The sequence below is a fragment of the Podarcis pityusensis genome (assembly GCF_964106645.2).
Source record: "Podarcis pityusensis genome assembly, chromosome: 1".
Taxonomy (NCBI): Eukaryota; Metazoa; Chordata; class Lepidosauria; order Squamata; family Lacertidae; genus Podarcis; species Podarcis pityusensis.
Genome location: NC_138028.1, coordinates 6,013,517 through 6,083,138, shown reverse-complemented (window position 1 = coordinate 6,083,138; position 69,622 = coordinate 6,013,517). Strand labels below are relative to the sequence as shown.

The 69,622-nt window shown below is 45.2% G+C and overlaps 4 protein-coding genes and 2 long non-coding RNA genes across 8 annotated transcripts in view; 3 read left to right on the top strand and 3 right to left on the bottom strand.

Annotated features, from left to right (window-relative positions):
- The first annotated feature begins 9,195 nt into the window (after positions 1–9,195).
- On the top strand, positions 9,196–23,622 carry ACTR10 (actin related protein 10). 2 transcript variants are annotated; one of them, XM_080988548.1, is made up of 13 exons: positions 9,199–9,388; positions 10,323–10,395; positions 11,211–11,293; positions 12,769–12,877; positions 14,532–14,639; positions 15,775–15,842; positions 17,046–17,125; positions 18,365–18,400; positions 20,070–20,149; positions 20,249–20,322; positions 20,703–20,784; positions 21,615–21,816; positions 23,024–23,622. In XM_080988548.1, the coding sequence occupies exons 1-13, from the start codon at positions 9,312–9,314 to the stop codon at positions 23,203–23,205; spliced, it is 1,254 nt and encodes a 417-aa protein (XP_080844674.1). In that variant the 5' UTR covers positions 9,199–9,311; the 3' UTR covers positions 23,206–23,622. The 2 variants fall into 2 exon arrangements, with proteins under 2 accessions (XP_080844673.1, XP_080844674.1); XM_080988547.1 differs by having other exon boundaries at positions 9,196–9,388; positions 20,070–20,322.
- On the bottom strand, positions 15,742–17,039 carry LOC308470600. The gene is made up of 2 exons (XR_013982490.1): positions 16,463–17,039; positions 15,742–16,058 (listed from the first exon to the last, which is right to left on the bottom strand). It is a non-coding gene; the product is annotated as an uncharacterized lncRNA (long non-coding RNA).
- Positions 23,623–28,221: 4,599 nt separating the features above from the next.
- TBPL2 (TATA-box binding protein like 2) lies at positions 28,222–42,239 on the top strand. 2 transcript variants are annotated; one of them, XM_080992159.1, is made up of 7 exons: positions 28,222–28,842; positions 32,518–32,924; positions 34,890–34,977; positions 35,605–35,696; positions 38,839–39,006; positions 40,042–40,136; positions 41,877–42,239. In XM_080992159.1, exons 1-7 carry the CDS (start codon positions 28,792–28,794, stop codon positions 41,954–41,956), a joined length of 981 nt encoding a protein of 326 aa, XP_080848285.1. In that variant the 5' UTR covers positions 28,222–28,791; the 3' UTR covers positions 41,957–42,239. The 2 variants fall into 2 exon arrangements, with proteins under 2 accessions (XP_080848285.1, XP_080848286.1); XM_080992160.1 differs by lacking the exon at positions 28,222–28,842 and adding an exon at positions 29,910–30,133.
- Positions 42,240–42,654: 415 nt separating this feature from the next.
- Positions 42,655–44,012, bottom strand: LOC308462803. Its single transcript, XR_013979365.1, has 2 exons — positions 43,879–44,012; positions 42,655–43,540 (listed from the first exon to the last, which is right to left on the bottom strand). It is a non-coding gene; the product is annotated as an uncharacterized lncRNA (long non-coding RNA).
- A 332-nt stretch (positions 44,013–44,344) lies between these two features.
- ATG14 (autophagy related 14) lies at positions 44,345–60,022 on the top strand. The gene is made up of 10 exons (XM_080982441.1): positions 44,345–44,626; positions 49,577–49,639; positions 49,783–49,825; positions 51,469–51,550; positions 52,695–52,932; positions 55,011–55,240; positions 56,668–56,785; positions 57,382–57,472; positions 57,588–57,673; positions 59,043–60,022. Exons 1-10 carry the CDS (start codon positions 44,358–44,360, stop codon positions 59,350–59,352), a joined length of 1,530 nt encoding a protein of 509 aa, XP_080838567.1. The 5' UTR covers positions 44,345–44,357; the 3' UTR covers positions 59,353–60,022.
- Positions 60,023–68,535: 8,513 nt separating this feature from the next.
- Positions 68,536–69,622, bottom strand: part of FBXO34 (F-box protein 34) — a 60,535-nt gene continuing 59,448 nt past the window's right edge. The window contains exon 4 of the mRNA XM_080973484.1: positions 68,536–69,622. This exon is cut by the window's right edge and continues 1,704 nt beyond it. Within this exon, the coding sequence (XP_080829610.1) occupies positions 69,256–69,622 (367 nt within the window). The 3' untranslated portion in view covers positions 68,536–69,255.

Sequence of the window (69,622 nt, the reverse complement as noted above, 5' to 3'; positions counted from 1 at the left end):
TTACCTTCCCGCCGGAGTGGTACCTATTTATCTACTTACCCTTTGACGTGCTTTCGAACTGCTAGGTTGGCAGGAGCAGGGACCGAGCAATGGGAGCTCACCCCGTCACGGGGATTCGAACCGCCGACCTTCTGATCAGCAAGTCCTAGGCTCTGTGGTTTAACCCACAGCGCCACTCGCGTCCCTTAAAATGGCAAGTAGTAACCACCAACAGCCTTTTCTTCCCTGCATTTGTCAAATCCCCTGGAGGGAGCAAATTGCCTAGTTTAACTATGTGCTGTGTGAAAATGCACAGGGAGTCCGTAACTTACGTATGCAGGGATTACGTTCAAGGGATCGTGCCAAAAGCCATATAGTCAAAACACCTGGCGGTGAGATTAGAAGCTGTTTCCAGAGGTATTTCAAACAACTGTACACACAAGGGCCACAGAAAGAAATGGATATAGACAAATTTTTGAAGACAAATGGACTACAAAAAATCTTCCAAGAAAGCAAATTAATGTTGAACTATAAAATATCTGAACAGGAAGTAGAAGGTGCCATTCAAAACATGCAATTGGGCAAATCTCCAGGACCGGATGGGCTGACTTCTAGATATTATAGATCTTTGAAAGAGTGGCTATTACAACCTTTGAAGGAAGTCTGTAATGAAATATTGGAAGGGAAAAGGGCACCAGAGTCGTGGAAAGAGGCGTACATTACACTTATACCGAAAACAGAGACTGAAAAGACTCAGCTTAAGAACTACCGCCCTATATCGTTACTTAATGTGGATTACAAAATTTTTGCAGACATTTTGGCCAAGAGATTGAAAAAAGTATTGATGGAAGAGATCCATAAAGACCAAGCGGGCTTTCTCCCAGGAAGACACTTGTCTGATAATTTGAGAAATATAATTGATATTTTGGAAAAACGAGAAGTGAATATAAATACTAAAGCAGTTCTGATATTTGTGGACGTGGAGAAAGCCTTTGACAACATCTCTTGGAGCTTCATGAAGAAGAACCTACAGGGGATGGGGGTAGGCCAAGGTTTTGAAAATGGTATAGGTGCAATATACTCTGAACAAAAGGCTAAATTAATTGTAAATAATGTGGTGACGGAAGAATTTAAGATAGAAAAAGGGACACGACAGGGGTGCCCAATCTCCCCACTGCTTTTTATATCGGTCCTGGAGGTTCTGCTGAATATGATTAGAAGGGACCGGTTGGTTAAAGGTATACAGGTCGGAGCCAAACAGTACAAACTGAGAGCATTTGCAGATGACTTAGTATTGATGTTACAGGAGCCAGAATCTAGTACTAAAAGGGTTTTAGAACTAATTCAAGAATTTGGTCAACTGGCAGGATTTAAACTGAACAAGTTAAAAACTAAGGTTTTAGAGAAAAATTTAACACTGATTGAAAGAGAGAGGTTTCAGAATGAGACAGGCCTGACTGTGGTTAAGAAAGTGAAATACCTGGGGATTAATATGACAGCCAAAAATGGGAACTTATTTAAAGATAATTATGAAAAATATTGGACGGAAGTGAAAAAAGATTTAGAAATCTGGTCAAATTTGAAGCTTTCACTGTTGGATCGTATTGCTGTGATAAAAATGAATGTATTGCCTAGAATGCTGTTTTTGTTTCAAACATTGCAAATTGTGGACAAGATGGACTGTTTCAAGAAGTGGCAGAGAGATATTTCTAGATTTGTCTGGCAGGGCAAGAAACCCAGAATAAAATTTAAGATATTAACTGACGCAAAGGAAAGGGGTGGATTTGCCCTGCCAGACTTTAAACTTTACTATGAATCAGCAGCTTTTTGCTGGTTGAAAGAATGGCTACTTCTGGAAAACACAGACATTTTGGACTTAGAAGGTTTTAACAATGTATTTGGATGGCATGCATATCTGTGGTATGACAAGGTCAAAGCGCATAAAGCATTTAAAAACCATATTGTCAGGAAAGCACTGTTTAATGTTTGGATAAGATACAAGGATTTATTGGAGAACAAAACCCCAAGGTGGCTGTCACCGATGGAAGCGAAAGCTCTGAAAAGGCTCAATATGGAGGCCAATTGGCCGAAATATTGGGAAATTTTGGAACAAGATGGAGATAGACTGAAACTGCAGAGTTTTGAGAAACTAAAAAATAAAGTGCGAGACTGGCTTCATTATTATCAGATAATGGAGGCATATAATTTGGACAAGAAAATTGGCTTCCAGGTGGAAAAATCAAAATTAGAAACAGAACTGTTAGAACCCAAACTAAGAATTTGTCAAGAATGTATAACTTGCTGTTGAAATGGAATACTCAGGATGAAACGGTGAAATCTGCTATGATTAAATGGGCACAAGATGTTGGACATAATATTATGTTTGCTGACTGGGAACAGTTATGGACCACAGGTATGAAGTTTACAGCATGTAATGCCCTAAGAGAGAATATTATGAAAATGATATACAGGTGGTACATGACCCCAGTCAAGCTTGCAAAAATCTATCATTTGCCCGACAATAAATGCTGGAAATGTAAAGAAACCGAAGGTACATTCTTTCACCTTTGGTGGACGTGCCCAAGGATTAAGGCCTTCTGGGAAACGATATATAATGAACTGAAAAAGGTATTTAAACATACCTTCTTGAAGAAACCAGAGGCCTTTCTCCTAGGCATAGTCGGCCAATTGGTGCCAAAGAAGGACAGAACTTTTTTTATGTATGCCACAACAGCAGCAAGAATACTCATTGCAAAGTATTGGAAGACACAAGATTTACCCACTGTGGAAGAATGGCAGATGAAGCTGATGGACTATATGGAACTGGCAGAAATGACTGGCAGAATCTGAGACCAGGGAGAAGAGTCGGTGGAAGAAGATTGGAAGAAATTCAAAGATTATCTACAGAAATATTATAAAATTAATGAATGTTAGAATGATGTTGGATAGTAATTAAGTGGTTTCCAGCTGTAATGCTTTAAGGGAATATGAAAAAAGGGTTATAGATAGGTAAAAATCTAATATTATTACTTTTAAAGGATTTGCTGAACCAACAGATTGAAGTGGAATACAAAAAAGGGAGGTATGAGGAGGTCCAGGAAATAAGTCAAAGGAAAATAAGTAATGGAAAATCTGTGTGTTTTTAACTATTTTTATTTTGTATTTTTGTTATTTTTTTATTTTTATTGTAATATTTTAAAAAATCTTAATAAATATCTTATTAAAAAAAACAAAAAACACCTGGCGGTCAGTGGCAGGTGGTTGCCGAAGTCATTTCCCCCCGGATGCCCACCCATATTCTGCCCCCTTTTAATTTTTTTTAAGTGTTTTTCCTAAGCACGTAAAACTGAATGCACAAAGTTAAATGCGTGTTAAGTCTCAAGTTTACTGTGTTTCCTTTTGACCACCTTGAATCTTCCACTATTCAGCTTTATTGGATAAGTCCCATGAAGTGCCATTGTGCAAATTTTGCCATTATTTTTATTGATTAGTGTTTAGTAATTATTTCTTGTAACTGTTAAGTATAAACTGTTTAATTATAATTTCTGATATTTAATCATACTGTTTACTATTATATTCTAATGGATGACTGAATATTGCTTTGTTTTATGTAAGTTGTTTATTTTAAAGTTATGTTTCTATTCTTACTTTTCTGTGTTGGATCAGATTGTTATTAGGTGTGTGATCTTTGCTGTCTATTTTGCTGTTTCTTCAGCTTGTAAACCGCCTTGCATATAGCAATACAGAAGTGCGGTGTACAAATTAAAAGTGAAATGGGGAAAAAATGAAATATGAAATTTTGTATCTGCCCATTCTTCCATTGGAAAGAGATTCTAATAATCCTGAGAGTTTCTTCAATAACCTCCAGCCGTATTCTTAACTCTCTTCTTCCTTATCCCACCCTATTCTTCAAATACTCGATCTGCCAAATGAAGCTGATGGACTATATGGAATTGGCGGAAATGACTGGCAGAATCCGAGACCAGGGAGAAGAGTCGGTGGAAGAAGATTGGAAGAAATTTAAAGATTATCTACAGAAATATTGTAAAATTAATGAATGTTAGAATGACGTTCAATAAAAACTAAGTGGTTCTTAGCTGAAATGTTATAAGGGAAGATGAAAAAAGGGTTTACTATGTAATATGTAAAAATCTAAAAGTACAATATCTTTATGATTATTGATTGGGATATTTAAAAGAGGGGAGGGAACTGCTGAACAAAATATGTGAACTGGAATACAAAAAAGGGAGGTGCGAGGAGGTCGAGGAAACAAGTAAATGAAGGATAAGACATAGAAAGACTAATCTGCTTGTTTAACTGCTTTTATTTTGTATTTTGTATTTTTCTTTTTTTTTCTTTTTTATCTGTTTTACTTTTTCTTTTTTCGCTTATTTTTGTAATATGTTGAAATTTTAATAAATATCTTTAAACTGTAAAAAACAAAAAAAACAAATACTCGATCTGCCAAGCACAAATTTCTCAAACCTTTCAGTTTTGCTCATGGTACCTAACCATTCAGTTTGACCTCAACCCGCAAGAGCACACTCTTCCATTGTGTGCATGGAGTTCCAAAATGATATCTCCAAACTGCGTGAATAGACAGTAAAATAGCAAAGGCAATTCAATATAAGCAAGTGCAAAGGGGTGCACATCAGGGCAAAAAATAATAATCCTAATTTCACATATACACTCCTGAGGTCTGAGCTGGCAGTGACTGACCAGGAACAAGACGTTGGGGTTGTAGTGCATAGCCCAATGGCGATGCAGACCCAGAAGTTAGCAGCTGTGAAAAAGGCAAATTCAATCATTAGGGATCATTAGGGAAATGATTGAAAATAAAATTTCCAATATCGTAATGCCATTGTACAAATATGTTGGTGAGACCACACTTGAAATAGTGTGCACAGTTCTGGTCACCTCAAATAAGGAAAAATCTTTAGAGCTAGAAAATAGTAAGAAAAGGGCTACCAAGATGATGATGATTGTTATGTACTATCCCGGGGAAGATAGAAAGGTCTGCATTTAATTGTCAGAAATTCCACATCCGGAGAACAGTAGGTATCCAACTTGACAGAGTCTGTACACCAGTTTTGATTTACAAAAATACACACACACACACCTTGTTTCTTGCCAGAATCCTGTGTCCTGTTCCACCGGTACGTTGTAAAACCTTGTAATTCAACAGCTGTGTCTGGAATAGCTGAATTTAACCATGTCTCTGTATCAGCACACAACAATCCCAGATGTCTTCCTCCACTCCTACATGAAGCCTCCATTCGTCAAGTTTATTTGCCAATGATCTCACATTAGCGTAAAAGATATTTGGAAGAGGTAGTTTGCATCGTTGTTTCCTTATCTTCCGTATCTTTATTCTCTCTTTCATTTGACCTTGTCCTCTACAGCCTCTCTTCTGCTTCCGCTCTCTTCTTCTTTTCGCCCTGTGGCGCTGACACCCATTATAATGAAATGTTTCGCAAAACTGGTGAGGAAGTGCATCTTATCTTGTCTGCCAGTGGGACTTGACCCTTACCAGTTTGCGTACAAGGCAAAGAGATCCGCAGAGGATGCTGTGGCAATGGCTTTACATGCTGTCCTGACTCATTTGGGAACTACGCGAGACTGTTATTTGTAGACTTTAGTTCTGCATTTAATACTATTCTTCCGCATAGATTGGTGCCCAAATTATTATACCTGGGACTTCCACCATGTTTGTGCAGGTGGATATTAGACTTTCTATCAAACCGTTCCCAAAGGGTCAGGTTGGGTTCCCACGTCTCTGCGGATCTCATCACGAATACGGGGACGCCGCAGGGGTGCGTGCTGAGCCCGCTTTTATACACGCTCTGTACAGCTGACTGTGCCCCCAAATACCCCAGTAATAAGATCATTAAGTTCGCAGATGATACAACGGTGGTTGGTTTAATTACGGCTGGAGAGGGGGAGACGGCCTATAGGAAGGAAGTTGAGCGGTTGGGGGAGTGGTGCAGGAAAAACAACTTACTGCTTAACTTAAAGAAAACAAAAGAGATCATTGTGGACTTTAGGAAATGTAAATTGAATATTCAGCCACTTATTATTGAGGGGAAGTGCGTGGAACAGGTCTCAGTGTTTCGATTTCTGGGAATGGAGTTGAGAGACGACCTAACCTGGGGAGAGAACAGCAAAGACCTGGTGAAGAGAGCACAGCAGAGGTTATATTTTCTGAGAATCCTCCGGAAAAACAATCTCTCAAAGGACCTGTTGATGGCATTCTACCATTGCACTGTGGAGAGCGTACTAACTTATGGTCTGTGCGTGTGGTTTGGGAGCTGCACGGCCAGGGAAAAAACAATGCTATCCAGGGTTGTAAAGACTGCAGAGAGAATTATTGGGTGCACTCTTCCCACCTTAGATCAAATCTATGCTGTCAGGTGCCATAAGAAAGCGGCAGAGATAGCACATGATAGTGCGCACCCCGGAAATGATCTCTTTCAGCTTCTGCCTTCTGGAAGAAGGTATAGGGTTTTAAAGGCCAGGACTAGCCGCCTGAAAAACAGTTTCTACGCTAATGCAATTCTGGTTCTAAACGCAGCATAAGGGGTCTCTGTAGTATAGTGTATTTTAAAATGAGGTTTTTGAATGTTTTATGTAGTTTTTGTGTAGTTTTATGTAGTTTTTATGTAGTTTTATGTAGTTTTGTGGTAGTTTTATGTAGTTTTTCTGTAGTTTTATGTAGTTTTCAATTTCATTGTTCCGCAAGGGACAATGACAATAAAGATATCGTATCGTATCGTATCGTTGAATAGGATCCAAAAGGCAGCAGTCTGATTGGTCCTAGAACAATAGGATTCACAATGCAGCAGCCTGATTGGTCCTAGAACAATAGGCTCCAGAATGCAGCAGTCTGATTGGTCCACAGGAGCTACCCAATCCAGCTCCAAGTGGAAGTGAATCCGCGACCTGATTGGCCTACAGGAGAATCCCATAATTAGCCAATCACGTGGGACTCATTGTGTAAATAATGTATATAAAGCAGACATTCTGGGGGAACCTCCATTCCCCCTCACCACTATGAGCTGAATAAGGAGCATGAAATTCACTCTCAACTCCAAGTATATTTCAATGATGATGATTATGATAATTGAATTTATATACCACCCTATACCTGGAGGTCTCAGGACGGTTCACAGAACAAAAGATGACTAAAGGGATGGAACAACTGCCCGATGAGGAAAACTTACATCATTTGGGTTTAGAGCATGGGTAGGCAAACTAAGGCCTGGGGGCCAGATCCGGCTCAATCGCCTTCTCAATCCAGCATGTGGCTGGTCCGGGAATCCGTGTGTTTTTACATGAGTAGAATGTGTCCTTTTATTTAAAATGTATCTCTCGGTTATTTGTGGGGCATAGGAATTCGTTCATTTCCCCCCCAAAAAAATATAGTCGGGCCCCCCACAAGGTCTGGGGGACAGTGGACCGGCCCCCTGCTGAAAAAGTTTGCTGACCCCTGATTTAGAGAAAAGGCAAGAAAGAAGAGACATGACAGAGGTATATAAAATAATGCGTTTTTCTGGAGGGAGTGGATGAGACGTTTTTCTCCCTCTCTCCAATACTAGAATTTAAGAGATAATTTGATGACGCTGAATTAAGGGAGATCGTGCCTAGTTGTCCTGTAAGCAACTTTTTCCTTTTTAAAAGAGTGTGTGTGTGTGTGTGTGTGTAAAGAAGGGGCGGGAAGTCTGGGGTCCAATGCAAAAGATGCAGGACTTGACAAAGGATTTATGAAGTTTGTTTAGTCGTTTAGTCATGTCCGACTCTTCGTGACCCCCTGGACCAGAGCACGCCAGGCACTCCTGTCTTCCACTGCCTCCCGCAGTTTGGTCAAACTCATGTTCGTAGCTTCGCAAACACTGTCCAACCATCTGGTCCTCTGTCGTCCCCTTCTCCTTGTGCCCTCCATCTTTCCCAACATCAGGGTCTTTTCCAGGGAGTCTTCTCTTCTCATGAGGTGGCCAAAGTCTTGGAGCCTCAGCTTCAGGATCTGTCCTTCCAGTGAGCACTCAGGGCTGATTTCCTTAAGAACGGAGAGGTTTGATCTTCTTGCAGTTCATGGGACTCTCCAGAGTCTCCTCCAGCACCATAATTCAAAAGCATCAATTCTTCGGCAATCAGCCTTCTTGATGATCCAGCTCTCACTTCCATACATCACTACCGGGAAAACCATGGGTTTAACTATACGGACCTTTGTTGGCAAGGTGATGTCTCTGCTTTTTAAGATGCTGTCTAGGTTTGCCATCGCCTTTCTCCCAAGAAGCAGGCATCTTTTAATTTCGTGGCTGCTGTCACCATCTGCAGTGATCATGGAGCCCAAGAAAGTAAAATCTCTCACTGCCTCCATTTCTTCCCCTTCTTATTTGCCAGGAGGTGATGGGCCCAGTGGCCATGATCTTCGTTTTTTTGATGTTGAGCTTCAGACCATATTTTGCGCTCTCCTCTTTCACCCTCATTAAAAGGTTCTTTAATTCCTCCTCACTTTCTGCCATCAAGGTTGTGTCATCTGCATATCTGAGGTTGTTGATATTTCTTCCGGCAATCTTAATTCCGGCTTGGGATTCATCCAGCCCAGCCTTTCGCATGATGAATTCTGCATATATGTTAAATAAGCAGGGAGACAATATGCAGCCTTGTCTTACTCCTTTCTCAATTTTGAACCAATCAGTTGTAGTTAGCATCCCTAAAACACGCCAGGGAATGTTTTTTTATTCTTTTGCAGTTTCAATCATTTATTATCAAAAGTATATTTCATGACCACTCTTCATCCTTGTGGAAGGGATTTCAAAACGGCAGCCCCCCCTAGCTCGTGTGAATGCACCACCAGCCTTGACACCCAAGTGGGAGATTTCCTATCGAGCATCCCAACGACACCCGGAAATGTGGCTTCCACTTCGTTAGACTGCGCCCCCTTTACTCTCCCTTTTCCTCCGCCAGCCTCAATTCTTCGACCAGCGACGGCTGTGGGGTGTCTACCGCATTGCCTGCCGAACCTAGGGGCGGCGAGGAGAAACGAGGGGCGCTTGTGGCTCTTCAGACAAACAATAGCAACTCTGTGGAGTTAAGGAGAAGACGTGCGGAAAGAAACGAGGGCGTCATAAATAACCCCCGGGATCAGGCGGCATGTTGGGCAGCCTGAAACGCGCCTGCTGCGCCGGAAGGCCCCCGCCCCGCCAGCCATTCAGCTCAGCGCGCCACAAGGTCAAGAAAGCCCCCTCCCCTTTTCCCAAACTGGCTTTTCTTGCGGTTTTGCCTCCTCCTCTTCCTCGTCGTCGTCGTCCCGAGGGAGGGCAGCCGCCGCGATGCCGCTTTACGAGGGCCTCGGGAGCGGCGGCGAGAAGACCGCGGTGGTGATCGACCTGGGCGCGGCCTTCACCAAGTGAGAGGCGTCCCTCGATTTATCCCCCCCCCGCCTCCTGCTTCCTCTGGGCGTCGCCCACCCTCCCCGCTCCCTCTCGCTTATTATTATTATTATTATTATTATTACTATTATTGTGGCTGTTGTTGTTGTTATTGCCCTCCCCGCCCCCTCTCAATACTAATAATAATATTTTCTACCGCCCTTGTTTCATAGATCTCAGCATAAAAATACAAGATATAAACACAAAACTACTTGATGTCTTTTTAACTATCTCTCCTTTTGCAAGACGACGTCATATTTTTGCCTTTCGCTCCTATTTATTCCCAGGAGGGATGTTGCAGACCTGGAAATTTGTTTTTGTTTTTGTTTTGATTTATTTCTAAGCCGCTTTTCATTCAAATGTATCAAAAAGAGCACTAAATAAAGGAGGGGGGTTATTGGGCTGTTGCTTTTATTAGGGTTATGTATTTGTGGTTTTATATTTGGATTTTATTCTGCGAACCGCCCTGAGACCTCCAGGTATAAGGTGGTATATAAACTCTGTTATTATTAGTAGTAGTAGTAGTGGTATCACCCTGAGATATGTATTTTGTCGTTTTATATTTTGATTCTATTCTGTGAACCGCTCTGAGACCTCCAGGTATAGGGCAGTATATAAATTCAATTATTATTATTAAAACAACAGCAACAAATAAATTGATGCATGCATGTATGTTCGCACGCTCTCTCTCCAAAACACCATAATGTGATTTTACGAACTTATATCACGCTGCCTCTTACTCGCCTTTTCTCCAAAATTAAAAAGTCCCCAATGCTGCTGCCTTTACCAAAGACACTCTGGGTTGCTGGCTAAAAGCATTTTCTTCTGTTGCCAGTCCAGACAAAGTTCTTTGGAAGAGGTTGGCATATTTATAGAAATACACACATTTACTATTCAATCTTAAAATTCCAGGTGTGGCTTTGCAGGCGAAACAGGGCCAAGATGTGTTATCCCTAGCGAAATAAAGAAACCTGGAATTTCAAAGGTAGGCCTCTTTTTTTGTTTAAACGGCTAACTTTTGCTGTATATTAAAAGCTTGTTGAAAGCAAATCCATTTAAGGTATTTTATCTGTGGTAACTTCTATAATGCTAACGTTCATTTTCCTTTAGTATTATTGTTATTGTGTCCTGAGAAGATTATAATCTGAAGTTCAACGCTGGGAAGGGAAGGAGGCAAGGGAAGACAGGGAGGTTGTTTTTGTTGCTTGAGTTCAGTAACGAAAACATCCCGACAGCATCCATCTACAATAAATAAAACATTAAAAATGGCTGGGCCTTATTTATCAACTTCTGTTGGTTTACAATAAGTCCTGTGTTCGACAATTTTACCTGATGTAATACCTTCTCTATCAATATCTGTATAAGTGGAATAACTGGGATAAGTGATGCTGCAGTTCTGTGTAAGTTGCTGAGACCTCATAGGATATGATGACAAGTCATGTGCCCTTAAACTGGTGTAGCCATAAATACAAGGGGTTGAAGGATGTGCTTAAGCTCTCTGGGGTCTTGCGAATAATCCTCCTAGCTAAACACCAGTTGTCGGGTGGCAGTAGTGACATTGGATGGCATCTTACCCTAAGCAAGGTGGACTGGATTAGGAGGTGAGAGAGAGACTGAGGAGAAGGAGGAGCTTTGTTAACTAGACCAGTATTGGGCTGCTTGCATAGGGGTCTTGCACAGGAAAAAGTTCACTAGGTTCCCGCTAGGTTAAAACTATCGAGAAAGAAACCTGTTGTTATTTTTGAAGCCAATTCAGTGTGTGTGGTGATGATGTTAAAACTGTTTCAAATTCTTTCACAGCCTGTCAAAGTTGTTCAATACAACATCAATACAGAGGAGTTATATTCGTACCTGAAGGAGTTCATCCACATGTTATACTTCAGGTAGGAGATGCCACTGTAATGACTTTTCCTCTAATAAGTGATTGACTAGGAAATGGATTGCTTAGGTATCCTGTTGCAATACAGTACCATAATGGTTGTATCAGGCATTATAAAGTCTACATCCGCATTTGAATTGTACATAATTTGGTGTTGCGTCTGTGAAGAGGCTCCCAGAATTGGGAGGTGGCTGCTCTTAGCGTTGAGCTCAGATTGTCTGTGTAAAACAGGTAAGGGGCACCCTCGCTGCCTCAAAGACCATTCTGACCTGCAGCACTCTTTGAATCATACGTAGCCTAAGACACAGGAATTCTGTGCCTGGGCTTGTACGTTAGGCTAAGCCAGGATGGGCTGGAACCTTGTATTGGGAATTGGGAACTGGATAATAATTGGATCCACCCTTCCCCTGCAAGCCAGTCACCTGACATCAGAATGACAGTGTTTTTAGAAGAAAAATGTCCATCTGCAATTGCAGCTTGAAACCAAAATGCACCTGCAGGCAGCAAACCACCTCGACAGCACTAGGGAGTTTCTAGTGGGAAACTCCTTAGTGCAGCTAATCTAAATGGGGCTCACTGTCAGAGTCAACCACTCAACAAGCCCTGCTAGTAAACTTTCATTCAGGAGCTCATTTGGAAGTCCTGATTGTTCCTTCAAGGCCACATCCTTGAATTACTGCTTGTTATATCAGGTGTGGGGCAGGTGGGCATGATTTGGGTAGGGGCGACTGCCTCGCAAGCCATATTGGGACCAGTGCTGGGTCTTATTCGGCCCACTAGCCAAAGTTTCTCCGCCCATGCCGTACGAAGAGTTTAATTCCAAAAGGGGCTCGAGTCAGTTTTGACCAACATTCCATTTGGAAGAAAATTATTTCTGGCTAGCGCCTTTTTTGAATGCAGACACGATTTTCAAGGCTTGCTAACAATGACTTAGGCCCAAAATTTATACAAGATTTTTTATTTTGTATTGGTAGGACTCATGGCAACATCTCCAGGTCAAAATTGGGTTTTTTGTCAAAATTGGGGTTTTTCTCAAAATTGACTTAAGCCCCTTTTGGAATTAAGCTTTCCATAAACAATGAAGAAAATGTCCTGTCTCAGAAAGGTCATAGCAACTTTAAAGAGCAACATAATCTGTTTTCCGGCCTGTAAGTGTAAGGGAAGGCAGGGTCTCCTTCCTCATATTTTTCTGTGCCAAGAGGCAGCGTTCCAACATGTGGCTCTGCCCATTCTCCCATCCCAGTCCCATCCATACAACATTATTTCTGGCTCCTGTTGTTTTCTTAATTAGCTATGCAGTCCTGTCTCCAATGAAGTAAGTCCCACTGTGTTCGAAGGGATTGAATCCCATACAATGGATTGCAGCCTATGTTGAGTGACTGTGGAAATCACCAAAGTCTTGACCGGGGGTGATTAATTTTACAAGAAGAGGGGCCAGCTGTTGATTCTGCTTTCTGGTCTCATCCATTCACTTTTCAGGCACTTGCTGGTAAACCCCCGAGACCGCCGTGTTGTGATTGTGGAGTCTGTACTGTGCCCTTCCCATTTCAGAGAGACGCTTACAAGGGTTTTGTTCAAATATTTTGAGGTAATACATTCCAGACGTCTGCTGCAGCTACCTGTCTACTTGTCTAGGTTTCTTGGCTTGCTTGTGGGGAAAGCAGCTGCTGAGCTCACCTGGGCTTTTCAGTAGCTGCTGTATTAACGGTTGAATAATGGCCAAAGCCTGGATCTTGGCTCAGTTCCACAACAGCACCTGCAAAGCAATCCCCTTAAAAATGGAGCTTAATAAGATGTCCAGGTGCTGGAGACCTGCCTTTGCAGTTCCAACATGAACCTGCTGGGTGGTGCAGCCTAGAACCCCGTACCTGCCCGAATGGTGCTTATGGAGCATCCTCACTCGCAAAGTTTTCCATACCAACCTGAATAGGCAGGGTAGACAGGTATTCACAGAGCTAGTCAAAGGCAAGAGGAAGCTCTATTGAGCAAGGGGGAGATTTGTGTGTATATCAGAGCCCTTGCACCTGCAGAAGAGTGCTGAATTATTATGATTGTTTATAAATATTAATATAATAATATATTTTATTTATACCCCGCCCTCCCCAGCCAAGGCCAGGCTCAGGGCGGCTAACAAGCAATAAGCAATAATAAAAACAAGTTGAATGAATACAACTTAAAAACAAGATTAAAATACAACATTAAAACATTGAACCATTAAAATGCAGCCTCATCACAGGAGGAGAAAGGAAAAAAGAAAGGCTTGACTCCAAGCCAAAGGCCAGGCGGAACAACTCTGTCAAACAGGCCCTGCGGAAAGAAATCAGATCCTGCAGGGCCCTGGTCTCATGAGACAGAGTGTTCCACCAGGCCGGGGCCAGTGTTGAAAAAGCCCTTCTACGTAATTAAAAGACACAATTTCACCGAAACATTAAAATGAATATCCATAGTTAAAATATGCAGCAAGCTCATTAAAACAGCGCAGTGGTTAAAACAGGATCTTCAGATCAAGAGAGCAGGAGAATGCTTGTCTAAACGGCTGTGTCTTCCAAGAGCCGGCGGAATGCCAGTACTGATGGGGGCCACTCATATTTCAGCAGGGAAGGAATTCCAGAACACTGGCGCCACCAGTCCAAAAGCCCAGCTCTGTTATCACAAGGGCAGCTTTCTCCAACCTAGTGTCCTAGGCGTCCCAGGCTACAAACACTCTTAAGGTCCCATCTGCACTATTATGTCCAACCCAGTATCCTACCACTTTAAACATGATGGCGGCTTCCCCCAAAGAACCCTGGAAGATGTAGTTTTATGTGGGTGCAATCCCCATAGTGATTTAACAATCACTCTTCCCAGGGAATTCTGGGAATTGTAGCTCTGTGTGGGAAATGGGGGTCTCCTAACAACTCCCAGCTCCCGTAGAAAACTACAGCTCCCAGGATTCTTTGAGGGAAACCATGGCTGTCTAAAGTGGTGCTGCTTTAAATGTATCATGCAGATGGGACTTAGCTCCCTCTTTCAAATACATCTAAAGGGAAGAGCAGTAGCCTGTCTCACTGCATGATAATTATTTGAATATGAGAGCTCAAGATGGTAAAATATGGTACTATAGAAATTTCTAGAGTTTTATAGGCCCATATCCTTTTGAACCTTAGCTACCAGTTGCCTCAGAAAAGCAGGTGCTTGATGCTTCCAGACCTTCTAAATTTTCTTGCAATGTGTTCAGCTTGTCACCTCTGTGTTCCTTCCAGGTTCCTTCTGTGCTCTTTGCCCCAGGCCACCTGATGTCTCTCCTGACCCTTGGGATAAATTCTGCTATGGTTTTGGATTGTGGCTACACAGAAAGTATGGTGCTCCCTGTATCTTTTTTTTTTACCCTCCGGTGTGACTACTTCAAGAGGAAAACATTAATCAAGACAGCTTTTAACTCCCACAGTCAACCACCACAACGGCATCATTGGCAGGGTGGGTGGGGAGGCCTGTTTGTCTCATGTCTGTCTATGCCAAACCTTCGGAAGACACTTGATTCTTACCCATGCTGGCCTTATGAGGTCACACTTGCTTCTGCAACATGCTTTCATCACAATTCCATTCCTTTCTGTCTCACATTCTCCCTGTTTCCATATCATGAATACAAAAAGATAGTCGAAACAAAATAAAAAAAATTCTTCCAGTAGCTCCTTAGAGACCAACTAAGTTTGTTATTGGAATGAGCTTTCGTGTGCATGCACACTTCTTCAGATAACACTGAAACAGAAATCACCGGACCCTTATATATAGTGAGAGGGTGGGGAGAGGTATTACTCAGAAGGGTGGTGGGAATGGGTGATTGGCTGATAGGTGTGGTAAACCTGTTGACGACTGTTAACGACTGCAGTTGGGCTTACATTAAAAAGCAATGTGTGAGATGGCTAAAAATAGGAGAACATTCTATACAAGATCTCAAAGTAACTGTCTTATTACAAAATAATTTCAGAAATAGACTGGAAAGAGAAGTTGCTGAATTGCAACTTATTACCATACTTAAAACCATGGAGAGACCTGGTCTGAATAGAGACATTGGATTCTTATCTCATTATACATGATAAAGCCATCTCGGCCATCTTACCCCTTGCTTTTTCCTGTAAGACCATGAAAGCTCATACCAATAACAAACTTAGTTGGTCTCTAAGGTGCTACTGGAAGGATTTTTTTTATTTTGTTTCGACTACGGCAGACCAACACGGCTACCTACCTGTAATTAAAACAAAAAGATAGTGTGTCACTGGACTGCTTCCTGCCCTCCAAAAGACATTTCTCAAGCTTTTGGAGAGCTCAGGGCTGCGGTATTTGGAGCCAAACAATATAAGTTTATCTTCTTTCCTCTTTGGCCCATTTGACTTGTCAGTTGATTGTATGGAGAAGGAAGCAGCTGTTAGAAAGATGGCGCTCATGTGGTTCTTGTACCTGGTATAGCATAAATACTATTCATGAAACATCCTTAGCTGCTTGCAGATCTATGAAGGAATTCCAGTTCTGAACTGCTGGGGGGCGCTACCATTGGGAGGAAAAGCCATTCACAAGTAAGTTGACAGAAAATATTTTTGCAAAGTTGAATGGGACCCTGTGGGACATCTAGTCCAACCCCCTTCAATGCAGGAATCTGAACTAAAGCATCCATGACAGATGGCCATCCAACCCCTGCTTAAAAACCTCCAAAGAAAGTCCACAACCTTCCATTCCACTGCCAAGCAGCTCTTACTGTCAGAAAGTTTTGCTTGATGTTTAGTTGGAATCTCCTTTCTTGTACAGTGGTGCCCCGCAAGACGAATGCCTCGCAAGACGGAAAACCCGCTAGACGAAAGTGTTTTCCGTTTTGGAGGTGCTTCGCAAAACGAATTTCCTATGTGCTTGCTTCGCAAGACGAAAATGTCTTGCGAGTTCCTGCGGGTTTTTTTTCCCTCCCCCCCCCCTTTTTCCCAAGCCGCTAAACCGCTTATCAGCTGATGGCTAAGCCGCTTATCAGCTGATCGTTAAGCCGCTTAACAGCTGATCGCTAAGCCGCTTATCAGCTGATCCGCTAAGCCGCAAATACTGTAGCGCTAATCCGCTAAACCGCTAATGGGCTTGCTTCGCAAGACGAAAAAACCCGCAAGACGAAGAGACTCGCGGAACGGATTTTTTTCGTCTTGCGTGGCACCACTGTAATTTGAATCCACTGGAACAGGAGAAAACAAGCTTTCTCCATCTTCCATGTGACGTCCCTTTAGATATTTGTAGATGGCTCTCATATCTCCTCTCAGCCTCCTCTTACCCAACTCCTCCTTCCATTCCTCATCAGGCTTGGTTTCCAGACCCTTGGTCATCTTGGTCAGCCTCCTCTGCACACCTTCCAGCTTGTCAACATCCTTCTTAAATTGTGGCACCCAGAACTGGACACAGTATTCCAGGTGTGGTCTGACCAAGGCAGAACAGAGTAGTACTATTCCTTCCCTTGATCTGGACACTATACTTCTTTTGATGCAGCCTAGAATAGCATTAGCTTTTTTTTGCTGCTCATAAGGAGAAAGATTTTCCACCAGTCCTCCAAGCATGACATCTGAAACGTGAGAGCATCCTCCAGTTGCCTTGCAGGCCTATGTGGAGTAGTTAACACTGGCTGGCGGTGAGCCACTGTCCGTCTCATAAATACTAGGAGCAGAAAGTTGGAAATGGCTTGTTGTGCGTATGCATCGTGTTGCCTGAATGCTATTTTTTGCTAAATCACCTTTTTTGCAATCCTTCAGAGAACTGGAGTACCAGCTGCTGGAGCAAAGCACTGTGGATACAGGAACCACCAAAGGACAGAGCCTTCCCTCGGTGATGGGTAACTATTATTACAATTAATGAAAGGCGGGTGTTGCTTATTGGAACTGTTCAGAGGAGAATGGGCTAAATCCCCTCTCCTCCCATTAATTTTTTTTAAAATATGGTTTTTATTAAATTTTCTGTTTTACAATTTCAGATAAACATTTTACATACTTGAAATATCAATGACTTCCCTTCTCTTTCTGTGGTTCAGATTGCATATCTTAAATCCCTGCATATTTTACAAAAACTATACCAATTTTCCATTATTATGTCCATCAAAAATTATTTACACTATTGAATTAATCTTAATGCTGCCAGCATTTTCATCTGTACACAATTATTTTCCATATATACAGTAAATGTTTTCCAATCTTCTTTAAACATGTGTTCTTCTTGTTCTCTTATTCTACAGCTAAAGCTCAAAAAATTAGAATATCGTGGGAAAGTTCATTTATTTCAGTAATTCAACTTAAAAGGTGAGACTAATATATGAGATAGACTCCTGACATGCAAAGTGAGATATGTCAAGCCTTTATTTGTTATAGTTGTGATGATCATGGTGTACAGCTGATGAAAACTCCAAATTAACTATCTCAGAAAATTAGAATATTAAATGAAATCAGCAAAACAAGGATTGCAAATAGAGCAATATTGGACCTCTGAGAAGTAGAAGCATATCTCGCTTTGCATGTCATGAGTCTATCTCATATATTAGTTTCACCTTTTAAGTTGAATTACTGAAATAAATGAACTTTTCCACAATATTCTAATTTTTCGAGTTTCACCTGTATATGTTAAGTCTGCAGTCTGTGCATATTCCATCAGCTTAAGTTGCCATTCTTCTTTAGCTGGGACCTCACTCATTTTCCACCTCCCATCCGATTATTGTTACTAAAAGAAAAGTAGAAAGTAAACCCTTTCAAGGGAGTGTCAGTTCATGAATTCTTATTGCCCCTAAGAAGCAGTGATCCACATGCATTACTGAATCTGTTGGTTTCCAACCATGAGCATGTTGGTTGAAAACATAAGAGCCCATCTGCTGGATCAGACCAAAGGCTTATCTTTTTAATAATTGGATTATTCTGAGGGACTCTTCTGCTCATTTGTACTAAATTCTAAGTGCATTCTGTCTTTGGGTGCCTACAGTTCTGTTGATGCTGTTCGAGCTACACCTATTTTATCTGTAAGCCGCCTTGAGTCCCTGTAAGGGAAAAGGGTGGGGTATAATAATCATCATCATCATCCTGTATTTTAGGTTCTGTTCCAGAAGAAATTGTAGAAGACATCAAAGGTAAGATGACTGCCTTCATACAAATCTTCGCTTTCCTTTCATCCAGAAATCCCCATCTTTAGAGCTATGAAATAGATTGAAGAAAGGTTGAGTTCAGTGGGACTTATTCCCAGGAAAGGGAGCACAGATTTGTAAACTTCGCAAGGCAATTTCCACCTCCCATTTCAGTGGAGGGAGCAAACCATTCCTAAAATGGATTGCCTTGATTTTAATAGATTGCCTCATTCTTGCTGGTATAATCTTAATATTTACAACGAGATAAAGGTTTCATTTTTGGAATAATAATTTTTCAGAGTAGTATTTACAGTTATATCAAAAATTACTGATTTGGTTATACTATTAGAAATGCATTGACAGATAATTATGAAATTATTGTGAGGTTTAATAAGTTAACTGTATTTAGACAACTTTTCTGCTGTACTTTATTGGAAGGAGAAAAATAAACATTTCCTTAATAACTGTTTAAATAATTTATTTAACTAAAACAATAACATTATAGCATATGTATCCATGTTTGTTAACTGATGTGGTTAAACAATTTTTAAAAAAACCAAAAAACACCTTAACTGAGTTTTAGCACACATGAAAAACTTAAAACAAATCCTTATTTCCTAATGAATAGCCTTTGGTCTATAATGTAACTTAAATAGAAAACTAACTTTAGAAAGATTATTCCTCCAAAAGCATTTTATTTTAAAAATCCAATTTAAATTTTAAAAAATCCAATTTAAATCAAAAAATCCCATTTTTAAAAATATGTATTTTTTAATCATTGGTTTTTTCCACCCTGATCAGTGTAATGTGCTCAAACCGGCCTGCTCCGGTGAGTAACCTGACTGCTGAATTCTGCGCTAGCTGAAGTTTCTGAACAGTCTTCAGAGGCAGCCCCACATATAAATGCATTGCAGTAATCCAGCCTAGAGGATACAGAGCATAGACAACAGAAGTTAAGCTATCCCTCTCCAGATAGGAGCGCACCTGGGCCACATGTTGAAGCTGATGGAAGGCACATTGCAACAGTGAGGCCACCTGGGCCTCAGGCGACATATAATATTATTATTATTATTATTATTATTATTATTATTAATTATTTATTATTTGTACCCCGCCCATCTGGCTGGGTTTCCCCAGCCACTCTGGGCGGCTTCCATAGAAACCAAAAATACACTAAAATCACACATTAAAAACTTCCCTGAACAGGGCTGCCTTAAGATGTCTTCTGAATGTCAGGTAATTGTTGATCGCTTTGACATCTGAAGGGAGGGCGTTCCACAGGACGGGCGCCACCACCGAGAAGGCCCTCTACCTGGTTCCCTGTAGCTTTGCTTCTCGCAGTGAGGGAACCGCCAGAAGGCCCTCGGCGCTGGACCTCAGTGTCCGGGCAGAACGATGGGGGTGGAGACGCTCCTTCAGGTATACTGAGTATGTCAAGAGCAGGCAACCTCCCATCCGTACACCCATTAAAAGGACTGTATAGACCAGCTGTTCTCAACCTGTGGGTCCCCAGATGTTGTTGGACTACAACTCCCATCATCCCTAGCTAGCAAGGCCAGAGCTCAGGGATGATGGGAGTTGTAGTCCAACAACTGAGGAACCACAGGTTGAGAGCCACTGGTATAGACTGTTAGGCTGAGAACAGTTCTGAAACCATTTCTGCTCGTCTCCAAAGTTCGCACCTGTTTCGTGAGCGACCTCCAGCGGGGGCTGAAAATCCAGGCGGCGAAATTCAACCTCGACGGCAGCGCTGAGGTATGTGAGGAAGGAGCTGGATTTCCCCATTCAATAAGAATGAACTTGATTGCCTTCTCTTTCGCTTTTTGCCTTCTGACAGCCTCTCTTGTATTGCAGCGCCCCACTCCACCTCCAGACGTGGACTATCCGTTGGATGGAGAGAAGATTTTGCACGTGAATGGAGCAATTAGGTTAGATAAAAATTAATTTTTTTCTTGATTTCCCCCTCTAAAAACTATGGTCCGGTGCGCCTTATGGAGTGAAAAATACGGTAGTTTTATCCTGTGTTCTAGTAGTACGAGAGAGAGATAGAAAAACGCCGCTCTCTTTTGACTTGCTGTGCAAACGTGGCGGCCGCTATCCAAAACATTGTCATCCCTGACGGCTCAGCCGGCAGCCTTGTAAACCCACATAACCAAACAGAAGGAGCAACAAACTTTGCCCCGTGGGGGTGTCCTAATGTCAATTTTGTCCCTTTGGTTTTTCAGCTGGGAGGAGTTGGGTGGCGTCTTCTGATCCCTTGTTCTAAGTCTGGATTACTCAAAAGCCTCCGTTTGCTTCTTTCCAACAGGGATTCTGTCGTCGAAATACTCTTTGAGCAGGACAATGAAGAAAAATCGGTGGCTACCTTGATCCTGGATTCACTGGTTGAGGTACTATGGTTGGCATTTTGCTTCTCTGGGTTCCTCCCTCTCCGCCAGTGATGAATCTCCCATCCCCACCATACAGAGCGCACTCATTCTGCAAACTAACTGGCCCTTCTGTCCAAGAGCAGAAGATAAGCTTCCTCCAACCTTCCGTCGTGCGCCATTTTCTCCCAGTTGCCAGGACGGACTCCCTTTTTGCGCCCCGTAACTCGCCGAATTTTAAAGAGTTCAGAGTTTTAAAGCAATGCTCGGATTAGCTCCGCAAGTTATAAGTCTGAATTCGTTATTAATTTTGGAAGCTGGCCACTTTCATAAGAAGCCTGAGACTTCACGGTGTGGGTTTGAAGCTGCTCCCCCTCGTGCCCGCAGCTCAATCCCGTCCCCGAATCTATTATTAAGACCCGGGGAGCAAGAGAGCACTTCTGGGCACCGCTGGGTACCACGTCCCTCAGGATCTCTTCCTGAAGTTCCAAGGTCCGTGTAGCCTTCGCAAAACCTCTCAAATAACCCCCACACCACTCGAGACCCCCCAGAAGGTTATCTCGCACTTCTTTTCATGGCCACGGCTCCGCCGGAAGTTCAGGAGATAAGCTTCCTTAGCAAAGCTACAATTAACCTCCTGGCAGCCACGCAGTTTCAGTCATGTTGTCTGCCAATCCTCTGGTTGATCTGCCCCTCTCCCTGCCATCTGCTGCCCACTTTACTCCCCCCCCCCCCGCAGATCAGTATATCGCTACACAAACAGGGACATGGTGGCAAACCTGCAAGCTACACACCAGCCCTTGTTGAGCCCGTGGCCCAAGTGAATCATTCTCTCTCCTCCCTTTCTCTGCCAGTGCCCGATAGACACCAGGAAGCAGCTGGCTGAGAACTTGCTGGTGATTGGCGGCACCGCCATGTTGCCAGGATTCCTGCACAGATTGATGGCAGAGATAAGGCACCTGGTGGAGAAGCCCAAGTATAAGGAGATGCTGGCATCCAAGACCTTCCGAGTGCACACGCCACCAGCCAAGCCCAACTGCGTGGCCTGGTTAGGAGGTAAGTCTGAGACACCTGTGAGTTAACTTTGGGATTCTTTGAGGGGCTCACAACTCAAGAACGGGGCCTCCTCTGCAGTGGCTCCCCGTCTGTGGGATGCTCTCCCCAGGGAAGTCTGCCTGGTGCCTTCATTATACACCATGGGTAGGCAAACTAAGGCCTGGCGGCCGGATCTGGCCCAATCACCATCTAATTCCGGCCCATGGACGGTCTAGGAATCAGCGTGTTTTTACACAAGTAGAATGTGTTCTTTTATTTAAAATACATCCCTGGGTTATTTGTGGGGCATAGGAATTCATTCATTTTTTTTTTTCTTTTTTCAAAATTTAGTCCAGCCCCCCACAAGGTCTGAGGGACAGTGGACCGGCCCCCTGCTGAAAAAGTTTGCTGACCCCGTTATACACCTTTAGGTGCCAGGCAAAAACGTTCCTTTTTAACCAGGCCTTTGACTGACCTGATCGACTTTCTGTACCCTTTTAAAATGCAGCTCTGTTTTGGGGGAGGGGGTATTATTGGGTTATTGTTTTTACTTTGATTTTATGTATTGTTATCTTTTATGTGAGACCCCTGAGACCTCCGGTTATAGGGTGAGATATAAATTTAACAAATAATAATAATAATAATAATAATAATAATAATAATAATAATTAATAATGATAACAACTCCAGCCCTGAGTCCATACCAATATCGATCCAGAGGTGCTGTATTGCCCAGGTTCGAATGAAGCCCAATGAAACAAACACTTCCAAGGCCTGGAAACGATGCCTTATGAGGAACGGCTAAGGGAGCTGGGCATGTTTAGCCTGGAGAAGAGGAGGTTAAGGGGTGATACGATAGCCATGTTCAAATATATAAAAGGATGTCACACAGAGGAGGGAGAAAGGTTGTTTTCTGCTGCTCTAGAGAAGCGGACACGGAGCAATGGATCCAAACTACAAGAAAGAAGATTCCACCTAAACATTAGGAAGAGCTTCCTGACAGTAAGAGCTGTTCGACAGTGGAATTTGCTGCCAAGGAGTGTGGTGGAGTCTCCTTCTTTGGAGGTCTTTAAGCAGAGGCTTGACAACCATATGTCAGGAGTGCTCTGATGGTGTTTCCTGCTTGGCAGGGGGTTGGACTCGATGGCCCTTGTGGTCTCTTCCAACTCTATGATTCTATGATTTGTCCCATTTGTCTCTAATTCCTGCTTTCTGTTCCGTGTTACAGGAGCAATCTTTGGAGCCCTCCAAGACATCCTGGGCAGTCGTTCTGTGTCGAAAGAATACTACAACCAGACAGGCCGCATCCCCGACTGGTGCTGCCTCAATAATCCTCCATTGGAAATGATGTTTGATGTTGGGAAAACGCCCCCTCCCCTGATGAAAAGGGCCTTTTCCACAGAGAAGTAGGAGTCTGGCTGAGACACGGGTCTTGTTTGCATTGCGGCACTTCCTTCCTTCCTTCCTTCCTTCCTTCCTTCCTTCCTTCCTTCCTTCCCTCCTTCCTTCCCTCCCTCCCTCCCTTCTTCCAACGTTGGACTGTGATGGAGCTGGAAGCACACATTCAAGCAAGCCAGCAAGGGTCCAATTCTGGAGCAGTAGACAAGCTCTCAGCCACTTCCGCTTCCCCAACTTAAGATGATACCCCAATGATAATGTTTATTTATATGTACAGCCATTACAAGCGCCTGAGCTTTCAACCTTTGCTGTTATTTAAAGCATTCTAAAACTTGTCAGAACCTGAAACCGCACTTCCAGTGGTCTCTGCCAAACTCAATGTAACCTTTTATTTCACAGTAGTTCATTAAAATGTGCAATTTATCAGTATTTGTGCATGTGTGTTTTCTCCACCCATCCTCCTAGAGTGAGCTTTCGTGCAGCTGACTCTTGTTTCCCAAAGCTTTGTTGTTGTTTAGTCGTTTAGTCGTGTCCTACTCTTCGTGACCCCCTGGACCAGAGCACGCCAGGCACTCCTGTCTTCCACTGCCTCCCACAGTTTGGTCAGACTCATGTTTGTGGCTTCGAGAACACTGTCCAACCATCTCGTCCTCTGTCGTCCCCTTCTCCTTGTGCCCTCAATCTTTCCCAACATCAGGGTCTTTTCCAGGGAGTCTTCTGTTCTCATGAGGTGGCCAAAGTATTGGAGCCTCAGCTTCAGGATCTGTCCTTCCAGTGAGCACTCAGGGCTGAATGGATACGTTTGATCTTCTTGCAGTTCATGGGACTCTCCAGAGTCTCCTCCAGCACCACAATTCAAAAGCATCAATTCTTCGGCAATCAGCCTTCTTGATGATCCAGCTCTCACTTCCATACATCACTACTGGGAAAACCATGGCTTTAACTATACGGACCTTTGTTGGCAAGGTGATGTCTCTACTTTTTAAGATGCTGTCTAGGTTCATCATTGCTTTTCTCCCAAGAAGCAGGCGTCCCAAAGCTTACACCATAATAAATTGGTTAAAGATGCTACAAGACTTTGCTTTTCCTGCACAGATTAACACTTCTACCCCTCTGGAAGTTTCCCCCCTTTTTGAGTCTTTTTTGTGTTCTCAGACCTGCTTTGCCAAAGGCTTGAAGTGAAATCTTACACCTCTATCAGATGAAATGGCCTTGAGTCCTCAAAAGCTTACACCATAGTATATTTGTTAGTCTTTAAGGTACCAGAAAACACTCTCTTTATATCAAACTACTGTCTTTTTTCACTCGCTCACTACCAAAGTCCCTCATAGTGATCTCTGCCTGCTGACAGTCGCCTCAGAGTTACCTGAGGTGGGTTCTTTTGGATTGAGGCAACCATTGTTATAATAATAATAATAATAATAATAATAAATTTTTATTTATACCCCGCCCTTCCTGGTTAAAAAACCGGGCTCAGGGCGGCTAACAACAAATTTAAAACACTTTAAAACAATTATAAAAGCAGCATAAAATACAGTATAAAAACATGAATAACAATAAAATTCAAGTTACAGATAGGTAGCCGTGTTGGTCTGCCATAGTCAAAATAAAAAAAATCCTTCCAGTAGCACCTTTAAGACCAACTAAGTTAGTTCTTGGTATGAGCTTTCGTGTGCAAGCACACTTCTTCAGATACACTGAAACAGAAGTTGCCAGATCCTTCTATATAGTGAGAAGGTGGGGAGGGGTATTACTCAGAAGGGTGGTGGGAATGGGAGATTGGCAGATAGCTGGGATGAGCCTGCTGACGACTCTTAACGACTGTAATGGGTCTTACAGGAAAAGGCAAGGGGTGAGAAGGTGAGAAATGGCTTAGTCATGTATAATGGGATAAGAATCCAATGTCTTTGTTCAAACCAGGTTTCTCCATGGTTTTAAGTTTGGTAATGAGTTGCAATTCAGCAGCTTCTCTTTCCAGTCTATTTCTGAAATTCCTTTGTAGTAAAACAGCTACTTTGAGATCTTGTATAGAATGTCCTGGGAGATTAAGGACATTCTATACAAGATCTCAAAGTAGCTGTTTTACTACAAAGGAATTTCAGAAATAGACTGGAAAGAGAAGCTGCTGAATTGCAACTCATTACCAAACTTAAAACCATGGAGAAACCTGGTTTGAACAAAGACATTGGATTCTTATCCCATTATACATGACTAAGCCATTTCTCACCTTCTCACCCCTTGCCTTTTCCTGTAAGACCCATTACAGTCGTTAAGAGTCGTCAGCAGGCTCATCCCAGCTATCTGCCAATCTCCCATTCCCACCACCCTTCTGAGTAATACCCCTCCCCACCTTCTCACTATATAGAAGGATCTGGCAACTTCTGTTTCAGTGTATCTGAAGAAGTGTGCTTGCACACGAAAGCTCATACCAAGAACTAACTTAGTTGGTCTTAAAGGTGCTACTGGAAGGATTTTTTTTATTTTGAATAAAATTCAAAAATCAATTTAGGGGAAATAAGCATTAGATAATCCCCAGGGCTAGCTGGCTGAATTGGTCCTGCTTGGGCCAGCGAGGGGGTCAGGGGAGAATTAGCTGTGGGGTCTCAGGGCAGGTGATCTTCATAAAAGGGGACAGGGAGGGAAGAGAAGGGAAATAAAAGATCAGGCTGGATTCAAATTAAAGGCCAGGTGGAATAGCTCTGTCTTACAGGCCCAAGAGAAGGAGGTTAAATCCTGAAGGGCCGTAGTCTCCTGGGACAGAGCATTCCACCAGGTCGGAGCCATCACTGAAAAGGCCCTGGCCCTGGTGGAGGATAGTTTGACCTCCTTAGGGCCCTTGTAACCATCCTTTTCTTGCTAAGTTGGGCAGCCATGTGCCCTACTTTACAGATGGAAATCCTTGATTTGAAGGCATCCTCTGCTCAAAGGACGCTCTGGTCAAAGTCCAGTTGAAAGATAAAGAATAGTTTAAATATAAAGAATCAGGGAATAGGGCAGGAACCTTGGAAATTGCCCATCAACAGTGAGCACCTAGACAACAGATTGAGCAGACACACACATTACCTGATCACCGTCTTCCTGTCTAGGGTGAGATGTCTTGTGTTTCTGCGTATATCATAACTCATTTACATATATCCACCTATGTATAAATTAGCATGTGCAAATCAGTGTTCCCTTTCTTTAAAAATTATTTTTATTTGATTTTACAAGTATAAAATTATAACAATACAACCATATACAGTACATCCATATTTAAAGGTTTCTCCGAATCTCTGGACATCTCACCTTCCCCTCCATGGGTCCTATTTTTAACCTTTTCTACTGCATATTTTTTCAATAGTCCATATTTTATATAACTCCATTATCTCCATAGTACTTGCTACATTACAAGTGTTCCTGCAATTCTGCTAATGTTTTCATCTGCTTACAGTGGTCTCCAAGATAAATTATAAATTTTCCCCATTCTTTATTGAAGTTTCTGTCTTCTTGGTTCCTGAGCTTTCTGGTCAGTTTTGCCGTCTCGGTGTAGCCCAAGAGTTTGAATAAATAAAAATAATGAGAAAATTGTCCAGTAGCACCTTAGAGACCAACTAAGTTTGTTCTGAAGAAGTGTGCATGCACACAAAAGAGACAGAATAACAACAGAAAAAACCCCAGAAGACAAAAGTCGGAGATTGATGTGCATTATAATGAGTGAAATAAGTATTTGATCCCCTATCGACCAGCCAGATGTCAGGCTACTTGGTATCTTCACTGTATGTAACGAGCTGAGATTAGAAGCACCTGCTGCAAGGGAGAGGTCTTACCTGTAATCCCAGCTGGTTAACAGTACCTGTACAAAAGACACCTGTCAACAGAAGCAATCAATCCAGCAGATTCCAAAGTAGCCACCATGACCAAGACCAAAGAGCTGTTCAAGGATGTCAGGGAAAAGATTGTAGACCTGCACAAGGCTGGACTGGGCTACAAGACTATTGCCAAACAGCTTGATGAGAAGGTGTGCCTGTGGTGTAACTTGGTGGAAGGCACCTTCCTACGTTCTCCGCCACAGATTAAAATGGAAGCCCAGCTTGATGGTCGGTTACTTTTGAACACGTTTAACCTCAACAAATCCCAAGACGTCTCTATTCAGCCTGCACCGTGCTGAAAAGGAGACTCAACCTCTGCGCTTGGGTTCTGCTAACCTGACATGCCACATGTTTAATGCTTTGTGGGTGCCTTCTACGCTCTTTTCGTTCTGTTGAAGTGCTCTGGGAGACGATCAGTCTTCCAACTGGTACCGCAGCTTTAGCTGGCTATCTGCTCTTCATCGCCTTCAAAGATCTCCAGAGGAAAACCAGGCAAAGCAAGGTCACATCCATACCATACACCCAAAGCACAGGGCTGGGAACTAGTTTGTGAAGGGTGCTGGGAATTGTAGCTCAGTGAGGGGTGTGGACTACAGCTCCCAGCACTTGGGGGAGGAGCCATGTTATTGAAATTATTATTATTATTATTATTATTATTATTATTATTATTATCATTTATACCCCGCCCATCTGGCTGGGTTTTCCCAGCCACTCTGGGCAGTTTCCATCAAAAGATTGAAATACAATAATTCATCAAATATTAAAAACTTTCCCTAAACATGGCTGCCTGTTTCTGGTGTGGATGTGACCCAAGACAAAGACTCTCCTTGTTCTCCAGGAAGCCATGTCCAAGATTATCCTGCTGCTGAGATGCATGCACTTTTTTTGATATTTTTTTATTTATACTTTTCGACTTCATACATTTCACTGATTTTATACATTTCACTAATTTTACAATCATTTTATCTGGAAATATTCAACCAACCATTTCCATTCTTTTATTTAAAAAATGGTTATCTTGATTTCTTAACTCTTCTGGCAAATTTCGCCATTTCTGCAGATTCCATAAGTTTTTGTATCCATTCTTCCTTTGCTGGGACTTCTGCTTCTTTCCATTCCTTAACATTTTTGTTGCTGTAGTAGCGTACATGAACATACATGTGGAGAGATGCATGCTTTTATACACAACCGCATTAGCAAATGCCCATGAACCAAACTCTGAGCAGACACTTTTTTTCACAGACAAGCTATTTTCATGCCTGTTTTAACTATTTGGCTCCCCATGGAAAAACATGGAGGTTGTTGCCGTGATGTAAAGGGGCTCATTGAACTACAATTCCCAGGCTACGCTGGGGAAAGTTGCGCCTTTTGAAGCCAGTTTAATTTCGAAGCCTTTATATGACTCAAGTTCTGTTGCACACCGTCAAATGGAAGTCAGGTGTTATAGTATGACCAGCACAGCTTTGCTTAGGTAAGCCTGTGAGATTCTCCTACATATACCAACGGATCTAGAGAGCAGTCAGGAGAAATCTCCCAGTGAATAGCTGCTCAGGCTTCCTAAGACCACCTGATTCCCTTTTCTCCAATTAAGGGGGTTTCTTAATTTAACTCACCTGTAGTCATTTACTCCCAACATCACCAGCTGGAGAGATGATCTCCAGGTTGCTACAGCAGTTTCCACCTTCTTTCTCCATCGATACTGTAACTGGAAACCGTTGACCTCCTCTTCTTTGGAATAGGGAAACCAAGCATGGATGAGGATTTATCCCTGGAAAACTACCTGGACCAGTGTACAGGCCAGGTAAAATGAAGGATGCTTGGGCTTAATCCATTTTGAAAGGGCAACTGTTTTTCCTGCTAGTATTGTCAGACCTTAGTAAAAGGCGGCTATCTGCTTTTTACTGTGGAACTAGCAAAACTCCCAGTCACGCTATTGGAACAAGTTGAGCAAGTGTGTTGTTTCCACATTGATTTTGATGGATTCTGGTCATATTATTTCTGTTCTGCTCCTATTGCTTAGCATTTAGGAACATAGGAATATACCTTATATTGATTCAGCCTATTGGTTCATGTGGCCCAGTAGGGAGAAAGGTTTAAGGCAGGAGTTTGTCCCAGTCCCAGGTGGGATGTGTGAGGATACAAGAATTTTGGGACATAATATACAACGAACTTAAAAAGATCTTTAAATTCTCCTTTCAAAAAAACCCCAGAAGGCTTTCTGGTAGGCATTATGTCCACTGAAATACAAAAAAACTTTAGAACCATCTTTATGTTTGCAACCACGGCGGCCAGAATTGTGGTAGCAAAAAATTGGAAAGGTGACTTAATTCCTACAAAGCTTGACCGACAGGTGAAGATGATAGAATACCTGGAACTGGCGAAAATGACTGGGAGAATAAGAAAGTCAGAAAGTGAGCAAAGAATGGACAATATTGAAAGAATATTTAAAACAATACTGTGGAAATGCAAATCTCCTGGCAGGTATAGATTGAACCTTGAATATTAAAGAGAATTATAAATGTAAAAAATTGTTCCTGAGATGTAATAGATATAATAGAAAGTGCATATAGGTTAAGAATATTTAGAAAGCACAATGAGGTGATTCGGAAGTCAAAAATATGTGTGATGTTAGGTGATGTGTAGCCAATTAATGTTGTCATTGTGGTATTGTTTTTTCTGTTTGTGTTGCATGTTTTGCAATTAATAATAATAATAATAATAATAATAATAAAGAGTTTGCCCCAGTCATCCATCAGGGATTGGACCTGGGATCTTTGGCATTAAAAGTATGTGCTGCACCACTGAGCTATGAACATGACTAAGTAAGCTGGGCAAATCTAATTACCGTATTCCCAAATTGCAGATAGCGAGCTGAGGCTGAGTGTTAGACGTTCTAAGAAGGGAAAGTGTGTCGGAATGTGTGGGATAGCGCTTAATTTGACACAACACCATCTAACCTCCCCACAATCAAATCGGAATAAATGCCCAGAATCTGAATAAATGCCCAGTAGCTGTGGGTGTTGAGGTTTGAGAGAAACGGCAGCTTTGAAGTGGACAGTTAGTGAGTTGGCAAGAAGCCAAGTGATGCAAGAGTAAGTGAGGAAGTCTGCTTGGAGACAGGGAAGCCTAGCAACCGTAGCTGTCAACTTTTCCCTTTTTTTAAGGGAAATCCTATTCGGAATAAGGGGATTTCCCTTTAAAAAAGGGAAACGTTGACAGCTATGCTAGCAACAGGTGGTGATTGGCTAAAAGTTTTCCCTTATAAGCAGCATGACACAGTAGTTTGGTGATGGAGTTGTTGTAAACAAAAATTGCCCTTTTCCCTTATGGGATATCCAAGAGCCCATATAGAGTCCTTACAAAGGTTCTCTATTGGTAGGAGAGAATAACAGAGGCCAACCAGAGAATATTGAGAAGCAAAGCAGCTAGTAAGCTTGATCTTTATTGATCTGTTGCAACAGGGTGCTCCCCTCAAACGCAGGAAAGGAGGAGGACCCAGAACCAAGGTGTGGCTGCCCTTATATAGACATTTTAAATTCCTTGCCCTGGAGCTCAAGACCACCCCCAGAAACATCATACATACATCACAGAAGGGGTGTAACCTAAGACCACCACCCAGATACATCATACCTACATCACAGAAAAGGCAGTCTAAAACAGAAATTTGAATGTTGTTTTTCTCCTGTCTGGCAGGTCACTTGATTGGATTTCCTGGGGAGCCTGGCTAGTCTTTTGTAATGATAAATACTTAGTTCCTGGGCCAGGTCACAGGCTCACACCCTATTCATATCTTAAATGTGCCCTTAAGACAGGATTTGTGAGGAAAGAGACAATGGGGAGATTTCCCACTTTGACCTTGCAGAGAAAACATTTGGTCAGTTTAGGAATCAAAATGGTTCCAGGTCAGTCTTCCTGTGCTGATCTATAAAAAAATCCTTCCAGTAGCACCTTTAAGACCAACTAAGTTAGTTCTTGGTATGAGCTTTCGTGTGCAAGCACACTTCTTCAGATACGAGTAGCACCTTTAAGACCAACTAAGTTAGTTCTTGGTATGAGCTTTCGTGTGCAAGCACACTTCTTCAGATACGAGTAGCACCTTTAAGACCAACTAAGTTAGTTCTTGGTATGAGCTTTCGTGTGCAAGCACACTTCTTCAGATACCTGTGCTTGCACACGAAAGCTCATACCAAGAACTAACTTAGTTGGTCTTAAAGGTGCTACTGGAAGGATTTTTTTATTTTGATTATGGCAGACCAACACGGCTACCTATCTGTAACTGTGCTGATCTATGTAAGTGTTTGGTTGGTACACTTATGAACATTACCATATATCTAAGACCTCAAAATTCCTATCACAGAGTTCAGAGGTTGGTGTGTAGAGTAAGAATCAAGTCTGTGTGTATAGTAACTTGTACAAAACTGTGCTATACTCTGTATATAATAAAAGTAAATACAAATCAAGTTATTGTTCGGCAAGTTATGTTCCTGAGTTGTCATCCTGGACTACACGGACTCAGCAGCCGGTAGCAGAGAGTTTTGGCTGAGATCCACCAACAGTGGGTTCTATGCAGTAAACATGGCCCTGTGAGGAAAAAGCCATGGCTTTGCTCGAATTGTGGTCCTCTGCTGCTGCAGTGTATTTTGAACGTATTATTTTGGGGGATCTGGCGTAGAGGAAAGGTTTCCCCTGCTCCTAACACTAGAACCCATGGACCTCAAGTGAATGGTGGGGAAATTCAGGACAGATCAAAGAAAACACGCAGTGCACAGTTAAACTATGGAACTCATTGCCACAGGAGGAGGTGATGGACGCCAATCTAGATGGCCCTGAAAGAGAATTGGACCCATTTATAGCGAAGGGCGGGACACGGGTGGCGCTGTGGGTTAAACCACAGAACCTAGGGCTTGCCGATCAGAAGGTTGGCGGTTTGAATCCCCGCGATGGGGTGAGCTCCCGTTGCTCAGTCCCTGCTCCTGCCCACCTAGCAGTTCAAAAGCACGTCAAAGTGCAAGTAGATAAATAGGTACCACTCCAGCGGGAAGGGAAACGGCGTTTCCGTGCGCTGCTCTGGTTCGCCAGAATCGGCTTAGTCATGCTGGCCACATGACCCGGAAGCTGTACGCCGGCTCCCTCGGCCAATAAAGCGAGATGAGCGCAGCAACCCCAGAGTCGGTCACAACTGGACCTAATGGTCAGGGGTCCCTTTACCCTTTACCTATAGCGAAGGGCTTTTGGCAACTGCTAGTCACAATGGCTCGGCTCTGCCTCCACAGTTGCAGCAAAGCTTCTGAATCCCAGTTGCTGGAACCCACAGGAGGGAGAGCTGCTCTTGTGTTCGAATCTTGCCTGCTGGTTTCCCACAGGCAAGCCACTGTGAGAACAGGATGCTGGACTAGATGGGTCCAGCAGCCTCTTCTTATGTCCTATTAACGCAGAAGTGTGATGACTGTTTTTTCTCTCTCCCATGTTGTGATAGGATAACTTTCCACCGTCCAGCCCGCGCATTTCTGCTCCCATGAGCCCCTTTGCGGCAGACTTGCCTCCTTCCTCCTACCAGGGGGCAGCGTTTCATTCTCCGCCCGACCAGACCCACAACTTCTCGATTGACCTCAGCTTCCTGCCTGACTATTTAAGCCCGGATAACAAACATGAGGGCCGTGCAATGTCATTGGGAGAGCAGCACGGCTCTCAGTCAGGATCGCAAGACAGTGGCATCTTCCTGAATGGTAGTGGCCTGTCCCGACAGAGGGATGAAAACGCAACTCAACCATCGCCCGATGCTTCTAGGATGCCCGATGCCTCTGGGTCCCGTCTTCCCATGAACCCGATGACCCCTATGGCCTCTGCTTCAGAAAGTTCTTCTGGCATCGTCCCACAGTTGCAGTAGGTTCATTCCTGTTAGAGCGCCTTGAAGCTTGGGTGACTTAGATTGAAAGTCACTCTTGTAGTTTGTAGAGTTCAAAGGCTTTATTTATGCAGGAACTGTTTACGGGATGAGTGGAGATAGGAGAGAAATAGCAGACATCTCGTCTGGAGAGAACAGCAAACAACAAATGGCTCAGCTTTTAAGGGGTGGAGTTAACTTAAACACAGAGGCTTACCAAACAAGCACAGGAAAGCTCATACCAATAACAAACTTAGTTGGTCTCTAAGGTGCTACTGGAAGGAATTTTTTTATTTTGTTTCAACAAGTTCTAGTTAGCTTTCTACACAAATAGTGCCCCCTGGTGGGTTAAAGTTATATGTGTATTAAGTACAAAATCAATAGATTGAAATATGGTTGCTTTTGGGATGCGGGTGGTACTGTGGGTTAAACCACAGAGCCTAGGACTTGCAGATCAGAAGGTCGACGGTTCGAATCCCCGCGACGGGTTGAGCTCCCGTTGCTCGGTCCCTGCTCCTGCCAACCTAGCAGTTCAAAAGCACGTCAAAGTGCAAGTAGATAAATAGGTACCGCTCCGGCGGGAAGGTAAACGGCGTTTCTGTGCGTTGCTCTGGTTCGCCAGAAGTGGCTTAGTCATCCTGGCCACATGACCAGCTATATGCCAGCTCCCTCGGCCAATAAAGCGAGATGAGCGCAGCAACCCCAGAGTCGGTCACGACTGGACCTTATGGTCAGGGGTCCTTTTACCTTTACCTTTACCATGGTTGCTTTTATCCAGCAAATCATTAATTGTTTTTTTTTAATTGTTATTTTTCTATGTTTTTGGTTGTTCTTATTTTTATCTGAAGCCACCTTTTGTCCCCATCAGGGAAAAAGGCAGGGTATTACTACTACTACTACTACTACTACTACTACTACTGCTAGCCACTTGAGGGCCTTCTCCCTAAGCAAGTGGGAGCCTGCCTCCAGGTTGCTAAGCAATGGCAACACATTCTCTTCACTCTTGTTTGCTTATCTTTAACTCTCAGGTTCTATTTTAAAATGTGCATTGGGGGTGCTTTGAATGTACGGTGGTACCTCAGTTTACGAACTTAATCCGTTCCGGAAGTCCGTTCTTAAACCAAAACCATTCTTAAACCAAGGCGCGCTTTCCCTAATGAGGCCTCCTGCCGCCAGTTCCCCACCCACCATTCGGCTTCTGTTCTTAGACCAAGGTAAAGTTTTCAAACCAAGACACTATTTCCGGTTTTGCAGAGTTTGTAAACCGAATCGTTCTTAAACCAGACTGTTCTTAAACCGAGGTACCACTGTGTTGTGTGAATGTTCCCAAACTAGCAAGGTCAAATTTATGCAATCCCAACAGATGTTGGTTGATTTCCCTGAACCAATTGCATCTAGAAATAAGAAGAGGAGGAGGAGTATGATGGACATTCAATTTATGGCTCAGTACTGAAAGGAATGGCAGATTTGCTGTGATGCATCCCATGAACTTTTCCCCCCAAAATTTTTTTTATTGCTTTTCCAAATTTATAAGAAAAAAAAGACATTACAAAAAACAGCAAAAGAAAACACATTACAGAACAAAAGAAAAACATAAAAAGAATTATTTCTTCCGAAACCCAAATTGCCTTACATTGTTAATTGACTTCCTCAGGTCCCCCCTAACTGAATTTCATTATATCACCTTGTAACAGTTCTCTAAAACCATATTTCTATTGAAATTGACTTCTTCCATTTACTATCCTCCTCTCTTTTATTAGTATTCTAGTCCTTAATGTTTTACAACACATTCTTATACTAATCCTTAGCCTATTTATTACTTTCAAGTGACTTCTAATTATCTTTTATGCATCCCATGAACTTATCCATGCCACTTCTAAGCACTAAAGGCACCTTTGTCAATCTGTTGCAGCCCCTCGTAAATGAAGTCTTCAATGTGCAATGTTTCTCCCTTGTTCTCCTAGGAATATAGTGGCCACTGTAAACTTGGCTTGTAAACTGGACCTCAAGAACATCGCCCTTCAAGCTAGGAATGCAGAATTCAACCCAAAGGTAAGCCCCAGGGAAGCTGTTTGGTGCCATGCCTCTGAGAAATTGTTCCCCTTTGAGATTCTGATTGGGCTCAGACTTGGTGGACTCTAGAGATGGAGGTGCTGGGGTACCCCAGTCGGTAGAACATGAGACTCTTAATCTCGGGATTATGAGTTTGAACCCCACGTTGGGCAAAAGATTGCTGCATTGCAGAAGGTTGGAGTACATGATCCTCGTGGTCTCTTCCAACTCTACAATTCTAGAATGTTGAACTATGACTTTGAGAGACCACGGTTCGAATCCCCACCCAGCCGTGAAGCTCATTGGGTGACCTTGAGCCAGTCACTATCTCTCAGCCTAGCCTACCTCACAGGTTTGTTGTGAGGATGAACTGGGGTGGAGGAGAACCTTGTACACAGCCTTGAACTCCTTGCTAGAAAAGGTGCCATATAAATGTAATAATAGAAAGAGCTTGTGGAAAACAGGTCTTGTAGATTCCTCCATTGCAAGAGCCTCAGAAATGAGAAGGATGAGCATGCGCAGAGCGCACCTGTCGGGTCAAACCTCTGTATTTCATAAGATACTGCCAGAGGCACTTGTCTAAAACAGATCCACAAGGTGGTAATCTGGTTTTTTCCTGAACTTTAGAGGTTTGCCGCTGTGATCATGCGAATTCGAGAACCAAGGACAACAGCCCTCATATTTAGTTCCGGCAAAATGGTCTGCACAGGAGCGAAAAGGTAAGACTTTACTATGAACCCAGAATAAACGGGGCACTGACATGGCGGGCAGGATTGAGGTTTCTGCAAATCTTAGCTTTCTTTCTCTCCTTCCTTTTAAAATACGTTTTGCCTAGCCATGTGACTCTGAAAATAATAATAATAATAATAATAATAATAATAATAATAATAATGTTTATTTATACCCCGCCCTCCCCAGCCAAGGCCGGGCTCAGGGCGGCTAACAAGCAATAATAAAAACAAGTTGAATGAATACAACTTTAAAAAACAAGATTAAAATACAACATTGAAATATTGAAACATTAAAATATTAAAATGCAGCCTCATCACAGGAGGAGAAAGAAAAAAGGAAAAAGAAAGAGGGGGAGGGAATCTAATTGGCTCCAAGCCAAAGGCCAGGTGGAACAACTCTGTCTTACAGGCTCTGCAGAAAGAAATCAGATCCCGCAGGGCCCTGGTCTCATGAGGCAGAGCATTCCACCAGGCCGGGGCCAGTGTTGAAAAGGCCCTGGCTCTGGTTGAGGCTAATCAGACTTCCTTAGGGCCCGGGACCACTAGGGTGTTGCTATTTATGGACCTTGAGGCTCTCCGTGGGGCATACCGGGAGAGGCGGTCCCGTAGGTACGAGGGTCCTAGGCCGTGAAGGGCTTTAAAGGTCAAAACCAGAACCTTAAACCTGACCCTGTAATATAAGGGTTGGAAGTGTTGTGGGTGATGCAAGTGAAATACTGGAGGCCGGGTTGCGATTAGTAGGATATACAATAGTTAGAGAGTGTACCTTTTCACTGCCCACATAGTTCTCTGCCCCTCCCAAAGGATAGCAGAAAGCCTGTAATAAACGGTTGAAAGTCAGCACGTATATATTTGTTTGATTTGAATAATGTTTACATTGCACATTTCACAGAAGAAAACGGAGACATGATTGAAACACCCCAATTCTCAGGTCCCAGTTATAACTTTCCAAGCGCTCTGAACAAATACCAAGAAATAGGGTCTGTCCTGACAGATAAATAAATAGGAACAACTGGAATAATGTGGGAAACATTTTGTTTGCTTGTAAGCAATTTTACCCCACAGTGTGGTTGAAAAAGGCTCCCAGAGAACCTTACAAATGTCACTAACAAGCCTGTCTCTGCCCTCAGGCCCACAATGTAAAGGAAATGAGCCAAAAGGAAAAGATATTTATTGGGGGGGGGGGGCATTGATATTGTGCATTTGGAAGCAGTAGGGTGAATAAAAATGGACCCTTCTTGAAATAAGAATTGTCCAGTCCAAAAAGAAGGTTCAAAAGCTTTACTAATAGAACTTGTTGCAAAACAGACTTGCAACAGTAATGTTACATCCAAATTATTGCATAGTATCATATGCTTGTCCATGCATAGGTTAAACATCTTAGAAACATGAAATTACTTCACCCAGAGCTGAAAACAAAGCTCTGCCTCTTCCACAGCCTGTATTATACTCTGAAGCTGCGTTTCTGGAGAGAATCAATTGCACACCTTTCTCTCCAGCTGCTTCCAGGGAGAGAGCAAAAACCAACTCAGACAAAATGGAGATTTGCAACCGAATACCTTTCTCATTTGATCTAAGCTAAAACTCCATGTGTGAGCTTGCAGAAAGACATTCTAAGTTAATTATAATCTCTTAGGCTCTCTGTTCCTCTTGCTTAGCTTCAATGGAATTTTCCAAAGTTGCAGCTGCAGCAATACATATACAGAATTATTTTTCATTTTGATGTACAATTAAATAATTCCACATTTATTTATTTATTTATTTATTTATTTATTTATTTATTTATTTATTTGTTATACCCTGCCCATCTGGCTGAATTTCCCCAGCCACTCTGGGAAGCTCCCAATAGAGTGTTAAAAACAATACAGCATTAAGTATTAAAAACTTCCCTAAACAGGGCTGCCTTTGGATGTCTTTTAAAGATAAGATAGCTGTTTTTTCCTTCACATCTGGTGGGAGGGCATTCTACAGGGCGGGTGCCACTACCGAGAAGGCCCTCTGTCTGGTTTCCTGAAACTTGGCTTCTTGCAATGAGGGAACCGCCAGAAGGCTCTCGGCGCTGGATCTCAGTGTCTGGGCTGAACGATGGGGGTGGAGACACTCCTTCAGGTATACAGGACCAAGGCCGTTTAGGGCTTTAAAGGTCAGCACCAACACTTTAAATTGTGCTCGGAAACGTGCTGGGAGCCAATGCAGATCTCTCAGGACTGGTGTTATGTGGTCCCGGCGGCTGCTCCCAGTCACCAGTCTAGCTGCCGCATTCTGGATTAGTTGCAGTTTCCGGGTCACCTTCAAAGGTAGCCCCACTTAATGGGGAGCGGGGAGCAAACTCAGGCCACTAGACCAGCTGGGATGGGAACTGGCTCAAGGAGAGAAGTCAAAAGTTGCAGCCTCTCAGCAGAGTCAATGGGGTGGCCCTGCTCCCTTGGTTCCCTCTACAGCAGCCTGATGGAAGGTTTGCTGTCCAATGACAGCTGTTGGAGGGGAAGCCTGATAGAGCTGGCTTCTCAGCCAAGCAGATGATGTTCCTGCTAGCCTTCTCTCCCTTCTGCTGTAACCTGATGGAACCATTGCCAAGCACAGACCAACCTATAGCCCTCCTCAAACCATAGCTGTCAAGCGTCCCTTATTTGGCGGGACAGTCCCTTATCCCAGCGCCGTGTCCTGCTGCTTTCCCTTATTGATGATGTCCCTTAAATTTCCCGGGTTTCAAAGGAAGCAGCTCCTCTCCCTCCCTCCCTGCCAGCCAGGAAGGAGGGAGGCTCCAGCTGTGTTGCTGGAGTCTAAGGAGTCTAAGAACGACTGGGGGGTGGAGCTTGCATGCCTTGTGCTGATCAAATTGGCCGTGTTGCCTGGGGACTCGCCTTTGCTCAGCTCTTCCCAGCGGAGAGGTGACGGTGGTTTCCCTTGCTGCATCCCCTTTGCCGGGTTGCTGCGCTATGGGAACCACCACTTGAGGCTTCGTTTGGCTGCTGGTTGACTAAAATCCCTTATTTTGCCTGCTGATCCCTTATTTTCGAGGCTGCTGGTCCCTTATTTTCAAATCTGTAAGTTGACAGCTATGCCTCAAACCTTTTGTGGCTGGATTTCTGCCGCACCCCCCTTTTTGTGTGTGTGTGTGAACCTGCAGCGAAGAACAGTCACGGCTGGCAGCGAGGAAGTACGCCCGTGTGGTGCAGAAGCTTGGATTCCCTGCTAAGTTCCTGGATTTCAAAATACAGAACATGGTGGGCAGCTGCGATGTAAGATTTCCCATCCGGCTCGAAGGCCTGGTTCTCACACATCAGCAATTCAGTAGGTACGTCCATCCATGCTGCTGTTGGAAAGGAAAACAGAACATTTGCTCTTCCTGTTTTGGGGAAAATGCTGGAAATAGCTTGTGGGTGTTGGAAACCAGGGAGCACTTTGCCCTCAGGGCAAGATAACGTTCTAGTCCTCTGCTGCTTTATAATAATAATAATTTATTATTTGTACCCCGCCCATCTAGCTGGGTTTCCCCAGCCACTCTGGGCAGCTTCCACAAAGGCCAAAAAATACACTAAGATGTCACACATTAAAAACTTCCCTGAACAGGGCTGCCTTAAGATGTCTTCTGAATGTCAGGTAGTTGTTTATCTCTTTGACATCTGGTGGGAGGGCGTTCCACAGGGCGGGTGCCACTACCGAGAAGGCCCTCTGCCTGGTTCCCTGTAGCTTTGCTTCTCGCAATGAGGGAACTGCCAGAAGGCCCTCGGAGCTGGACCTCAGTGTCCGGGTAGAACGATGGGGGTGGAGACGCTCCTTCAGATATACTGGGCCGAGGCCGTTTAGGGCTTTCAAGGTCAGCACCAACACTTTGAATTGTGCTCGGAAACGTACTGGGAGCCAATGTAGGTCTTTCAAGACCAGTGTTATGTGGTCTCAGCGGCCGCCCCCAGTCACCAGTCTAGCTGCCGCCTTCTGGATTAGTTTTAGTTTCTGGGTCACCTTCAAAGGTAGCCCCACGTAGCCCCATTTACACTGCTTGTGAATGGAGGGCTTGTATCATTGTGGTGTGCAATGGATTTGGAGTAAGCAGTCATATGAACATAGCCTGGTGTTGATATTGTATCCTCTCACATAATTCCACACTGATGCTTGCAGGCTCTGCTAACGTGGACTACCTGTGTCCCTCATGACCTTTTCAGAAGCTGCTTCCTCCCTTTTCCTTTCGAAGAGGGTAGACGCTCTTTTGATATCTCACTTCCCCCTTTCTGATGCATTAAACCCCAAAGTCACATAAAACCCTCCCATTAGTCACATACAATGCCAAATGACTTTCTAACTTCATTCATTTTAATTCTTTCTTAAACAGCTATGAACCAGAACTGTTTCCTGGCCTCATTTATCGAATGGTCAAACCACGGATTGTATTGCTTATCTTTGTGTCCGGAAAAGTTGTATTAACTGGTAAGTGATGTATACAGCGCAAACTATTGACCTAGGAGTTTGCATGTGAAGGCTATAGGCACAGTCTGTCGGAAACATCTCCAGCGTGAGCCCTGCTGAAACGTATGGGAGCTGTAAAATCGGACATCTTACATTTGTTCTACTAAAATTGCACCGTGTGACAATCACTGCAATCCTATACCTATCTATTCAGAAGTCCCACTGAATTCAGGGGGGCTTATGCCTAGGTTAGTGGTATTGGACTGCAGCCTGAGAACAGTTTCATTTTATTTTTTTATGCTTGGAATGCATTGCTTGTGAAAGTTTATGCAGGAGAGAGATAGAGCCCAACTGCTAAGCTATACACCCAGGTCAGTGTAGTGTGATCATCTCTGTTTACTGCTGTGTGAAATGTGAAAAGCATTTTAAGCATCACTTCTGCCCTAAAACTATAAGGAAGAGAAGAATTTAAGGTCCTTTTCTGAATCCTGCAAAAATATTAAAGGTAAAGGTAAAGGACCCCTGACAGTTAAGTCCAGTCATGAACAGCTCTGGGGTTGCGGCGCTCATCTCGCTATACTGACGGAGGGAGCCGAAGTTTGTCTATTTATTGACCTATTTATCTACTTGCACTTTGATGTGCTTTCGAACTGCTAGGTTGGCAGGAGCAGGGACCGAGCAACGGGAGCTCACCCCGTCGCAGGGATTCGAACTGCCAACCTTTTGATCAGCAAGCCCAAGACTCAGTGGTTTAGACCACAGCGCCACCCGCTGTGTCTAAATACATAATAATATGTATTTTACATAACATATATTATTATGTAATTTTATTTTATTATGTACAGTGGTATCTCGGGTTACATACGCTTCAGGTTACATATGCTTCAGGTTACACACTCCATTAACCCAGAAATAGTGCTTCAGGTTAAGAACTTTGCTTCAGGATAAGAACAGAAATCGGGCTCCGGCAGCGCGGCAGCAGCAGGAGGCCCCATTAGCTAAAGTGGTGCTTCAGGTTAAAAACAGTTTCAGGTTAAGAACGGACCTCCGGAACGAATTAAGTTCTTAACCTGAGGTACCACTGTAATATTTTATTATATATTATGTAAAATTATGCAATTTTACATAATATATCATATGTACATTGTTGTTGTTGTTTAGTCATTTAGTCGTGTCCGACTCTTCGTGACCCCATGGACCAGAGCACATACATAATGGTGATAGGATAAGTGTGTGTGTGTGTGTGTGTGTGTATACACCACATGTGAGAAGCAGGAAACAGGATAGCTGTTTTAGGGGGAAAGTGAATAGTGTACATTCTTAATAAAAAAACTATTGATTTCTCATTGAAATGGATAGCTGGCAGGTTTAAGAAAAATGAACCCAAACAGAATGCTGTGGTGGCATCTAGGGAAAATAAATGTGAGATAGATTTGTCTCTGTTCAGGCCAGGTGCAAGATGCTGAACTAGAAAAACAGTTTGTCCAAGCTGACATGGTAATTAACATTATAGGCCAGGAACTGACAAGGAAGGAAGGTGTCATCTACTATGGTAGGCTTTTCAACCAGTCTAGTGGAGATGATCGAAAACCATCCCACTCTGATAATGGAGTTCAAAAGGGCTGCGCTATGGAAAATTTCCCCCCATTTCCCCCTTCAACTTTACTCTCCTGGCAGAGAACATTTTTAGGGCATTGCTCCTAACTTCATTTCATTTCTTATGAATGTTATTAATGCTCATTTCAAAACCATTTTTCCTAGGTGCGAAATACCGTTCTGAAATATATGAAGCATTTGAAAACATCTATCCAATCCTGAAGGGCTTTAAGAAAGCTTCCTAATTTTTTTCTGATAAATTGTATAGTTTAGGTGAGTTTTAGCATCAAGTACAAAATTCTCAAACACACAAATTGACTGTTGACAGTCAAATACCTCTAATCCTCTGTTACAGTTTGACGCCATCAGTCTGTTTCATTGTATTCTTCTTCTTGTGAATTCCTTATAGAAAAAAGGCTATGAATTTTGAACAGTGTGAAATGTGATAAAAGAGATATGAAATACAAAAACTAGTTCTGTAAGAATGCTTTAGGGAACGGGTTAGCGTCTTGGAATACTGTTGAAATTGAAATGTTCCCCATTTTTTAAATGTGTTTTTGTCTAAAATAAAGATAAATCACACTATTAAAATACTGGGTTGTTGTTTTTTAATTATTCGTTAAACAATATGTAGTCTAGCCACATTGGCTGATGTGGAATGGGAGACCCATTTGACTGGAAGGCCTGGTTCTAGCTCATCAGCATTTCAGCAGGTTGTCTTTTTCTTTGGCGATTGCTCATAGCTGAGTATGTTTGTCTTCCATGAACACGGTCTTAAATATGTCTGTCCACACTACTGTTGCAAGGAAAGAGGCAGGGAAACAGAAAACGGAGCATTTACTCCTGTAAAGGAGAAGCAGAGGTGTGTGTCATTAGCATATTGCTGACAGCGTTGGTTGGGAAACTACATGGTAAAATCCAGATGACTGCAGATGTCAGAGAATTGAAATTGAAATACTTTATTGTCATTTGTACAACTTGTATACAGCGAGATTACACGAGCACGCCTCACTCAGCTCTCCTAGTTTTAATTCCCCTCGTTTACTGACGCACACCCACCAAACCCAAAAGTCAGTTGCCCTGTTGTTATCTTTTCATTCAGCAGCCTAACAGCCCACGGATAGAAGCTGTTCTTTGCCCTGTTGGTGTGACTAATCATGCTTCTATATCTTCTGCCTGAGAGCAGGAGATCAAGAAAGTGCCGGCCAGGGTGTGAATCATCCCTGAGAATTTTCCTCACTCTCTGAGGCAACCTTCTTCCGCTGTTTCATCCAGCGGATTCACGGGACAGCCCATAATATCTTGTACACCACCCTCTGTAGGCACTTCCTATCAGATGATGTCAAACCAGCATACCACACCGTGACGCAGTATGAAAGGACACTTTCTATTGTTGACCAGTAGAAAGAGATAATCAAATGTTGATTGACATCATTCTTCTGCAATACTCTGAGGAAATGGAGTCTCTGTTGGGCTTTCTTAACCACGTATTGATCTTCCAAGTAAGGTCTTCACTGAGATGAACTCCTAGGAATTCAAAGGAAGAGACTCTCTCCACACAGCCCTCCCCGATGTACAGTGGGGCTAGTTCTCTCTTCCTCTGAAAGTCCAACACCATCTCCTTTGTCTATGGAATGGCTGCTTTTTGGTTTTCCTATTGTTCCTGTAAGTGCGAATTTCACAAATTCGGCTTCAAACGCGAACCAACGCGAACCTTTTAACTCCTTGCCTGCCGTTGAGTTTATATTTAACTTTCATAATCTCATAAATTTAATTTTCCGCGGTTCCAAAGGCAGCTTCTCCTTTCGGAAGCCGGCAACCTTTAAACCCTATGCAAAAAAAAAGTGCAGAGAAATAATAATAATAATAATAATAATAATAATAATAATAATTTATTATTTCTACCCCGCCATCTGGCTGGGTTTCCCCAGCCACTCTGGGCGGCTTCCAACAAAACACTAAAATACAATAAATAATAATAATAATAGTAATATAATAATAACCCAATAAGTAAAAGTGAAAATACTCCCAAATCATAGGAGAGCAAGAATGAAATCCAGCGGAAACGGAGTCGGCCTTGGATTGGGCAGGGAGGCAGCCAATAGGAACCGCTTCCCCATCACACACCGCCCCCCCCCATTCATCCCCGCCCCATAAAATACGTCACCTCCATTCCTTCCTCTTTTAGCTGCACTCCCTCACCTGCCTGGGATTGGGATGCGAGGCAGCCAATAGGAACCGCTCCCCCGCATCAACCCCCGCCTCCTCCTCAGAGCGTCACCTCCTTTCCTTCCCCTTTAGCTCCGCCCGTAGGCCCGTCTGGGATTAGCCAATAGGGGAGCCGCTTCCTCCATCACACCCCGCCTCTGCGTAATGCGTCACCACCTTTCCTTCCCCTTTAAACTCCCCCCATAGGCTCGTCTGGGATTAGCCAATAGGGGATCCGATTCCCCCCCCCCCGTGACACCCCGCCTCTGCGTAATGCGTCACCGTCGCTCCTTTCCCCTTGAAGCCCCGCCCCTGAGAAGCCCCGCCGCGCGCGTCCCCTCCCTCCCTCCCTCCTCTGGTTGTTTTGTTTCCCATCATGCCCCGGATTGAAAACAAAGTCCCACGTGACCGCCGGGCGCCGCCAGCCCGTCGGCAAACATGGCGTCTCCCAGGGGCGGCGGCTGGACGGGCCCGGCGCAGCGCCCGCGGCGGCAACAGCAGCGCCCGCCGCCGCCGCCCTCCGGGGTTGTGGCCCCCGCCAGTGCCGAGGGAGCGGAGGCCGGGGCCGAGGCGGAGTCCCGGGCCGAGGGCCTGTACGTGGCGGTGGAGCGCTGCCCCCTCTGCAACACCACGCGGCGCCGCCTCACCTGCGCCAAGTGCGTCCGCGGGGGGGACTTCGTCTTCTTCGACGGCCGGGACTCGGAGCGGTGGGTGCCTCGGAGGAGGAGGGCGGCCAGGCCCTCCCTCCTCTTCCCCTTCCCTTCCCCGGGGTCTCTGGGCCCCTTGGCTGCGCTTCTCCTGAGGGGGCTCCTCAAGCGGGAAATTCGGCAGCCCCCCTTTCACCTCCGCCGGTTGCAGTTAAGGCAGTTTATCCAGGATCAAGAAAGTGTATACAGTGGTACCTCGGGTTACAGACTCTTCAGGTTACAGACTCCGGTCACCCAGATATAGTGCCTCGGGTTAAGAACTTTGCTTCAGGATGAGAACAGAAATCGTGCTCCGGCGGCAACAGGAGGCCCCATTAGCTAAAGTGCTTCAGGTTAAGAACAGTTTCAGGTTAAGAATGGACCTCCAGAACGAAGTAAGTACTTAACCCGAGGTACCATTGTATAAGTGGCTCCGGCTCTCTGCACATGCTCAAAGGCACTCCCGCGGCTCGGTGCCGACAGGTGGACGCTGCCCCCCGAGGTCGAGGCCTGAGACCCAGTAGTAGACCTCGCCAGGTGCAAAGGGTTGGTGTGTTAACGAGGAGGCTCGTAGTTGCAGCCCACCCAGGGATGCTGTGGGCAGGATACTGACATTCCAGTTGGTTGGACTTGTCGACCCTTAGGGTCCCTTCCAGCTCTGTGATTTATGAGTCCAAGACTCCTGTCTGTAAACTTGTCATTTGTATTAAATTTTGTTGGTTGCTTTCTTGTGCCCAGGGCAACTTACAGCTTACCTGTGGTGGGACAGTGTATCTGTGGGCATCTGTTGGTGGGAGCGGGGGCAAACACTGGGGGGATGGTCCATAGTCTTCATGACCAGCTTAGGGGCTTCTGAAAGGGATCTGGCTTGCCCCGGTGTGAAACAGGATGCACTCAGTCAAATCCAGCGGTACTGTTCTTACATTGTTAGCACTGAAGGAAACCCAGCCTGGTCTGGCAGCATAAAGTCATCTTCAGGCTGGTGGTATTGTTTCCCGATTCTTCTAGGTGTACTTGCCCAGGTGTTGGATTCCTCCAGTGCTGTAACAGGGACATACGGCTCTTTACATGACCCTGGGTGACCGTACACATTTGTTAATTTAAGCAAGCTGTCAGGTTGAGTATTGAACCTTTCTGTTCTAAATGGTAGGAACAGTAGCTGACTTTCTGCCTTGCATCTTAAGCAAGACGCAAGAGCAGATGTTGTATTGTAGAATTCGAGGCTTTTTTGTAAGCTTTATAGTCCCAACACCCTCCTTGATAGGCCATAGTAGATAAGTGGAAGAGCATCTGCTTTGCATGCAGAAGGTCCCAGGATAAAATCCTTGGCATTATCAGGTAGGGCTGGGAAAGACTCGCGCCTAAAGACATGTAATGATGGCACTAGGTGAGCTTCTCTGGGAGAGCATTCCACAAACAGGGACACCACAGAAAAGACCTGTTCTCATGTTGTTGCCCTCTGAACCTCTTGAGAAGGGGGCGGGCAACATAGAGAAGGGCCCTGGGTGAGGTCCTGAGCCATTTAAGGCTTTATAGGTCAGCACCAGCACTTTGATTAGGACTCAGAAACTAATTGGCAGCCAGTGCATTCAGGCCAGGATCGGTGTTATATGCTCAGCTCCTCTTGGTGAGCAACCTGGCCGTTGAATTTTGCACCAGCTGAAGTTTCTGAGCCGTCTTCAGAGGCAGCCCCACATTTAACACCTTGCAGTAATCTAACCTAGAGGTTACCAGAGCATAGGCCACAGAAGTTGGGCTATCTGTGTCCAGATAGGGGACCAGCTGGGCCAGCAGCCAAGGGTGACAGAAAGCACTCTCTGCCACCGAGACCACCGGGGTTTGAAGCGGCAGCAGTGGATCCAGGAGCACCCCAAGTTATGTACCTGTTCCTTTAGAGAGATAGAGTGTGTGTATGATTAAAATAAACCATATTTATGATATCACACATGTCATGGGTGAATTACAGTTTTTGTAAACAGGAAGAAGTCGCAAGAGCGAAATATTACCATATTTTTTGCACCATAACACTCACTTTTTTCCTCCTAGAAAGTAAGGGGAAATGTCTGTGCGTGTTATGGAGCGAATGCCTGGGGGTGGCGGGGGGGATCTGCTGCAGTCATGAGCAGAGGATCCATGGTTCCCCTTCCTTCCCTCCTCCGTGGTTACAAAGCATGGATCCACATGGATCCTTAGGATTTTTGCATTGGGCTATTCCAAACTCACTGTCAGATCACATGTCTGTGGCCACAGCATGAACCACAAAAATCATATATCCACTATTTCGTTTAGAATATTTTTTTTCTTGTTTTCCTCCTCTAAAAACTACATGCGTGTTATGGTCTGGTGCGTGTTATAGAGCGAAAAATACGGTACATAGCATAGCTGTCGTAACTCCCGCTCCTCAACTCTTAACTTCACAGAAGTTTGAGTCACTTGGATCTCAATAGGATTTATATTTCCTCATTGTTAGTCTGCTCCTGAATTATACTTCATGCTGAAATGCAGTGTTTGTTTCAGGAAACGTTCTTCCAACACTTTGTTTGTTAAGAAGTTAGAGCTTGGTTAACATTTAATTGTCGGTGATGAGTCACGGTTTGGCAGGAAGTCCTGCCGTTAGTAAAAACAAAGGCAGCCTGCTCCCCTTGTTTTGTGCAGGGTGTTTTGAGTATTGTGTCATAGTTTTGAGAAGTACAGTGGTACCTCGGGTTAAGAACTTAATTCGTTCTGGAGGTTCTTAACCTGAAACTGTTCTTAACCTAAGCACCACTTTAGCTAATGGGGCCTCCTGCTGCCACCGCGCCGCCAGAGCACGATTTCTGTTCTCATCCTGAAGCAAAGTTCTTAACCCGAGGTACTATTTCTGGGTTAGCGGAGTCTGTAACCAGAAGCGTTTGTAACCCGAGGTACCACTGTACATTGTGGGGGGTGGAAATACTTATTTCCAGGAGCTAGCAAAAATAGCGTAACATAATAGCCAAAGCAGTCTTTGCCAATCTGGTGCCCTTCAGAACAGATTTTGGCTACAGACTGTGGTTTTCTTAAGGATGAAACAAATCACATTTCCTGTTTCAATTTCAGATTTAAATTTAAGCCAGGGATTGTGACTTGTTTCTGCCTGGCATGAGAAGCAGTAGAATCGGCTGTTAGTAGTGGAAGATTTCTTTTTTAAAAAAAGAAATGAATTTCAATAAGTGTTTTGTGTTTCTTACTTTGCATTTACAATGGTACCTCGGGTTACAGACGCTTCAGGTTACAGAAATTGGGAATTGGGATAGGGAAATTGTAGGAATTTGGGACCTTCTTCCCAAGAATGAGCAGAAATTACTGTTGATGAAAACACAATACCACTTAATAAATTTAAATACAGTATACCAATGTTATAAAGAAACAGAAGGGAAGAAGGGTTCAAAATCGTTTAACCAATAGTTGTCATCAGTATACCTTCGAGTGCACATCTCTTTCCAAATGATTATATGTGGGAGGTCACAAGTGGCCTGACCGCAGTCTTGTGGTGTTACTATTTTTGCCACAATCCCATGGGTAGTGCATTGAATGATACAGCACGTGGTTGCATATTCCCAATCTCTTATTCTGCTCAAGAACATGAGGACTATCTGGCAGGTTCAGGCCACGGTCAGCCTTGAGGTGACCTATCAGAAGTTGGCTGGCAGTCTTCCAGTGAAACATAAGCTGCCCCTCATCAAACTCCTGGTCTAAGTTAAGTCAAACAGCTGTGCCCAAAACGCTCTATAAACAGTGTTAGAAACTCAGATATATAAGCTAATCACAAAATGGCACCTTAAACCATGGCTATGGTCGCCACAACAGAATATCTAGGTGCCCTTTTTATTATTATTACTACTACTATTCTTTTCATTTCTATACCGCTTTACAACACATTAAAACATCTAATAAAACAATCCAGAATAAAAGAAATTCAAGCATCAAGGAAAATATTTCAGATCCTTCTCTAAGTGACATTTTGCTTTCCTCATATTTATTTACCTACTTAATATATATAGCTGTTGCATAGTGGAAGTACTGTAGGAAGCCAGGGTGGTGTAGTGGTTGGACTAGGACCTAGGAGATCAGGGTTCAAATCCCCACTCGGCCATGAAGCTCACCGGGTGACCTTGGAGCCAGTCGCAACCTCCTAACCTACCTCGCAGGGTCGTTGTTGGGGTTAACTGAGGAGGAGGGTGAACTATGTACTCCTTGGAGAAAAAGGTGGGAGACCAGCACAACAAATAAGCTCTTTTGCTTACCTGCTTAAGAAAGCTGGAGTGTTCAGCCAGATGGAGATGTCAGTCGCAGAACGTGCCATCCAGAGATCTCCGCGTGGTCGCAAGTGGACCCGTGCCAGTCGCAAAACGTGCCTGGCACCTGGGGGTTTCCTAACACTGATTAAAATGTCTGACATTGTTGCATCCATCTTTTTACTCCTTCAGTTGATGAGGTTGGTGCTCTGCTGTTGCTGAGGTATATGGTAAAGGTAAAGGACTCCTGACCATTAGGTCCAGTCGTGGCCAACTCTGGGGTTGCGGCGCTCATCTCGTTCTACTGGCCAAGGGAGCCGGCGTACAGCTTCCAGGTCATGTGGCCAGCATGACTAAGCTGCTTCTGGCGAACCAGAGCAGCGCATGGAAACGACGTTTACCTTCCCACCGGAGCGATACCTATTTATCTACTTGCACTTTGACATGCTTTCGAACTGCTGGGTGGGCAGGAGCAGGGACCGAACAACGGGAGCTCACCCCGTTGTGGGGATTTGAACTGCCAACCTTCTGATCGGCAAGCCCTAGGCGCTGTGGTTTAAGGTATAGAAAGCACCTAGGCGCTGTGGTTTAAGGTATATAAAGCACCTAAATTTCAAAGTGATGCATGGAGATTTAAAAAACAAACACATAGGCTGGGCCATCAAACAGCAGATCTCCTTCACCTTCCACAACTTTGAACCTCTTTCTTTTCCAGGTTTTCTGAAAAGAAGGAGAGATTGAAGCACCTTAGAAACAAGCAGCACGAATTCCAGTCCCAGTAAGTCCCAGTTCAGTTTCTTTTACCTACTTTGGTTGGCTTAAAGCACAGGCAGATCGTCTTTCGAACCTCTGATGTTTGCTGAAAGCGTGGTTCTGGTTGCCAGCTAATCTTCTGCTCCTTCCGCTCCCCTCTTCTTGTAGGTTGTTAAAAGCTATGGAGGGGAAATGGATAACTGACCAGCTGGTGAGTCCTGTGGAAGTTTTCCAGTTCACATTGAAGTGCAGCTCCCACTTTTCAGTGTAGACCCACGCTGTTTTCTTCACATGAGAAGGAACCGCATATCAGCCCTGTCCTTGTGGGTCTCTTGTGTATGCATACTCAGGGGGGTGTGGGGTTGTACCGTGGGGCACCAGCTTCAGTCCAGTAATAATATTTTGCATTTACAGTGGTACCTCGCAAGAAGAATGCCTCGCAAGACAAAAAACTCGCTAGACGAAAGGGTTTTTTGTTTTTTGAGCTGCTTCGCAAGACGATTTTCCCTATGGGCTTGCTTTGCAAGACGGAAACGTCTTGCAAGTTTGTTTCCTTTTTCTTAACACCGTTAATACAGTTGCGACTTGACTTCGAGGAGCAACTCATAGAACGCGGTGTGGTAGCCTTTTTTGAGGTTTTTAAAGACTTTGGTGATTTTTGAAGCTTTTCCAAAACTTTCCCGACACCGTGCTTCGCAAGACGAAAAAAATCGCAAGACGACAAAACTCGCGGAACGAATTAATTTCGTCTTGCGAGGCACCACTGTATATAACATTTCCTCCCCCCCAAGTGTTTGAAGCACAACATCCACATTATCTTGGTAAGCCATGCAACAACCCTGTTAGGTTGATCCCTAAACCTCAGCTCCCGTTTGGGCATTTAATGATGATTTCAGAGAAGGATAAACACAAAGCTATTACAGAGCACAGTGTCCTGTAATTGTCGAGTTGAAAGGGACCACGAGGGTCATTTAGTCCAACCCCTTGCAGTGCAGGAATCTTTCTGCCCAACTTGGGGCTTGAACCCGTGGCCCTGAGTTTAAGAGGCTCATGCTCTACCAGTTGCCAAAGTAAACCTACATTTTAAAAGGGGAGATTGGATACCCTTAAATTCGCAGGATGTCTTGTACCTGTTGAGTTTAGCAAAGGAAAGTTGCTTTTATCCTATGCTTCCACCAGTGCAATGTAGCGTTTAGAGTTCAACCTGAGTTCAAATCCCGACTCAGCCAAGAAGCCCAATTGGGTGACCTTGGGCCAGTCAAACTTGCTCCCAGCTTAACCTACCTCTCAGGGCTGATTCAAGGAGAAAGCAGGAACTGGAAGAGGACAATGTGCAATGGTTCGAGTTCATTGGAAGAAAGACAGAACTTAATTACAGCTACTTTGGCTGGAATTTCTTTATTATTCTAAAGGTGTAAAAGTATCTGTCTGTTCTAGCCTCCATCCAGTCTTTCTGTTTCCAAGGCAATGCCCAAATAGCTGGCAGATAAGCAAGACCTATAACTTTTTTGCCGAAGGCGAATTTGGTTGAGAAAATAGATGTATCTGTTGTCTCACTTGCCCCTAAAATAGTAACGCCTTTGGGGAAAGCAAAAAGTGCTGTTCTCGCACTGAATTACCATACTCAGCCAGCCCCAGGATTACTCTGGGTCACAGTAATTTAATGTTTATACCTAGTGAGGGGTTCAAGAAGCCTCTTGATTGAAAACATTGCAGTGTGCAGTTCAGGGGATAATAAATAGCCATATCATAGGTGCTGTTCCTTTGGGCCCTGAAACAAAACTGATTGGTTGATTAAGGCTGTTGAGGTGGTGGATTTGGGGGCAGCTCCTCTACTTCCTCTGTTTCTTTCAGAGGTGGAAAATAATGTCCTGCAAAATGAGGGTTGAGCAGCTGAAGCAAACGATCTGCAAGGAAAACGAAGAAATGGCACGAAGTAAGTGATGCTCGTGCTGAGAGCCAGCGTGATGTAGTTGTTAGGAGCGGCGGACTCGTAATCTGGCGAACCGGGTTCGCTTCCCTGCTCCTCCACATGCAGCTGCTGGGTGACCTTGGGCCACTCATACTTCTCTCTGAAGTCTCCCAGCCTCACTCACCTCACAGAGTGTTTGTTGTGGCGGAGGAAGGGAAAGGAAATTGTTGGCCGCTTTGAGACTCCTTAAGGGGAGTGAAAGGTAGGATATCAAGTCCAAACTCCTCCCCTCCTCTTCTTCCTCAGTAAAAGCGTTGGCAGACTCTATCTGGGGCACTCCTGTTCCCATAGCTGAACAGTTTTGCAAAGCATGCTATGTGACCTTAACATTCCCCAGAAGCGTATCTGGGCTTCTTCTATGATAAGATCAGTAACGGCAGGCAACATCCCCAAAAGAAAGTTTGGCCTTTGTTTGTCAGTCTTCAACTGTAATCCTCAGTAGAGGAATAGCATTGGGCACGTTTGAGGGGGCCCTTTCAGTTGGCATAAAGTGGTTCAAGCAACCCAGAGCAGTGGGTCCCCAGCTGTTGTTGGACTGCAACTCCCATCATCCCTAGCTAGCAGGACCAGTGGTCAGGGATGATGGGAGTTGTAGTCCAGCAACAGCTGGGAAAGCAAGTTGGGGAAACAACTGCTAGAGCAATGTAACTAACTCTCTTTTATTAATCACAAGTTAACAGCTGGGGAAAAAACAAGTTGAATAATAATAATAATAATAATAATAATAATAATAATATATTATTTATACCCCGCCCATCTGTCTGGGCTTCCCCAGCCACTCTGGGCGGCTTCCAAAAAAATATTAAAATACATCAAGTATTAAAAGCTTCCCTAAACAGGGCTGCCTTCAGATGTCTTCTAAAAGTCAGATAGTTCTTTATTTCCTTGACATCTGGTGGGAGGGCGTTCCACAGGATGGGAGCCACTACCGAGAAGGCCCTCTGCCTGGTTCTGTGTAACTTGGCTTCCCTGTAACTTGAAGCTAAAAATCAAAGCTATTGGCTAGGACTGGCCGTCTCTGATCGAAAGAATCAGCTGGTTGCAGCACCAGTATGAAGAAACGACAGTTCCACCCCGAAAGCTCACTGTTGCCTTTGCTCTGCCCCAGACTCCGAGTGGCTTCTCCGAATTAAGGACGAGAACCAGAAGCTGTACCGCAGGGCCCAGCGGCATCAGGAGAAGAAGGAGAAGATCCAGAGGCACAACCGCAAGCTGGGAGAGCTGGTGGAGAAAAGGAACTACGACCTGAGGAGCCAGCACGAGCACCTTGCTGGCCTCCGGCGCTCGCATGTCCTGGAACTCACCTCTGTCATCTTCCCTATCGAGGAGGTGAAGATTGGCATGAGGTAGGGAAGGAAGGAAGGGGCAGCTGCCGAGCCAGTGCGGTGAGCTGCCCGCTTGGGTGGCAGTGCTCACTTCCTCAGTCTGCAAGGTGCAGCAGGCGAGAGGCATACGTGTGCTCTTTTGTGGGGTTTAGTAGTAATAATAATTTTGTTATTTATATCCATGCTCATCTGGCTGCAAAGCTGTGGGCAGGGAACCTGGTGGCAACTGGAAGGTCATGGGAATGTGGGGACAAGGGGTTGTGTTGAAATGGTCCTTACACCCTCCTGACGTCACCCAGTTTGTACCCAAACCAGAATCATATTTACTTGGGTGAAAGTCCCTTTGAGCCGCAGTGGGAGATACAGCTTCATTTTTAAAAAGTTACTACATTTCTATCTTAGGATCAAAGAATTCTGACTGGGGTGACCCAGATAGATGGGCTGCATACAGACAATAATATTATTACACTCGTACCCCAGCTCCCAAACGCCTTGGGAGTTGAATGTGTTGAAAATTGCAGAGTGTACGCAGACTTTCTGGAAACGTTTGTTTGCAAGCTGGCAGGATGATCAGGAACAAAATGCTGGTTTCCTAGAGATTTATTATGTACAACAGCAGACTCACAAGTTACTATATACGAGTTACAGATACAGATCTTAACTCTCTCAACAAAACTTCAACTCACTCCAAGACTCTCCTACACACAGAGAGAAGTCATGGGTCATTCTGCTTAAATGGGCGACCTCATCCAATAGCAGAGCTGGAGCCAAGGCTCCCATATCTCCAGGCAGAAACTCCCCCTGCTCAGTCTCCCTGGCCTTTGGCCAACTTACTAATTGCTCACTCTGCCAAGCTGCACAGAAGCACGTAGGCAATGTCCCAACAGAACGTTCCGGCTCCCAAACGATCAAAAACCGGAAGTGAGTGTTCCGGTTTTCGAACATCTTTTTGGAAGCCGAACGTCCGGTGCGGCTTCCGCTATTGTTTCCGGCACGCCTGCACAAACATAAAGCAATCAGAAGCTACGCCTTGGTTTCTGAACGTTTCGGAAGTCAAATGGGCTTCCCGAACGGATTCCATTCGACTTCCGAGTTACGACTGTATTATAATAATAAAGAATTGTAGAGTTGGAAAGGACCACAAGGGCTTTCTAGTGTAACTCCCTGCAGTGCAAGAATCTGTTTGTTCAATGCGGGGCTTGAGTCCCATGCTCTGCCGACTGAGCTATCCCATATAGGCTTATCCTGCTCAAGGGGACATGCGTGGTTCTTAATTTTCCTCCGTTTTACCCTGCGTGGTCTAAAGGGTGGCTTCTAGGTAGCTGGTTCGGGATAATTATTTTGCTTAGGGTTGCAGCCTCAACACCTGTTTGTCTTACGCCTGTTTTCAGCTTTTCTTTGACAGAAGCTAATTCCTTAAATGTTCAATTTTAAGCACTTTCTGCTTCCATTGATACCCAAGGGAGATGATGTTAGCATGGATTTATTTTTGCACTGAAAGCAGTGTGCTTCATTTTAGCCACAATGTTTTCTTTTCCCGCTTTTTAGAGTAAAAGCTGGAGTCCTGGGACGATGTCCCAAGGAGTTAATTTATTTCCGTATTTTCTGCCCAGTTTGAGCCCCTTGAGCACAGTTTGCCCCAGTTCACGGAGGGGGACACCAGTAGCAGCTGCTAGTGGGGGTGGCTTTATCCTTCCTTAAAAGGTAAAGGGATCCCTGACCACTAGGTCCAGTCATGGCCGACTCTGGGGTTGCGATGCTCATCTCGCTTTATTGGCCGAGGGAGCCGACGTACAGCTTCCGGGTCATGTGGCCAGCATGACTATGCCGCTTCTGGCGAACCAGAGCAGCGCATGGAAACGCTATTTACCTTCCCGCTGGAGTGGTACCTATTTATCTACTTGCACTTTGACGTGCTTTCGAACTGCTAGGTTGGCAAGAGCAGAGACCGAGCAATGGGAGCTCACCCCGTCACTGGGATTCGAACCGCCGACCTTCTGATCGGCAAGTCCTAGGCTCTGTGGTTTAACCCACATCGCCACCCGCGTCCCTATATCCTTCCTTAGAGACCGCCATTCAGCCTCTTGCCTTTCTTCCAGGGACCCCGCAGACATGTCGTCTGAGAGCGACAACGCCATGACTTCTAGCACTGTGAGCAAGCTTGCGGAAGCCAGGAGGACCACCTACCTGTCCGGGCGATGGGTGTGTGACGACCACAACGGAGACACCAGCATAGGCATCGCGGGGCCTTGGATCACCCTTCCCAACAATGGAGATTATTCTGCTTACTACAACTGGGTGGAAGAGAAGAAGACCACTCAAGGGCCAGGTAAAAAAAAATTCCACAGAGCCTCTGGCTGGGCTGAAGTTAAACTCACTGGGGGTAAGCCTCTGCTCATTCCTTCACTCGGATTATGTGGTTAACATCAATACAGAACACATAGCTTGGACTGAATTTAGGGAAGCCTGGGAGTGCGTCAGCAGGGCTCCCCCGTCGGTTGCGATTCTGCAGCCACACAAAGCTGTGGAGCACAGGTCCAGGCAGAGAATTCAACTCCCTAAGAATCTTGGCTTCCTTTCCTTTTCCTTTCTTTCCTGGTTGGAAAAAAAAAAGGCAGAGCAAATTTTTCAGCAGCATGGTTGTCACAACATGCCGGCAAATCCCTCGCCTGCAGAACTCTCAGAAGCCGGAACGGCACAGCAAAAATGTCAGCTGGGGTTTGAGATTTGTGACTCGGGGTTCAGAGAAGATAAATAACTTGTATAATTTATACACCATTTCGCAACACGGTTTTAATTTTTGTTTGTGTCCTGTCCGTGGGTGTGTGGAAGCAAAAGTCCCAGGGGCCCTGAGATAGAGCTGGGCAGAATTCAGGGTTCACATCACAGCCATGGACAAAGTGAGTTGAAGTTATGTGCAGGTTATGTGCTTCCCTGACATCTCTACCCCTCCATACAGTGAGTGGTACCTTGGTTCTCAAACGTAATCCGTTCCGAAAGTCGGTTCCAAAACCAAAGCTTTCCAAAACCAAGACACGCTTTCCCATAGAAAGTAATGCAAAATGGATTAATCCGTCTCAGACTTTTAAAAACAACCCCTAAAAATGCAATTTAACATGAATTTTACTATCGGATGAGACCATAGACCCATAAAATGAAAGCAATAAACAATGTACTGCAGTCACACAATCAGTCAGTAGCTGAATTGGATTCCACACAGTCACGAAAACAAAAAAGCCACAAAAATGCAAAATAAATAGCAAAACAGATCTCGGCATAACACTCAAAACAGAAGCGTGGCACTCAAAACGGAGCACGTTCGGTTTCCGAAAAAAGTTCGCAAACCAGAACACTTACTTCTGGGTTTGCAGTGTTTGGGTTCCAAGGCGTTTGAGAACCAAGGTACCACTGTATTCGTTTATTGCATTCCTACCCTACCCTTTTCTCCCAAGGAGCTCAAGGCAGCCTGCGTGGTTCTCCCCCTCCTCTCTAATCCCCACAACACCCCTGCGAGCCAGGCTGAGCTGAGAGGCAGTTATTGGCCCAAAATTGAGCTTCATGGCCAAGCGGTGATTTGAACCCGGATCTCCCAGGTCCTAGTTTGGCACCCTAACTATTATGCTGCACCGGGATCTAAGGATCCCTTCTTGATGGGCCTGTTTCCTGGGGAGACGTATATAGTTGATACTCCTGGGGGGGGGGGAGCCCTTTTACAGCCTACTGATGGAGGGCCTGTTGTCGTTCTTTCCCTTCCAGACATGGAGCATAACAACCCTGCGTACACCATCAGTGCTGCCCTGTGCTATGCAACTCAGCTTGTCAACATTTTGTCGCATATACTTGACGTTAACCTTCCCAAGAAGCTGTACAACAGGCAAGTTGTCTTGGAATAACCCGGCGGGCGGCGCGAGGGGAGCATCGTGTGTTTTGAGCACCAGGTCTATAAGTGCATGAACCCCAGTTTACACTGTGGGAATTTCTCCGCGTGCAACATTTCGGAAAGACCCCCTTTTCCGCAGGGTAGATGCAATGCAGCCGAACACCTGGACTCACTGTACAATTGCACGTTGTTAGAAGACATCTGAAGGCAGCCCTGTTTAGGGAAACTTTTAATGTTTAATAGGTTATTGTATTTTAATATTCTGTTGGAAGCCTCCCAGAGTGGCTGGAGAAACCCAGCCAGATGGGCGGGGTATAAATAATAAATTATTATTATTATTATTATTATTATTATTATTATTATTTCTGCATGGAAGAAGTGCCCGAACAGTTAGTTTTGCCTCCTTCCAGAAATGGAAATGAGCAAGATGCACGCTCTTCCCTTTCCTGTCAGCTGGCCGAATAAAAGCCATCGTTTTGCCAAGATTTGGTTGATTTGCTAGCGTTGCAGAAGGCGGGGAAACAGGAGAGGATCCTTTCATTGAGAGCTCTCTCGTCAGTTTGTGCATGTGTTTTTAACGTGTCTTGCAGTGAGTTCTGCGGGGAAAACCTCAGCAGGAGGAAGTTCACGTGGGCAGTGAAAAAGCTGAACGCCAATATCCTTTACCTTTGCTTTTCTCAGGTACAGTGAATGCAATTTTTCTTTTTTTGTTTAACCTCTCGGGTGGCTTCACACTTTCCCTTCCTCGTCTCAGCGCTTTTTGCCTGATGGATGTTCTGCTTTCTTCCTCTTCCAGCACGTAAACTTAGACCTCCTGCATCCTCTGCACACGCTCAGGAACTTGATGTACCTGGTCAGCCCCGAGACAGAACATTTGGGAAGGTAAGAGGCAGCTTCCAGCCTCTTTTGCGCCCTGCCATCACCACCTCTCCCTCCTTGTCCTCTTTCTGTGCCACTTCTAAGCCTGGCACAGCCTTCCCCATCCCTGTGCCACAAGGATACTGTTGGGATACTGCCAGGGAGACAAAGGCCATCACGCCTCCATGTCGTCTCCCGGTCTCCCGTGGAAACAGTATCAGTCAATTAGCGACACAAGCCTCAGACACATTCCAGGTCTCGTGCACGCCCTTTTCGCAGAGTTTCCACAACGGAAGATTCACCCAGGAGAGCATATTTTACAGCTTTATTCACCGTTGGTAAGAACAAAGGAAAAACATGACTGCCTGCCTTCGTGTCGAGGCAACAGACAGAAAATATATACAAAATGGAAACTTCCTGTGAGCAGGAAGTACACAGGCTTGTGACACACAACAGCCTGCTCCCTTTTTAAGGGAGTCCCCCCTCCCTCCTCTCTCAGGGCCTCCTTTCCTAATTCAGCTTTCCCTGAGCTATGAAATGGGACCATGACAACCGAACAGAGAGCCAAATTAAGCAACTAAAACTGCCTTATACTGAACTGGAGCAGCGGTCCACATAGCCTAGGAGAATCAGCCCTGGCTGGCAGCAACCCTCTGTGGCTTGGAGGGAAATCGGCATCCACAAGCTGAGCCGGACCGTCTACCTGAAGGGGAGACAAATTTCAGGCCTGGGGGCTGAATGTAGCCATCCAAGTCTATATCTCTCACCCTGGGTCTCTTTCCAGGCCATGCCTCCTCTGTAGCCCTGCTCCCCAGCCCCCTTGGGTCCTTTGGCCAGACTGCAATGTATCCTTAATATGGGGGAGTGTGTCTGCTGTTCACCATGGTAGAGATGGATTAGGTCCTTTTCCCAGCAAGCTTAGTTCGTTTGGTTTCCCTTCAGCTCCCATCAGAGCATAAGAGGCTTGACGATCCATTCTGGCCTCAATGGACACCCTTTTCCTTACTTTTGTTCTTTAAATTTCGCTGGAGACCTTCCAAAATACTATGAGAACCTGGATTCCTGTCCCAACGCCACAGCTTACAGCATTATTATTAGGTGATCCACCAGTCAGTTGAAACCCAGGCACCCCCGAACTCAGCCCTCCAGCTGTTTTGGGACTACAACTCCCATCATTCCTAGCTAACAGGACCAGTGGTCAGGGATGATGGGAATTGTAGTCCCATTGGAGGGCCGAGTTTGGGGGTGCCCGGTTTAAACCTTGTTTTTCTGGAGAGCTTGTAAGTGTAGCAAAGCTCTGCCATTCTCCTGCAAAAGGTCTCTTTGTTCCTCTTGCCGGTCCCGACTTGCAAGTCGTTTTCCCCGTAAGCAGTGTCCGTTTTTCCGACCGCAGGTCCGGGCCATTCGAGATCACTGCCGACCTGGAGGACTCGATGGAGTTCGTGGACCCCAGCGGCGCCGGCGAAACGGACGAGAGCGGCGACGAACGTGTCAGCGACGAAGAGACGGACCTCGGGACGGACTGGGAGAACCTGCCCAGCCCCCGGTTCTGCGACATCCCCTCGCAGACGGTGGAGATGCTTCAGAGCCAGAGCACGCTGGCCTCGCGGGAGCCCATCGCCAGCAGCAGCGCAGGAGGCATGATCTCCTCAGCCGCGGCCTCCGTTACCTCCTGGTTCAAAGCGTACACTGGACATCGCTAGGGTGACACTCGGACCTCTGTGGGGCGGGGGGGGGGGAGTTCCTGTCCCACATCCCGCCCACCAACACTGTAGTAAACCTTCCCAATTCTGCTAAGTAGTGCCTGGAACATCAAGGGTCAGACTTCTGATTGCGTAACACGCTCTCCCCTCCGGAAGATGCTTTCAATTTGCCCAAGCTTGACTGCGCGACAGTCACCTTGCATCTCGTTTTCTCTCGACGCGCATTTTGGACACCTGAAAACGGAACTCTGTGCCTCTTCCGAGTCCCACGTGTTCCGCAGAGGGTGAAAGGAGGAGGATCCTGTCTGTTAACTTCAGTTTCTTTTTTAGTTTAGTCCCTTAAACAAAAAAACAAAAACAAGGAAATAGATCTGGGGTTACGTGGCCTGGCAAATCATCTTGAAGCATGAAGACTGAAAGAGAAAACTATTGTGGCAGTTCTGCCCAGTGCATGAGGCCACCACATCCCCTGTGATTAGTTCCCAGCAGGGTTTTTGGGTTACGTTTGTGTGTGCGTTTCTTCTAAAAGTGTGCACAGGGGAGAAAATTTGCAGCACAAAATGCACATTTGTAGAGCCTTCTGGCAAGATGTGCAGATTGCTGCATTTCTTTGTGGTCTCTGATCTCCGTTGCCATAATTTTAATACAGAAAACCATCATGTTTCTTCAATATCAATAGGTTATTTATTTTTTAAGGGGAGAAAATAGATGTTAGGTCATGCCGCCTTTGTGTGAGTGTGCGTGTGTGTGTGCGTGCTCTATGGATCCAGTTCCAGAACGTTTTTTATGCTGAGTCGCTCAAGAGTTCCCTGGCTTCTTGCTCTGGCTGCCCGACACCAAAGAAAGCCTGGACCGTAATAACTTGCCAATACAGAGCAATTCTACTGCTACAATAAGGTTTGCCTCGTCACAAATCCTCTTTGTGTGCAAAGGAGCCGCACTTTCGTTTTGAAGTTTGGTATACGTTCCATGTGGGTTTGTTTTTTTAAGAAATCCTGTGCTCCTCATGCTTGAGAGCAATGGGGCTCGTGTTCCTCCTTGGTCAAAAACCCCATGAAATCCTCCTGGTTCTTGCATCCAGTTCGGCTTCTGGTTGGATATAGCACGGTGCCCCAGCCTGGGTTGAGTTTCTGACTAGGCAGGCTTTTGGCAATTGGGGTGGGGGCGCGAATTAGGCTTTTGACAATGCACCCTTTCCTTGTTCAACCCCCTAGAGAAAACCAGTCCTGGTTCAGGCACTTAGTGGGTGGGGATTCTGAGCATGCAAATCCATCTCTCCGTGTATAAGAGACAGCGTAGGCCCTGTGTGCATGGAGGCCAAGACTCGGCAAGGAATGAGTGAGCAAAAGGTGCAAGTCAGGCAGGGCAGGTGGGGAGGGGACACGTGCCCCCACGCCCCCATGGAAATTTGGGCCTGAGTTCACTGGAGAATACTGAAGTCCAGCATCCAATGGCACGATGTAGCAACCCCCAATGCGTTACAGAACTATAAAGGGAGAAGTTGGCTGTGGGTTTCTGTTGCTGCCCTTGCTCTCTTACAACCCCACCGCGGCCTAAAGTGCCAAGTGTGCACCTTGGGGGAGAGGTGCCAGGCAGTCGGCCTCCCTGCCCATGCCACTGCCAGCAGTGTGAGCCCAAGGCTGCTTTGCTGCCATGATTCAGAGTCACGTGGTGCAGTCCTGCGGGCATCCACTTCTGTGGAATAGCACACATGCCGAGACCAAAATCGTGCCAGGCAAAAGACTTCCTCCTCAGATAATGGGCCTGGGCTGACGGGCATTTCTGCACTTTTACACAGTCTTCAGGAGAGGGTTCCAGCCACTGGTGCTGAATATTTTGGCTCTTGGTTGTTTCGATTCTGTGATGTGTTCCTGCTCTGTTTCTCTGCTCCCACTTTGGCCTGGAGTTGGGTGTAAGTTGGTGGCGTGGGGAACCTTGCTTGGCAGACGTACCTGCGGGAGGTGGGGTTCTGCGCATTTCTGTTAATAAACCAAAGATCCCACCGGTTCAGTGTTTTCAGTTTTAAACTGGTCGGGCGGGATTTCCCAGCCCGTGAAGACTTAACGTAGAAGAACAGCAGCAATGTAATCCAGCCTGCTCCATCATCACAGGCTCCCGGTGAGGTTTTGTCCAGCTACAAGAGACTGGAGGGAAACCGGGTGATGCAGGGCTCACTTGTCTTTGCCTCAAAGGATGCTCAACATGGGACACTGCCCTGCAAGTCTCTCCTGTGTCCGAAACGATACGTGTGGAAGGAGGGTCCTGTGGAAGAAGGCACTTTATTAGTTGCAAAGGAGTTAGGCTGCTCAACGCTGGGCTCGTAGCTGCTGGATTCTCCCAGCTGGCCCTGGGCCCTTTCCCCCTTGTAAATATAACTCTGTTCCCTCCCCTGCCCCATGTGTTTCATCCATTCTGCTGCTTATTTATGGTTTGTTTAAAAAAGAAGAGAGGGGAAACCCTCTTAATAGGAAATGCCAGTAAACCACAAACCTTTTGTCAGTCCTGATTTCTTTGTCTTAAAACGATGGCTCTCTAGCGCTGTAGCGTAGCATCCACTCGGAATTCACAAAGGTGCGCCCCAAGGATTGTAATATGTTAGGGTGTCAAATCCTTTCCAGAAACACTTTTTTTTTTTTGTAACAATGGTTTTTCCCCCGGTTGGTTTTTGTTTTATATGTATATATAAATAGATACACACACATATATAAAAAACATGTTTTTACACATATATAGCTATGTGGAGAAACTGGGAGTGTGTGCCCAAAACTTTAGTGCAATTGAGGTGTGATTGTGTTCTGCTTGAATGGCGAGGAGCAGAGAGGCTCCCCATTAGCCGACTGTTGTGGGTGAAGACAACCGGCTGAGCATCTTGCGGGTCACAATTGTGGCGCCACAGAGGCAAGGCAAAGCTGCGCATTTAGGGTCAGTGGCCTCAAAAGATACCGAGCGAAGCTTCTGAAATGAGGACTGCTCTCCACCCTCCGAGGGGGATTTATGTTTGAAGGTCTCCAACCCCTGGCTGCCTTTTCAGCAAACCTTGCGCCACTTGCCCCACTAGGTAGGGTTGTAACCTAACAGGTGCGTGTGTTTTTCTAAAAATTTATTGTATTATTGCAATAAATCTTTTAACAGGAGTTTTCCTAAGGTTGGCTGGTTTGGTTTTTATTATTGTTGTTATTCCATTCATTCTGACTTGGGAGAGGCTAGTTCTGTGAATCCTTGTGGGTTTTCTAGAATTGTAAGGAACACTATGAAGATGACAGTATTGTGTGTTGTATGCATCTGGGCGTCTGCTATGAACACAAAAATTACCCCCTAATACAGTAGTTTTCAGCCACTGTGCCGTGACACTCTGGGGTGCCTTGAATGATGGTCAGGGGTGCTGCGGGCAACACAGGCATCTATGTGGGGCTACCTTTGAAGGTGACCCGGAAACTGCAACTCATTCAGAATGCGGCAGCTAGACTGGTGACTGGGAGCAGCCGCCAAGACCACATAGCACCAGTCTTGAAAGACCTACACTGGCTCTCAGTACATTTCTGAGCACAATTGAAAGTGTTGGTGCTGACCTTTAAAGCCCTAAACGGTCTCAGTCCAGTAGGAGCATTTCCATCCTGATTGTTCTGCCCGGACGCTGAGGTCCAGCGCCGAGGGCCTTCTGGCAGTTCCCTCATTGCAAGAAGCCAAGGTACATTGAACCAGGCAGAGGGCCTTCTCAGTAATGGCACCCACCCTGTGGAACGCCCTCCCATCAGATGTCAAAGAGAACAACAACTACCAGACTTTTAGAAGACCCCTGAAGGCAGCCCTGTTTAGGGAAGCTTTTAATGTTTAATAGACTATTGTATTTTAATATTCTGTTGGAAGTCGCCCAGAGTGGCTGGGGAAACCCAGCCAGATGGGCAGAGTATAAATAATAAATTATTATTATTATTTATCATCCCTCTTTTCGTCCCTCCCTCCTCTTAATGCTTAAGGCTTGCACAGCTGTTTGTTGCAGCAGCCCTGCTGCTGTCACTGCTGCCTCCCACCTTTGGCCAGTCTCTGTTGGGCCACTAAGGCTGGGGGCCTTCTCTTCCCAGGCCGCTATGGGGCAGTATGAGGAGGCACCTCTCTTTGGGGCAGCAGTAGCAGCTGCCTGGAGGGGAGAGGCTGAGGGGACACTCCGCAAGGGTGTCTGAAAAAGGGCAAGAGGCTGCCAGCTCTGCCGGCAAGGGGTGACGTAACTGGGCTCATGAGCCCCACAGGGGTGCCACAGAAAGAATGTAGTTGGTCAAGGGAGCTGTGGTCTCAAAAAGGTTGAAAATCTATGCTCTGATAACCCAAGTAAAGTCCCATCAGAGCTCCTTATGCCTCTGTGGCTAACTTGGGAGACCATATGCAACTCAATGGGACAAGGGTGGCGCTGTGGGTTAAACCACAGAGCCTAGGACTTGCTGATCAGAAGGTGCGGGGTGAGCTCCCGTTGCTCGGTCCCAGCTCCTGCCAACCTAGCAGTTCAAAAGCACGTCAAAGTGCAAGTAGATAAATAGGTACTGCTCCGGCAGGAAGGTAAACGGCGTTTGTGTGTGCTGGTCTGGTTCGCCAGAAGTGGCTGTCATGCTGGCCACATGACCCGGAAGCTGTATGCCGGCTCCCTCGGCCAATAAAGCGAGATGAGCCCCGCAACCCCAGAGTTGGTCATGACTGGACCTAATGGTCAGGGGTCCCTTTACCTTTACGCAATGCACCAAAACGGGGAAAGATCTGCCTACTTGTGGAATGTGCCCCTCTCATGCACACTGAGGAATTCTGACTGTTCCCCTGAGTCAATGGCTAATAACACCTGTTCCCTAAAGCCTGCAGTCTAGAGGGAAAATATTCTTGTCGCTACTGTTGTCAAGCAGCCCCACCCTTTTATTTATCTCATGGTTTTATTCTGCTCTCACCTGCAAGGGCAGGTGTATGTGGTTCTTCCACCAATCGGACCGGCTGTAGCTCTCTAAGAAGAAGGGTTAATCCCATGTATCTTCAGCTGAGGTCCCAGAGAACTGTTGCCTCTGATCCTGGAGGTAGTCGGCAACAAATCCGCTGTTTCACATCTGGATCTCTTTCCAGGGAAGCATCCCCAGATGCTGGAAGTTTCAGGACAGGGATAAAAGGGACTTCTTCACGCGGCACGTGGTTAAGCTATGAAATTCACTAATTCAGAGATGGAATGATGGTACTGGTCTCTGGGTACAAAGAAAACAGGTTCTCTCCTGCAGGGGCTGCCTATGCAAAATAGGTTTTCCCAGATTTTTGAGCTATGACTCCCATAAGCCCCAGCCAGGATAGGGGCAAATCTACATCAGATGTGTCTTTGGTACCGCAAGATTGGCTCTCTGCTGCCAGAGGTGCTTTTCAACTTGCAAAACATTGTTAACTTTTGTTCCTTCTCAGAGTCCTAGTAATGTAAAAAAACATGTTTGCCTTCTCTTCCTAATACAGTGGTACCTCGGGTTACATACGCTTCAGGTTACAAACTCCGCTAACCCAGAAACATCGTATTTTTCACTGTATAAGATGCACCAGACCATAAGACGCACCTAGTTTTTGGAAGAGGAAAACAAGGGGGGGGGGGGAATTGAATCCCAGAAGCCAGGACAGCCAGCAGGATCGCTGCGCAGCAATCCCGCTGGCTGTCTTGGTTTATGGGTTAGCTGCGCACAGCCTCTCCCGGGCAGCGGGATGAAGGCTCCCCTTTTCCAGGGAGAGGCTGCGCGCGGCTAAGCCCTTCTCCCTCCTTGGAGAAAAGCCCCCAAGAGCCGCACACACACTCCACGCGGCTCTTTAAAGGGAGCGCTGAGCAAAGCCTCCCGCCTGCATTCGCTCCATAAGACGCACACACATTCCCCCTTACTTTTTAGGAGGGGGAAAGTGCGTCTTATAGAGCGAAAAATACGGTACTACCTCGGGTTAAGAACTTTGCTTCAGGATGAGAACAGAAATCGTGCAGCGGCGGCACAGCGGCAGAAGGAGGCCCCATTAGCTAAAGTGGTGCTTCAGGTTAAGAACAGTCTCAGGTCAAGAACAGACCTCCAGAACGAATTAAGTACTTAACCCGAGGTACCACTGGACTTGTGACTGGTCATGCCATAGGAAGCTGCCATATACCAGTGTTCCATCTACCTCAGTGCTGTCTACACAGGCTGGCAGCAGCTCTGCAGAATTTTAGGCAGAGAACCTTTCCCAGCTGTGTCTGGAGATGCTGAGCGTTCAACCTGGGACATTCTGCATGCACAGCAGATGTTCTGCCCCTCTTTTCATCTTGGAAGCTCTTCTCAATTCCCCCCCCCCCCACCTTATCAACATCCTCTTTTCCAGTGTGAAAATGTATTCCTCACAGGGAACAAAGCAATTGTGCTTCCTCTATCTCAGAAACCTGGCCCGTCAAGGAGAACCTAAAACACTGGCCTTGCATAATAGAGTCATAGTGACTCATGCTAAGTTAGATATTTTCTCAGAAGACTTTGCTACCAGTTAAACTGCCTCAACCTGGCTATAGAGATGGTTGGCACTTTTGCTCCTACCTGAAACACAACCATGCTTCTTGTTAATTTTCAAATTAATTGCTATCTATGAAACACTCCCAACGTTTTCTAAAACGTTTGCTGCTCATCTTGATTTGGTGTCCTCTGCAACCTTGAACCATATACTGTCTACTACATAATTTAATCATCTACTTGATTCTACGAATAAAATACACACTTTTTCATTAATCAAAGTTAGCTTCCAGAGCTGGAGGGAAGTTGCTTCTCAAAACAAAAAGTTGTTCCAGCAGTCAAATCCATGTGTGTGGCGAGAAGCGACTGCGCTCGAGGCAGCTGCAACCTGCCTCTGATCAAAGTGTGCAACCGTCTATTAATTGGGAGTAAACTCTATGAAGGTTATGTAAGTCTGAATGCCTAAATATTTGGAAAACATCAGCATTCCCATGTTGATTTTGAGCATTCCAGAAAACCTCGTAAATGTCTGAAAATTGAGTGTGCATTCCGTAGCATAGGTGCACATCTGTTTTTTGACATTTGCAAAATTAAATCGGAAATGGTCGAGATTCACATTTAAATTTCAAAATCCAGTTAGTTTTTCAACACCCCCACTGTCCTAAATACACATCCCCTGGCTAAATACAGGGGGATTGTATCCAATGGCTGCATGAGTGGAAGGTCATGCAACCAATCTTGTTCTTTCCCTCCTCTCCCTGAAGCTCCTTGTATCCCCCTGGGGTTCCTCCTGGACTGTGTGGGCCGAGTCACACATAACCTCAGGATAGGGGAAGTGTCATTCAAAATCAGGTGCAAGATCCCGCAATTACATAAGCTGTCTTCATTAGGCAAAAGAAGGCAACTGCCCCAGGTGGCAGATACATCCTCTTGTATGGCCCTCCTATTCACAAGGGCTGTGTGGCCCTTGTCCTGGATGCCCTAAACTAACCTGCTGCCTTCTGGTGTAGTGGAAGATTCTTCCGTTATGGTGGCTGTATAGCAAGACCCAACTACCAGATCGGCTCTGGATCCATTCCAGTCCGGCTTCCGCGCTGGTCATGGGACCAAGACGGCTCTGGTTGCCCTAACAGATGATCTTCGTAGACAGCTGGATTGAGGTGGGTCGGGGCTGCTGATTCTTCTAGATCTGTCAGCAGCTTTCGACATGGTCGATCACGAACTTCTGGACCACCGCCTTGCCGACGTGGGGATCCAGGGCACAGTCCTTCAATGGCTGCGCTCGTTTCTCTCTGGTCGGGGACAGAAGGTGGCGCTGGGGGGGGGAACTGTCATCGTGCCACTCCTTGGTGTGTGGAGTGCCGCAGGGTGCGATACTCTCCCCGATGCTTTTCAACATCTTTATGCGCCCCCTCGCCCAGCTTGTCCGGAGTTTTGGGCTGGGTTGCCATCAATATGCTGATGACACCCAACTCTATCTGTTGATGGATGGCCATCCTGACTCGGCCCCAGACACACTGACCAGATGTTTGGAAGCTGTGGCTGGATGGTTACGTGGGAGCCGGTTGAAGTGAAATCCTTCGAAGACAGAGGTCCTGTGGCTGGGACGGGACGATATGGGATTGGGGGGGCAACTCCCATCTCTTGCGGGGGTGCAATTAGTGCCAGCACCGTCCGTTAAGAGTTTGGGTGTAATCTTCGACACCTCCCTTTCCATGGAGGCGCAGATTGCAGCTATAACAAAGGCGGCATTTTTCCATCTCCACCAAGCTAAGCAGTTGGCTCCTTACCTCTCTCGCCCTGACCTAGCCACTGTGATCCACGCGACGGTCACCTCCAGACTGGATTATTGTAACTCGCTCTACGTGGGGCTGCCCTTGAGACTGACCCAGAAGCTCCAGCGGGTGCAGAATGCTGCAGCGAGACTCCTTACGGGGTCTTCGCTGCGAGATCACATTCACCCGGTGCTATACCAGCTGCACTGGCTCCCGGTGGAGTACAGGATCAGGTTTAAGGTGCTGGTTTTAACCTTTAAAGCCCTATACGGCCTAGGACCCTCGTACCTATGGGACCGCCTCTCCTGGTATGCCCCACAGAGAAACTTACGGTCTTCAAATAAAAACATCTTGAAGGTCCCAGGCCACAGAGAAGTTAGGCTGGCCTCAACTAGAGCCAGGGCTTTTTCGGCCGTGGTTCCGATCTGGTGGAACACTCTGTCACAAGAGACCAGGGCCCTGCGGGACTTGACATCTTTCCGCAGGGCCTGCAAGACAGAGCTGCTCCACCAGGCCTTTGGCCAGGGCACAGCCTGACTCCCTCCCTCGGCAATCTTCGTGGAGCTCTGGCCCAATGGTTGCCAGTGGCTTGAATTAATTAATTTTATAATGAATGATTTTAGAGTGTTGTTTGTGCTGTACTTTTGTACTGTTTTATTGTTGTTAGCCGCCCTGAGCCCGGCTTCGGCTGGGGAGGGCGGGATATAAATAAAATTTATTATTATTATTATTATTATTACCAGTCCATGGGCTTGGGTATGCAGACAAGGGAGGGCACACCATCCTGCCCCAAGCAGCAAGGTATCCTGGGCTGGCCCTGCTTCTCTGACCATAATGCAGAAGACTTTCACATAGCCGGAATGCTTGCAATACCACCCCTTTTTAAGAGAGAGAGAGCATTAACGAGGAAAAATCTTGAGAGGAAAACAGAGGTGAGCAAGAGCAAGATTCAGAATGCACATTTTATTTTAAGGTAAAAAAAAAAAATGAAACAAAAACCAGGTGAGGTGGGCATGGGAAGCCAGAGCTTTTTCTCAACACTCTTTGCTCTAAGAAAAACACCCCTCTTTCGCTTGCTGCCACCCTAAGATATAACAAATATTTGTTCTAGCCTATTTTTTTAAGGTTGTCCAGTTAAACCATCTTTTCGAAGATTCCTCTTTTACCTATTTAGAGTTTCCTTCCAGAAACATTTTCAATATATATTTATATTTATATATATTTATATATGTATATTTTTGTACAGGATATACAGATTTGAAAATGAGACACAGTTGTTGCTTTTTACAACGACGACAACACGGGACTTGTAGCCGCAACACTCTCGTAGCTGCGTTGTAGTGATCGTCAACGTTGGTCAACCAGCTGTCAAGTCACTCTGATGGACAAGGAGATTCTGGGAATATTATGTACACGGAAGGGCTATTTCTCTCTCTCTCTCTTTCTCTAAAAGGTTAAAAAAGGCTCTTGTGATTTAGAAGTCACGTGCAGTTTCTTCATAGCCCTGTGGAAGCGGGAAATAGAAAGGGGGAGGGGGGCAAAAAAAAAAACAACAAACCACCCACAAAATTATATACAGTGTAAACATCACAAGGCATAAAACATCTTTTCCCCTCCCCACCTAGGATGTGAGGCTCCACAAAGACTGCGCCAGGGAGGGCACGCTAACAGTCCTCTTCCGCCTCCCTGGGTTTCTTGTGCAGAGCACGGTTAAAGCTGTGGCAGGCAGGCACCCAGTGATTGTCGTGAAGGCCGAGCCTGCAGCCGGGGACGCTCCTCTGGGACCTGTGGCAGCACATCCAGTAGCCGGGTCCGTAGGGCAGCGCCTGGCAATAGGGCTTGGGGTGCCAGCGGCACAGCGAGACGTCGCCCTTGGTGTACTTCTTCTTGCACTGCTTGCAGGGGTCTTCCCGGTAGCGGGGGTCGCGGACCCAGCGGGAGTCGGCCGGCCGGATGTTGTAGTACCCGATGAGGAACTTGAAGTACCCGCAGGTGCACTTCAGCGCCACCAGGCTGCGGGTGGGCAGCAGC

Excerpts from the sequence above, each read along its gene's own strand:
- ATG14 (XM_080982441.1), top strand. The coding sequence starts at position 44,358 with ATGGCGTCTCCCAGGGGCGGCGGCTGGACGGGCCCGGCGCAGCGCCCG. Across the intron at positions 57,473-57,587 it reads TTTACCTTTGCTTTTCTCAG|CACGTAAACTTAGACCTCCT; the intron begins GTACAGTGAATG and ends TTCCTCTTCCAG. Across the intron at positions 57,674-59,042 it reads GAGACAGAACATTTGGGAAG|GTCCGGGCCATTCGAGATCA; the intron begins GTAAGAGGCAGC and ends TTCCGACCGCAG.
- ACTR10 (XM_080988547.1), top strand. The coding sequence starts at position 9,312 with ATGCCGCTTTACGAGGGCCTCGGGAGCGGCGGCGAGAAGACCGCGGTG. Across the intron at positions 12,878-14,531 it reads TTTTGTTCAAATATTTTGAG|GTTCCTTCTGTGCTCTTTGC; the intron begins GTAATACATTCC and ends TGTTCCTTCCAG. Across the intron at positions 20,323-20,702 it reads CACGTGAATGGAGCAATTAG|GGATTCTGTCGTCGAAATAC; the intron begins GTTAGATAAAAA and ends TCTTTCCAACAG.
- TBPL2 (XM_080992159.1), top strand. The coding sequence starts at position 28,792 with ATGGATGAGGATTTATCCCTGGAAAACTACCTGGACCAGTGTACAGGC. Across the intron at positions 39,007-40,041 it reads ACACATCAGCAATTCAGTAG|CTATGAACCAGAACTGTTTC; the intron begins GTACGTCCATCC and ends TTTCTTAAACAG. Across the intron at positions 40,137-41,876 it reads CGGAAAAGTTGTATTAACTG|GTGCGAAATACCGTTCTGAA; the intron begins GTAAGTGATGTA and ends CATTTTTCCTAG.